A 71415-nucleotide genomic window follows, 5' to 3' on the forward strand; every position below is an offset into this window, starting at 1 on the left:
ATAAATCTTTATATCTCTTCTTTTGGTTGTTTGTTTGAATTGGTGAGTAGTTTACATTGTTTACTATATTGTTTAGGAGTTATTTAGTTGATTTCATACACCGTAGTTGTAGGTTGTTGCTTCTACCGCGTTTGATAAAGGTTGTTCGCTTCCGTTGCATTAGGTTGGTGTGCTCCATATTTTTTGGGGCACAACAAATTGGTATCAGAGCCAAAGGTTCTATCTTGGCATATTTGATGGTTGTTTGTGGTGGAAGTTTGGTTGAAATCAAATATTTTGGTTTTATTGATTGTTTCCGCATTGGTAGTATTCGAAGAAATTCCCGAGAATGTGTTTCTTTGGTTGTTGGTGTTTGGGTGTTATGGAAATATAATTGAGAATGTGGCAAGTATGTCAAATTATATGGTTGTGCAGGTGACTCCTATTATAGTGGTTGATATCGAGAGTTTAGATGGAAGCATTGACTTCGATATGTGGAAAAATGAGGTTGTTAATTTGTTGACCGTAAATGGTTTGGATGATGCTCTTAACAATAAGCCAAGAGATATAAAAGTGGACATTTGGGAGATGATGAACACAAAAGCTTGTGATGTTGTCCGGTATTATCTCTCAAATGATTGGAAGTACTTTGTCGCTTTGGAAACCTCTACGAAGGATATGTTCAAGACATTGGAAAACAAGTACATGGGAAGGAATGTAGAGGGCCGCCTCTATTTGAACACTGATAATTTGGTTGGTTCTCGCCGTAAGTCGAGAAGTGGAAGAGCTCTTGCGAAGAATGAATGTGCATATTGTCGTCGTTGGGGACATTGGAAAAATAAGTGCCCCAAATTGAAGAAAAAGTTAAATCGTTCACGTTGTTGTAAAGATGAGATTATGGTTAAATTTTTTTCATTATCGGTTACATCTTCTATTGGTTGCTCCACGTCAGAGTAGATTTTGGATTCGGATAGCTCCTACCATATGTGTCATATTAAGGATTGGTTTGCTAACTTTGAGGAGTTAGATGGTGATGTTTTGTTAGGAAATGACCATGTCTGCAAAATTGGTGGAGTTGGAACAATTCGGTTGAAGTTAGAAGATGGAACAATTAGAAACTTGGTTGATGTTAGGCATGTTCCTGATTTGAAAAAGAATCTCATCTTATTGGGTGTTTTAGAGTCTAGTGGTTTGAAAATTGTTTTGTCTGAAGAAACTCTAAAGGTTATTGCCGGTGCACGTGTGATAATGAGAGGCACAAGACGCGAGAGCTTGTACTTCCTAAATGGAAGTGTGGTTGGGGCAGGTGGAAATCATTCTCCTTGTTGTTTGGTTGTTGGAAATGTTACCAAGAGGAAAAGTTGTGGCTTTCGTAAGAAACAGAAGATTGTTTCATTTCGGCATTTTGATTCGGATGTGGAAAAGATATTGAAAGAGGTGGAGATTGATGGCACTCCTTGTTATGTGAAATTGGATGGGTACGCAGCTAGTAAAAGTAAAGAAGCCACCGTTGTCGTTGAAAATACTCAAGTCCATGAGTATACTGTAGCTGCGAAGCCACTTGTTGTTGGAAACCATACGAGGTTTCGGGGTATTGGAATATCTCCAAATCTTAGAGATGGAATTAAAACATCTCATGATGCAAGAGATGGTATTGGAACTTCTCTAGTTGACATGAAAGTGGAGATGATATTTGGTACTTTTTACCCCTCTGTGTTGAAGTTTGTTGGTGATCCCTTGAAGGACTCACGCCCTTCCGTGCATTCATATGGACATGATTGTTGATTGACCCCTTTTTTTGGGTATGGAAAAACTACGAAGGCTTGATCCCTTTACCGGGTATGTAGGTAACCACTTCGTGGTGCAGTCATTGTTGGATCCTTAGGGACATTGATGGTTGGATTGGTTGGTTCTGTCTTTGATGTTTGTTGGTTGGTTGGGTGTAGCGCTTTGGTTGGTTTGGTTTGGTGTAGCGGATTGGTCGGCTCGAGTTTGGGAAAATTCTCGCCGAGGTGGAGAATTGTTTGGATGATGGGCTGGATGGGCCTTTGGTAGCGATATGCCAAAATTTCGCATTCCTCTGAAATTTCAGCTACACTATTAAAACAAAGTTAGGGTTTAGAATAGTAGAGTGGGAGACAAAATTGGTTGCTAGGGTTTGGGATTTGGTGCCTCTCTTGAGTGAGCTTTGGAAGAAGAAAGACTTGAGTCTTCTCTTCATTTGTTTATGCCCAAACTCTTTGGTAGTTGTCTACACCATTGAAAGTTGTAGAGTTGAGAGAACATTGTTGTGAGGAGAGAAAAAGAGAGATTTGTGAGTTTCTTTTTGGGAAACTTTGGGGATTCTTTGGAATCAAGGCGAGAGCTTATTGTACTATTTTGAATATTCTCTCTATTGGAAATTTCTCTATTTGGTTGTGGATTAAGCGCAAGCTAAACCACATAAATCTTTGTCTCTATTCTATTGGTTGTTTATTTGAATTGGTGGGTAGTTTACATTGTTTACTACATTATTTAGGAGTTATTTAGTTGATTTCATACACTGTAATTGTGGGTTGTTGCTTCTATCGCGTTTGATAAAGGTTGTTTGCTTCCGTTGCATTGGGTTGGTGTGCTCTATATTTTTTGGGGCATAACATCCCTTTCATTCTAGGTGAGTGTAAAGTATGCACCACCTTATAGCAACACTAGGAAGGAAATGGTTTACATCCGGCACAAAAGTAAAAGAAACTAATAAGATGGTTTATGGAAATTTATACACAATTATCAAAGGATGGAGGTCACAAGAGTAGGGGGAAATTTTAATGCATAACTACTTGGCCCAAGTGTGAAATGGTCACAACACTAAAGATGTTGAAAGTGTAAGGTGGTCATCAGCATGGAAACTCTACATTTATAAACACGCACTTCTCTTCTTACAAACAACATTCAATTCCATATATCCCCAAAAAAATTAGCAATTTACAAAACATACATTAACAAGAGTTATTTCTTTACCTTTTTGCCTACTAACCCACAACATCTTAAGAAAGGTCACTTTTTCAAGTAAAATTGGAAGCATTGACCCACTGATGGAAGCAGCGGTCGACAAACCAGGATTGTGTTGCTTCCGTGTCTTTCTTTTCTCAATAATTTGTGGAATCACCAAAGAAGTATCTCGGTACAAAAGAATCTAGAAGAATATAAACATATGTTGTTTACATTTTATTATCTATGAGTTGAAATACTTAATATCTACAAAATCAAACCGTTCAAACACAACCATCATATAAAAAAAAAAAAACAAACAAACAACTAGGTTGGTTTTTCCATTATGAGGACTCTTGGTTGATTATCTCAATGGCTTTAAGCCCATTCCCCTTGATAATCTTTCCACTTGCTCTCTTGTTAAACCTTTTGTAAACGGATCCGCAATGTTATCTTTTGACCTTATATAGTCAATTAAGATAACTCCATTTGAGAGCAATTGTCTAACGGTATTATGTCTACGACGTATGTGTTGAGACTTCCCGTTATACATGCTACTCATTAACTCTACTACCAATAGCAGAGATTGGTGTCATAGTAGTGTATACACATTGCTGGCACATGTTTAGCCTAGTTTGGAATATCTTCTAAGAAATTTTGAAGCCACTCTGCTTCTTCTCTAGCCTTGTCCAATGTTATGAATTCTGATTCCATAGTGGACCTCACTATGCACATTTGTTTTGAGGATTTCCTTGAAATTTATGCTTCTCTCCTCGAGTAAAACACCACATTTGATGTAAAGCTTTTAAGTAATGTTTCAACAAATTTCCAATTTTGAATTGGTTAATTCAAGGAGATACATAATCCCTCACATTTCTAATTTCTCATGACAAAGTCAATAAATTAGAAAACCATTTAGATATATGTTTTTCAAGTGAGGCGTTTTGTTAAAGAATATCACATATCATTCATATAGTATTGAAACACTTCTAAGACCTCAATTTTGCTTACAAGTATGCTTACAAAATAATATCTTAAGCAATTTTCTTTATTGGCACTCTTTGGCGCAATAGTAAAACAAGACATCTTAAAGAGCCCATCCTGAAGATAGCCCTTACACATGAATACATCATTCTTAGTTAGTACAAATTTATCAGAAACAAAGATTAACGTAAAGCCATTCTTGCTCAGCAGCGACCCAGAAACCAAGTTCTTGTGAATGTCAGGCACATAGAGCACCTCATTTAGAGTTAGTTCCTTCCCAGAAGTCAACCTCATCACCACCTTCCATTTGCCTTCAACCTTGGACGTAGAAGAGTTTCACATAAAGAGTTATTCTTCCTTTTCCACAATATGATAAGTGGTGAACATCGACTTGTTGGAGCATATGTGGCGAGTAGCACCAGTATCCACCCACCATTCCCTTTCATTTCCAATCATGAGACATTCATAAACCATATTAGATAGGTTCATGTCATTAACATTGTCAGAAAGCGTGTCCATTATCACATTTGCTTCAGTCTTTTGCTTCTTGTACTTTTTTGGCTTGCAACATTCACTTGCCTTATGTCTAGCCTTCCCACAGTTGTAGCACTTGCCCTTGAACTTAGTAAGCATACTACTATCTTCACCTTGAACTTTGTCTTGGCGCTTCCTCTTTCCCTTGGCACTTGATCCTTCCACAACATTGGCCTTTGCCACCATGGGATCCTTGCCCTTCTTTTTAGATAGACAGTTATCTTCCTCAATCCTTAGACGGACAATCAGTTCTTCAAGATTCATATCTTTGTGTTTATGCTTAAGATAGTTCTTAAAATCCTTCCAAGATGGTGGTAATTTCTCTAGCATCCACTTGGAAAGATTCTCCTAAGGTCATTCTTTCAGCAATGACATCATGAAGGATTACTTGAAGTTCTTAGACTTGGCTTATGACGGTCTTACTATTTGTCATTTTGAAATCAAGAAATTTGCCAACTTTGAATTTCTTCATGCCAGCATCTTCACTCTTGTATTTCTTGTCCAACAAATCCCAAAGTTCTTTAGCAGTCTTGAACACACTATACACATTATATAATGAGTCAGCCAACCCGCTAAGGACATAATTTCTACGCAAGAAATCAGCACAAAACCAAGCATCCTTGGCCAAAACCTTCTCCTTGTCGGTTTTATAAGGTCTTACATCAGGAGCCTTATCCCACAGAAATCTTGCCAAGTTAAGGGTGGTTAGATTGAAGAGCATCTTTTGTTGCCAGTGCTTGAAATCAGTTACATTAAACTTTTCAGGCTTCTCCCCATGAGGAACAGAATGGGGAACATCAGTAAGAACAATAATAGTAGGAGTAACTGGTGGTGTTGCCATTATCTGAAATACAACTACACTTTGTTATTCCTTTAAACCAAAACAGAAAAGAAAACAGAAACAAATTATGTTCGGTAAAGAAGAAGAAAGAAAAGAAATATGTCTGAAGTTGTTAGGAATATACAACTTAATTGTACTTACTCTTTACCAATTTCCAAACTATACAAACCTTTTATCTTGTAAGTGTCTTGTACTTCTTAGTTAAATCCGAGCCTAGTGTAGATACACTATGTCCTTAAGACAAATTTTCCCCCTCACGGTGCTTGAAGGTTGATGAGAAACTGTCTCCCAAGATATAACGGATTTCCTTCTATAGAAAGCTAACACTTCAATTATATATAATCAGTAAACACAACATAGTATTTGACTAAGAACAGAAGGAGAAGAAAAAGATCAAAACTCTGTGTGATCTTTTTTTTTTATTGGCAAGCTTGTTTTAAATGAGATCAGTAACTCTTTGATGCTGGCGGGGTTCGATCCCCAGACCTCTGGTATCATCACCCAAAGGTTTTACCGACTTTGCTAGTCGGCACCTACAACTCTGTGTGATCTAGTCTGTCTTTCTCTCTAAATTCATCCACTATTTATAGGTGAGTGGTGTCTCTTCGAAACAATACAGTGACTCTTAGGAAAAAAATAAGCAACTCTTTGCAAAGTCACATGTTTCAAAATGACACACCATTTCGGCATAAAACACTATTTCGAACCAGTGCCTATTTCGAAAGGTCACACTTTTTTGGCATGATGCACTGTTCCGAACCAGTGCACATTTCGAAAGGTTACACATTTTCAGCATAATACACTGTTTCGAACCAGTGCACCATTTTTCGAAAAGGTTTTTTTCACTTTACGTATTGTTTCAAGAAAAACCTATTTCATCTCAAGTGGGGTAACTTGGGAGACAAATTACTCATTCATATCTTAATAGATTTGTGCAAATCCATTTTTCTAACAAATATATTGATATATATTTTGCAATCTATGCTACTATTAAATTTATTTCTATAAATAAAATGAAACTTTTTTTTAAATGGTGAAAATAAAATGAAATTGTACTATATACTTTGCAACCTTTATAAACCTGAAATGGAGCAAAATTCATCTTTACCAAAATATATATATCAAAATATATATATCGCTCGTTATATGAACTCCACCTTATATGAACTCCACCACAAAAAGTGGATTTATGAGATTAATTGAGGACTGATTTTTGGTGAAGATAGACTTCTCATAATGGAGAATTTCCCTACAAAAAATTAGCCTAAACGAAAATGTTTAACCTTGTCAAAAGTTAGTTGTTTTGAAATTTGAAAAATATAGACCATTGGATAATTTTATAACATTGTAAGCGAATTTTGATATGTCTATATTTCTTCAAATGTGCTGATTTTTTTTCTAAGAATAATCTATATTGTGGGGAGAACATCTCCACCAAAAATCAGCTTCTAATTTATTGTTTTTCATGGTGGAGTTTTTTCAGAATTCGTATAAATGGAGTTTATCAGTTCATGTAACGAGCTTATAAATATATAAATGAAGATACTTGACAATCCATGTATTAAATTAAAAACAAAATGCAATAAGAATAAACTTCGTAATCTTTGTACAAGCTTGAAATGGAACGAAAATGTACAAGCCTGAATCACATTTACCACGGGAGGAAACCAATTTTGCTGTTTAATATTTCAACCTTTATAGAAGTAAAAATTCAGGCGGTTGCATGCAAATTGCAAAAGACGACCATTTTTTTTTTCTAATGAACTCCAAAATTCATTCTCCGAATATTATGCAAAACAAAGCCAGATGGGTACATCCAAAACACCATAGGGCGTATGCATAGAAAGTTAGAAAAAAAGAACATTGATTGGTCTGTCATCGGTGACCTATGGTCGGGATTTCCATGGTTGCACAGATCAAATATTGTGGCTGGCTGCTAATTGCACTGTAGATTTGCACGGTTGTTATAGACACGGTTGGTAAAACAATACAATATTTTTTGAAGTAATTATTGCTAAAGATTGAAGGGATCCCAAGATTAAACACTACAACACGCGGTTATATACTGCACCAGTCTCCATAGTCCATACTGCATTCCAATTAAGCTTTTAAATAATGTTTTCTCCAATTTATTCATTCTATTATTGTGCTAATCATTCATGTAACTCATCCAGGTCCAAAGATTGCATGAGTAACATGTTGGAACAATATTAATACCATTATATACACCTGGCTTTACAATCGTCTTTGACAGCATAACATGATCGTTGTTCTTTAGAATCGCTCGTGCAACACCAACACTCAATCTTTGTACCATTCTTGATGACACACGTACTACCCAAACATGTTCTAATGTGAAGTTTGCTGTCATTAATCCCTCCAGACTTCAGTTCATTGCCAACCTCGATTGTCGAAGTCTCTCTGCCTATTTATCCAAACAAAATTAGGAGGGAGATATTAGACCATTTTAAAAACAATTTAGTTAAGGTTATAAATTAGAACTCATTTTATACTTAGCGAGCCAACTATTAGTTCAAATTTTTTCAAAAAATATTATTGAAGAGATATTTCGAATTAAAAGTACAATATTGTATATATCCAATGCTTCAAGATAAAATAAGCTTTGAAGGAGATCATAAAACATACAGTCACGAAGAGCACAGAGGGTAGCCAGAACAAAAAATAGAGCGAATAGAACATTGCTTGTAGACGCCATAGCAGATAATTGAAGACAAAGAAGTAAAGAGCACTCTTGATCAGTTTATTAAATACAATCCCAAATACTCTTAAAAGTTAATGGGTATTATTTCCTAAGATTTTTTCTGGTAGCATTATTTCGTAATTAAGAGCTTGAAATATTTATAGAATCCTAAAAGATTACATGCATTAAGGATAGGGCTGGGAATGGTACGACCCGAATATCTGAAAACCCGAACTATTTTAACAAGATTCATATTTTGATGCCTAAAAATAATTTATATCTTACATTTATATATAAAAATTATTAAAATAATATATTTTTTTGTGTGTTTTTAGTGGACATGGATATTCGAAATCCGACCCGAATCCAAATGGATCCGGATATGGTAAAGAGTTTTGAGTGAGAATCCGACCCAAACCCGTTCCATTTCCTGCCCTAATTAAGGATTGCATTTTCCTTCATCCTGAGTTAAAACTTTCCCTATAGAGACACGCACCTTTCCTCCCAATTCATTCCTCCAAAATAGTTGAAACTTTCTGATAATTCCCAATTATTCACAAAACAAGAGGATAGCAAGTTACAAATTCTGTCTCGGTAGGACATGATATGTATTTTGATTACTATGAAATTAATAAATGAAGTAGTTAATGGCGGGATTAAACTTCTGACATAAATGGGGGCATCCCTATTTCCGAAAAAAATGTTTCAAATTTGTAACTATGTCTGCTCAAATCTCAAATCTCAAATCTCAAGGATCAATATATCAGAGCATATCACTATATTTTTGTTGTATGTCACACACTTTTCTTATTCTGCCGACAAAACCAAGAACACATATTTGCGTGTACCGGGTTTGATAATCGTCAACCTTGGCCCAAATTTTGGTTGGAGCATAGCTAGTAAATTCGTGGACGGCAAAAGTTCGATACGTCAATTATTCGCCTAAGATTCGAAATTTTCAACAATAATACTTTTAAATATTCGGTCCAATAAAACGCTAACGGTAAAAATACGATATACGTGTTTTAAACGGGTATAATACGAATATATTTCTTTAAAATTTGGCTATATATTTTACATTTAAAATTTTGATATATAAGTATATAACGTTTTTATTTTTATTTTTACAATTTTATTCATGAAAAAATAATACAAATGTCATTTTATTCGCCAAACCTTATAATTCGTGAATAATTCGGCAATTATAAGCCCGACCCAACCAATTCGCGAATTAAACCGTATCATTCAAAAATTCGCCGAATTATTCGTTTTATTCGCCAAACCTTATAATTCGCGAATAATTCGTGAATAATTCGGCGAATTACTAGCTATGGGTTGGAGTACTAAAACTTTGGCTGGCATTGAATTGAGGTTGTTTTTGCCCTGGTTAGAATTTGAGGACCTTTCTCATTATCAGGACAAGTTCATCCAATCATCTCTCGTCTCATAGTTCAATCAAACTCTCAAGTTCAATTATTTTTGCTTTCTTTTTATTTGAGATGTGCATGCGCTCGTTGCACCACTTTAGTCTATCGCATCCACCAAACAAGTTGCCTAAATACATCCATCTTAACTGGGAAGTACTGGGAAGTGGGAACTGATTACAGTATATATACTGCCCAATGTTTTTCAATTATGCCTTCCCTAATTAAATAACGAACATTATTTTCAGAGCGACCATAGAACGTTTCTTGGAAGATATGTAATGGGATATTCAGGATCACAGTGACTCTACATTCTCTAAATAGTAATTACTACACCTGTAAGAACTAAGAACACGCTGCAAATACATACGTGAGAAGATTTGCATACTGAAAATGCACATATTACCGCTGTTAAATGCTCAAGGAAGCTGATGTATCCTGATTTCAGCGCAAACTATCCGAGAACTTTTAAGTTGAACATGAGCAGGAAAAAGTAGGACTGCATAGGACTGCAATGAACAACATTTCATTACCTGATACAGGTGCAGCAGTCGAAGGATCTCGAATTAAGTAGCTAAATGTATCAAACTCAACTTTAAAGTTTATTGCTAGAGTTTGCCAACTGAGTTCAGTGGGAGCTAGCTACATCCCTGTCATCCTAGATGAGTGTAAAGTATGCACCACCTTATAGCAACACTAGGAAGGAAATGGTTTACAGCCGGCACAGAAGTAAAAGAAACTAATAAGATGGTTTCTGGAAATATATACACAATTATCAAAGGATGGAGGCCACAAGAGTAGGGGGAAATTTTAACGCATAACTACTTGGCCCAAGTGTGAAATGGTCACAGCACTAAAGATGTTGAAAGTGTAAGGTGGTCATCAGCATGGAAACTCTACATTTATAAACACGCACTTCTCTTCTTACAAACAACATTCAATCCCATATATCCCCCAAAAAATTAGCAATTTACAAAACATACATAAACAAGAGTTATTTCTTTACCTTTTTGCCTATTAACCCACAACATCTTAAGAAAGGTCACTTTTTCAAGTAAAATTGGAAGCATCGACCCACCGTTGGAAGCAGCGGTCAACAAACCAGGATTGTGTTGCTTCCATGTCTTTCTCTTCTCAATAATTTGTGGAATCACCAAAGAAGTACCTCGGTACAAAAGAATCTAGAAGAGCTCCTCTGCATTTAGCTTATTCCACGCTTCCTGTTTCATGTTTACAAGTAGAGTGTAAGCAACAACAAAGTCGGTAAAACCTTTGGGGTGATGATACCAAAGGTCTGGGGCTCGAACCCCGCCAGTATCAAAGAGTTGCTGATCTCATTTAAAAACAGGCTTGCCAATCAAAAAAAAAAAAACTAAGCAACAGCAGAAAATGAGTTACAATTGTTGGTTATATCTCATAACAAATCGACTTGGTAATTGATATTCTGTTCTTACTATCAGCATAAAACCAGATGAAATGAGATTTGTGTTCCAAGGAACAAACTGTAAGGAGAAAACCACTATATTATCCAGACATTGTTATATGACTGCCTTTCTTTGTCTAGAATTAGCTGTTCTAAACAATAAAGCAACAAAAAGTCTGGTTCCTGGAGATCGATCAGATTACGCTAAGAAGGAAATAAAAGCTAAAATTTGGTTCTCAGATATTGCAATAATACTGTTCCAAGAAAGTTGCAACTGAAAATTCAATATTCAAATTGCTTCGAGTATTTACTTACCTTAAGGAGGTCAAACACCTTCTCTGCAATATATTTCTGCTGAAGATTGGCACGTTTTTGTTGAACCTTATCAGGATGGATACACAACGTTGCTTTTCTGTATACTTTCTTCACAGATGCAGATGTAATTAGATCAGTTAGGGAGACAGGCTGCCAACCACTTCCAGGCCAAAGCACCTGCTCATCAAAAGGATAAACACGATAAGATGACAATTAATAGAGCAGTAATTTCTAGTTCCGTACAAGTCCAACCGAAGTTTATTACTTGAAAATAACAAAACCCAAGTTTCATGACAAGAACCAAAATCTCAAGCAAAAAAAGTTTAAATAGATCCATGGAAAATTACCTAGAGAGCCTTAAAACTTTGCAGTGAACACACGTTTTAAGGGAATATTCCAGATAAAAAGAGGTAAGATATGAAATGATGGAAATATGGTGCAAAAAATATGTATAGCATATAAGAACCCACATAGTGTAACGTTGACAGAAGAGCACGCAAATTGCCTTCTTTTCCTGCGGCCCATCTCTTTATCTCAAAATCAAGTGTCTCAGCAATTCTCTGAAAACATCACATATAAAGAAAATCAATGCCAATGCCAAAGTAGGTACATATTAAGCTTTGGAGAACCATAATCACGACATTTAAATCAAAATCTCAGAGTAAATGACAGAATCGAAAGATAATGCCTAATATTGAAGCAAAACCGAATCAATTGACAAATCTGCAGAGCCAATTATATTAGTATGTGAAGCACTTACTTCTCTCTCTGCTTGCTCCCATTGAGTATGACGGTCACGCTCATTCTTCTCCGCCACTGCTTTTTCCTAAACATACTTAATAATCAAAAACTGTATGACTAGAATGAAGAATTTCAATACAGAGGTAGTACAGAAATATAAATCAACATATACTAGAATTTAAGGACTTAAAAGAAAAATAATATGTCAACGCAAACACTTACTGCACGCTCCTGAGTTCTTTGATCCCGCTCCAATCTGGCTCTTTGTCTTTCAACACCCTCACCTCCGTTTTCCTGAAAGTCTCCAGACGATGGAATGCCTTCGAAGAAAAAAAAAACATATATATTCATATATCCAGCATCGATGCAGAGAACCACCCAGGAAAAGCTTGAAGTGCTACATGTGGAAGTTACACTTAAACAAAAAGAATACCTCCAAAAATAGAAGTCAGGTCATCAACAGCATATGCTGTGGAGGATGCCTTCGTGCTGGATGAAACTCCAGAGGAAGGCCCTGCCCCTTTAGGTAATTGGGTATCAATTGCAGAATCCTGAAGCATACAGTTACAAGTAAATAATACCATTTCTAATGATGAAAACAATACATACGAAAAAGAAAGATCATTCGCTGCATTCTTTGACACTTACAGAAGAGCTCGTCCTTGACCTTGATGCACTGTCTGGTCGAGAACCCACATTGGAAGAGGAGTGGGGATCATCTTCATCCTTTTGTTGATTCCCTCTGGCAGCAAGAGCAGCAGCTGCTGCAGCAGCTCTTTTCCGAGCCTCTTCGGTAACTCTATTAACAGAAGCTCGTTGTGCACGAACAAGGGCTTCGGCTTCAGCCTTTAGCATTGCAGCTGCCTTCTCTTTATCTTCAGCATTCTTCCTCTCCTTGGCCTCTAAAGCTACATTTTCTGCTCTTAACATTGCTTCTGTAGCTTCTCTTTCACGTGCTTCAGCTTGCACCCTCTGAACAGCAACCCGCTCAGCGCGTTCCCTTGCTCCAGCATTAACCCTCTCAACAGCAGCCCTTTCAGATTTTTGGCGAGCTACAGCTGCTGCTCTGTCACGTACTTCCTTTGTAACCCTGTCCACCGCTTGTCTGCTCTCTTTCCTTTCCCTGTCAACTTCCAGTGCTTGTTCCCTCTCTGTCTCCACCCTCCTCTCTTCTCTCTCTTCTCTCTCTTTATCCTCTATTTCTCTCTGCTCCTGCTCATCATCTAGTCTCTCCTGCTTATCTCGGAGATTTCCCTCTTGAATATCTTGCACAGGTTTCTCATCTTTTTCCCGTGCTCCCCTCACATGCTTGAACTTTGCCTCAGCTCTATACATGGCCTCCTTCATAGCAGCTGCAGATGCTGCAGCAGCTGAACTTATTTCAAAATCTTCATCAAAAATAACATCACCATGTTCATCAGCACCACTTTGAGGCCTACCAAGGGCAAAGTCTTCCAGCTCATCTATTGGAGAAACACCTGAGCTCTCTACAGTATCAGGGACAGATGGAGGACTCCAATAGATTTGACTGGAAGGGCCTTTGACTTCCTTTAAAACTTGATGTGGCCTAGAAGGAGGGGACCTTGAAGGTGGTGGAGCGTTTGTAGGAAGTGTGACAAGTGTAACCTCAGAGACAGTGAGCCATACATCACCAGATACACCAATATCATTATAAGGGCGTGAACCATTTAGAGGGAAAGGTTGATGTGAATCTGATGGAAGAATAGGCATGTCAAATAGTGGCTGATGATATTTCTTAGGCATCTTTTTGTGCAAGGCATTTTTTTCAAAAGCTTTAACAGAAGGTTCCCCATTCTTTTCTCCGTTTTTCATTCCTGGCAAATATGAAGGCTTCGATTTTGAAATGCTAACATCATTATATATATCCGCTTTAATAGATGACATACCAACTTTTGTGCTCCTGGGTTCACTGGGTTTACCAGGCTTTTGTAAGGGTTCAGTATATAGCTTTGAGGATCCATTCTCGGCAACAGAAGTTGACTCCAAAACATCAAAAGGATTAGTGGACACCGGTACCACTGATGGAACTCTTGATTGCAGTGGCTGACTACTTCCTGAAGTCCCCCTATATAAGGAGAAAAAATTATGTTAAAAGAGTTTAAATACCATTTAGTATTTAATGTACCAACGTGGGTAAAATAAAATTCCTATATTTACCCAAAGAAATTAAAAAAAAAAAAAAAAAAAAAAAAAAGGCTCTGTGCAATGAATAAGAAAATCAACAATTGTGTCTTCCACTGCCCTAAAAGTTGGTTTCGTGAAAAGATTTAGGTAGTCCTTCAGTTATTTATGCCACCAAAAAGTAGGAGACGTCTCTGAATTGTCTGCCAGCATTCACCATAGCATATGAAAGTATGAAGGCCACAATATCATCAACTTATGTCTACAATTAACTGACTTTATCGAGCGTATTCAACTCTCCAATTAAAACATTCTTCCACGGACAAAATAATTCCTCCTTGGAATCTAATTTCCGTCTTTACTTTTCTGTTTTTTCAATCTTAGAAGGTATAGAATTTCATCCTCAAATTTGTAATTCAGCTCCTTCAACCTCCTTCAACTTCAACCATAGAAAAAAAAAAGAGAACCATCACCATCAAAAGAATTCCCACTTAATAGGATGCCGAATTTCACTTGGCCATCTGTTTTTCTAATCCTTAGATAACAGACAATGCCATATCAACATTCACTCCCCAAAAGCCACACTAACTACGCAACAATTAAATTCAATTGGGGCAAAACAAAACTACACAATTAAAACACATCATCATGCAGATCAATAGAACATGATATATATATACCTGTTTGCCGAAGCACTGCTCCCACCAAAACCAGGTAACAAATCATCAAAACCAGACTCCTTCTCCACTTCTCCCCACTTGTTATTATTATAATTATTATCAAAGTTGACATGATACATTATTGGATTATCAAAAACAGGCGAGGCCTTGTTCTTCTTGTTTTTCGTCTTCGACTTTACATTCACATCTTCAAATAAAGGAGTTGTCGTTGTTGTTCCAATTGACGAAGAAGAAGAAGAATTAACGTACTTTGGTGGACCCCCATACACGTCATCATATAATAATTCAGTAGTTGTTTGTTGATTATTACTAGAGTATCCAAATAGCTCTTCAAAATCATTAACAATAGAACCATTATTAGTAAATGGGTTTTTCGATTTTTCCATAATTATTTTTTGAAGGACACTTTATTTTATATATATATAGTTATAGTTATATGTTATATACTATGCTTTATGTTTATGTCTCTGAAGAAGATTGTATTTTTAAGTGGCAGTACAAAACTTTTTGAACACAAGTGTGACAGTGACGATAGATTTTACGCGTATCTACTGCCCCAAGAATTTCGAAGAAAGGTCTTAATAAATATACAGTAGTCGACAATCGACATAGGGTCAAACTAGGGGTGGAATTCCAGGTTGGGTCGCATTGAGGCCCAACTCCAGTTTCAAATATTTCAATTTCGAGCCCGGACCAAGCCCTAGTCGGTCTTTATATTTGGTACTCGCTATCGGCACCTTTCATTTTGGGTTGGGCGGATCCCAAATTTGTTTTTCCATTTTGTGTTGGGCAGACCCAAAAATAAATTTTATTACAAAATTACTATTGACCTAAAAAACATATTTTCCAGTTATCACTGTCAAAAAACAAAAGTTGTTTTCGGTTTGAGAGTTTTAACTCGTTGAAAGAGAAGAAGATGGGGTTTTTCTATTTTAATTTGTTTTTATAGTTTTGTGAAGAAATCGGTTTTGGGCGTAGGGCTGTATTGGTGGCTAACACACTTGTAGACTCCAAATTGAACTCGGGTCTGCCCAACACAAAATGGGATCCGTCAATAACAGGACCTTTAAATTTTCAATCTAAATCCTAGTCCGACCAATTCGAGCTAGGTTGGGTTATATCGGGTTGGTCAAGCTTCTCGGGTTTTGTTTTATAATTAAGAGATAAAAAATGCCGAAATTAAATCTTCTAATAAAATCAAAGAAATTTGATTGTTTGAAAGAGAAACTAACTTTGTTTATTATATTATTCTCTTTAAAATAGAGATTCTCAATCTAATTTTTTACAAAAATAGCTTATGTTTTTAGAAAAATAGAAGGATTGAAAGATATACGAACATATATGCACACAGGCTCAGGTTTTTGGTTTTTTGATCCAAAACTAAGTCAGACTAGCCATTGAGCCGGCCTATGGCCGGGATTGTTGCATAGTATGCTTTAAAGGTTTGTTTTTACTTGTGTTTTGGGCTTATGGTTAGGCTTAGTAATTTAGATGTTTTTAGTTTTGGACTTTTGCTTTTGCTTATTTTTCAGTCCTTATGTTGTTGGGCGGGTTTGCTACACGGGTTATTTACCTAGACACAACTTCCATAAATTGCGTAGATGCTAAACAACATAGATTACGTAGCTCTCTAACCAAGATTCTAACCAATGGTACGGAAAACATATCTCGAACGATTGCATTAAAGATATGCTTGTGCCAAAGTCATCTTGTTACTTTTTCACCACAGTTTTCTAGTTTGAAATTTTGGTTTTATCCCGAAACCAAATCGATAGGTTTTGATGGAGACTTAAAGTTTACTCATATGATGTGCCATTGCTCTATATATATGTAGTTGATGTTTTTCAGTTTTACACTTTTTATGGGCTATGCATAGTCTATTTGTTGAGCATTATTTCACGATCGTTGAGTTTGGTTTATTTTATTAATAATGGTCACTAGTTTTTGAGTTTCATATGTCCGCACTTTGTACTAATATTCAGGTTTGTGTTCATCGGAAAAGTTGGAACGAAGGAGGCGGATGCCTTATCACATGCACATAAATCTTGAGCTTAAGGTTTTGTCCGATTTGTGCTATGCTCTTGGAAGTTCCTAACATGGCAGAAACACTCTTGACGCTTAAAAATCATAAGCAAGACATTCCGTAGGCTGCTTGAGGTGAGCGAGAGATTTACATTTAAAAATGTTAAACCACATTATGGCGTTTTTAGCAAGGGAGATTTCCGAAATCCTTCAATGTCATCAAGTCCCTTGATGTCCGCGGCTTGTCGAACCTTGAGATGCTCAAGACTAAGATCAAGGAAGAAGCTTTGAGAACTTACCTTTTACTTATTCTTCATGTTACAAATCATGGAGCTTGGACCCGACTCACCATCGTCTAGATCTTTCAAAAAGCTAGGAAACTCGGTGATTTTAATCCCTTTACTAATACTCATGATTTGATACCAATTTGCCATCTTAATAATTAGAACATTATTTAGACTTCCAACACATTTCTCGTCAAGTATAAACTTCTAAATTTTCATCTTCAATGAGGATCTTTTAAGTTGAGTTAAACTTTTTAAATGTTTTTAGATAAGTTTGTTAACCGAGCTTTGCGGATGGGAAGATTGTTGTTGTTCAAAGGTTGAACTAATTGGCGGAATCTTGTATAGCTGTTAGGCTGCAGCATTGGCTTTCGGGACAATCTTTTCAATCATATCTTAGTTCATGTGATCCATTTGCAATAGATGCACTTCCCTCATTCATTTGAATACCTATCTCACGACAAATGGTCACAAATTAAGGTTTGGAAGAAGAGATACAATGTCATCTTGCAGCTCATAACATATTCCCCACAATTTTTCAATGATAGCCTTTTTCAACTCTAATGACACAATGCGTTTGCACATCCACAAAAGCAATTTACCTAGGGAATTTGGTAGATAAAAGCAAAGCTACTTGAGGAAGACGATTGCTAAAGATTATGATCCATCTTTGGATTCATTGCCATAGCAGCTTATAAATTCATATTAAATTATGAAAAATAAGCTAGAGTTACATGTTTACACAAAAGATGACTGACCGGCTTCATATATGTAGTCCAAACAAAGGAGAGAACGGAAAGAGCAAAGATACCCTTATTCGCTGTTTTAGCACCTCCCGCCTTGAGATGCAAGTGTTTGTCCCTCCTTTGGAAGTCCGTCAATCCCTTTCCACCGCGGTGACACCAACCTTACCCTTTGGATCATCGGAGACTTAAAGATGCTCTCACGCCTTTAAAGAACCCAACCTACAAACACAAAAAAATAGAGTTCACACAAGTGTCCAACAAAAATAGTGGAATAGATCTTATAGCTATTATTTTATCATGCTTGTGTTCATTTTTCTTACATGGTTCATAGTAAAAGCTCACTTTCTTCTGGTAACCTTCTCAAAGAGTATATATATATGGTAGCTCCAAAACATATTATTTCAAATTAAAATAAAAAGTTTTAGAATTGTTTTTTTTTATAGTTTCTTCTTTTGTATCTTGATTGTTACAACTACTCTCTTGTACGCAAAATAAATCCATGACAAACAAAATTTCCAGATTCTAGAAAAACCTTCTTAATAGTCACTTATTTGAAGATGAAGCAACTCTCTTATTTCCATGCCACCACATATTCTCGACACCACTATAAACCCTTTGTTTGACGTCATAAGGCATAAAAGGGTCTTTTTAACTAATCGATTAACCCAATCTCTAATGAACGGGGAAAGCGAATTTGCATACCAAAATGGGATTAGGATGACTGACTTTTTGAACCATAGGCCCGACTCACGAATGTTGAGAATTATGGCTAAGAAAGAGTATAGCACTTTGATTGATGAGAGGCGAGCCCCTCTAATATTGGTTCATTAAGCTATAACCAACATAACCAACTATTTAGTAGGCTTAGTAGCATTTCTCAAAAGAATTAAACAGTTGATGATACCAAATTTGAAATGGAGAGTATCTATAACTATGTATTTTTTTTACAAATGTAGGATCTTGATATTGAGTATTTGATTGCTTTAACAAAATCTTCATCAACTTCTTTGTTCTCATTCTTCTTATCTTTGTTAAAAGTGAGTTAAGGAAATAAATACTTTACTACAATATATATTAGCAATGAAATCAACTTACGGGAATACCTCGAGTTAAGAGTTACGAAATTCCCTTAATTTGAACAACCAAGAGAACTGAAGAAATAAAAGAATGAAAGTGGATACTTCCTCAATGAAGTGACGGATCTCGGCAAGGCAATGAGGAGCAAGCTCCTTGATATCCCCGATAATGACCGAAACTTCGGGAAATAACAACGGTCTAGTATTTAATTTCATCTTTGCGTCAAACCTTATCAAGAAAAATAACGCTTTTCGGATGGTCTTCCTTTTGATTAATTTCACTTTCTGGGATACTTCCAAATAAGAAGACCAAACTAAACAACCATTCTCGGGTTAAAATGGTTTTAAATGCAAAATATAGAACTCGTATTGAGGAAAAACACCTCAATAGCCCAAACTTTTTAATGGTCTAACTATCTCTGGTTCTTCTAATGGCCTTCTTGTGCGAAAGAGCCTTCTTGCTTTGCAAGGCTCACCAATTGCAGCCCTTTGAAGCGGGAAGAGAGCCAAAAAAGTAATTAAGAGATTCCTTTCTTGATTAATACTTAACAAGAGGCACACCAATTTACGCTTTTATTCTACGATAGTAGAAAGGTTCCACCGATGTAAATACAATATGAAAGCCAAAAGCCAAAAACATACAAAAGTATGATTCTTACATTTTAGCTATTTTTTTTCTTTAGATGGTGGCCACATAAGAAGCGACTTGGTTTTACCGTTTTGAGATTTTAACCGGAAGTCCTCTCAGTTTTTTTTCTCTCAAAGACACATGATATATTTAAAGGTAAGCGATGAGCTAACTGCAGTTTCCCAAAGCATCTTCAATGTTACCCCAAAACAGAAAATCTAATGAGATCATATACTTAGGCAAAAAAAAGAATGGGTAACAAAATGAAAAGAGGATAGAAGATAACCCCTTATCATACCAAGTAAAGAAGAGGGCTTGGAGTGGCACAAGACTCAACCATTGATGTTTTGGGTGTTCTATTTTTGGTTATCTGCTTTGGGTTTTAGGATTCTTATAGTTTGAAGTCGGATGGTTTTTTTCTTTAGAATCAAATTTTGTGTTTGTATGATTTGTAGTTCTACCACGAATTGGTTTGGAGAGTGGCGGTAATTGTTTTTTCATAATTTTTGTATCTCGAAAGCATATAACCAATCTCGAGAACATCCACCGTCGATGTAATTTGTAATAAGGGCCCACTCACAAATAATCAAAATATTGTCCTGACTTTTAATTAACTCTGTGTACCCACTTGAAAATTGTGCTGACGTGGTGCGCTGAAAACTCTTAGGAGCATTTTCGCCCACTGTGCAATAATGGTTTTAGATTTTGATTTTACAAAACAAAATCCGGACCACACGGATATGACATATTAGCCCAGGACCAACAAAAGTTGGGTTTTAGTCCATCGAGCTTGGACTAACCCAACCCAAGGTCAAACAGGCTATTATGGGCCGGGCTGAACTAATCTTCTGGGCTTCCAGCCCTTTAAAAAACTGAACATATCGAGCTCGAGGAGAAAACAGGTCTCATTTTTGAGATTTTGACTTTTTAAGATAATTTGGATGCTAATGGAGATTTCATAAGCTAAATCCTTTTGAAGGTATTATTCTTATTATAAATTAGAAAATGTTATTTGATAGTGCTTAAATCATGGCTGGCATTGTTCAACTGCACATGTTACTTATTTATATAGTAGCTATGCAAGTAGGATCAGTGTACAATTTTGTTTGCTTATTAAATCATCCTCATTGTTTATTAGGATTATATATGCAATCGGTAATCTGAGTAGGTTATTGAAGAATGAATGTTTTACTTTTAAACATTATGGAGTTTTTTTTTTCTTTGTAATATCCTTGATTAGCATGATATGAATTTTAAAAAAGTTTAGAAATTCTGTCGGTCGAGAATTTTGTCAAGTAATAAAAAAAAGTAAATATTTGTTGAACAGAACCCGATAAGAGGAACTTCTACTTTAGATGGGGAATGATGCGGAAAACCCCAAAGGTGGTGATGTGAAGGAAATTCCCATATTCACTTTGCCCTCTGGTGAAGTACAATCAACCTGGTATGATAGCTTGCTCCAACATGTATCAGTATACAGTATCGCTGCTGGTTACTGTATTTCGGCATCTCTGCTCTCTATTATTAACAAATGGGCAGTCATGAAGTTCCCTTACCCGGGAGCACTAACTGCGTTGCAGTACTTCACAAGTGCTGCTGGGGTTCTTCTCTTTGGGAAGCTCAAGATTTTGGAGCATGACTCGCTCGACTTTCTAATCATGTGGCGATTCCTACCAGCGGCAATGATATTTTATCTATCGCTTTTTACGAACAGTGAGCTACTCCTTCATGCCAATGTAGATACATTCATTGTCTTTAGGTCAGCAGTCCCGATTTTTGTTGCAATGGGGGAGGCCCTCTATTTGCATCAGCCTTGGCCTTCAATTAGAACATGGCTCTCACTTTCCACCATCTTTTCTGGAAGTGTGCTATACGTCCTAACAGACTATCAGTTCACTCTGACAGCCTATAGCTGGGCCCTTGCTTACCTGATCAGCATGACTGTGGACTTCGTCTATATTAAGCATGTGGTCATGACGGTTGGACTTAACACGTGGGGTCTTGTACTTTATAACAACCTCGAGGCCCTTCTTCTATTCCCCTTGGAGCTGCTTATAATGGGGGAGTTGAAGAAGATAAAGCATGAGATCACAGATGAGTCAGATTGGTATTCTTTTGTGGTGGTTCTTCCAGTGGGTTTGTCATGCTTGTTCGGTTTAGCCATCTCCTTTTTTGGGTTCTCATGTCGCAGGGCAATATCAGCCACAGGGTTTACAGTGTTGGGTATAGTGAACAAGCTATTGACAGTAGTGATCAATTTGATTATTTGGGATAAGCATTCAACTGTCGTGGGTACCATTGGATTGTTGATCTGTATGGGAGGTGGGATTATGTACCAGCAGTCCACAAGCAACAAGCCTAAGGTAATTGAAGCAGGAGCAAAAGCAGGAGATGAGGAGGCACATCGTCTTCTCGAAATTGAGATGAACCAAGAAGGCAGTGTTACTAGAAACGGGGTTGTTGATTCGGGAGAGGTGAAATGAAGGTGGTCTCCAAAATCTAATTTTGATGTTATATTTTTTGTTCATAGAAAATGTAAGCATTTGTTTTTGGAAAAGGGATAGCTGGGCGACAACAAAGATAATGATTGTTTCAGGTATATCAGTTTTTTAGTTGTTGTTTCTGGTTTATTGAGGTGAAGTCTGTACATTGCTCATTCTTTCAAGGCCGAAGTTTCATCTGACAAGGCAATACCAAATGAGTATTCTGGATTTTTGCTTTGTTTATTGCATCTTTTCATGTTTCTTTCTTTGCTGAAATTTTCTGTCCGAATTGTTTCTTGTTTTAGAAGTCTTTAGATACAGTGTGCAGACGAGCCTAGACAGATAGCTATATACAGAATTTTGCAGCGTAGAAAGGTTTGAAATGAAGAGGAATCTGGTTTGTCGTAAGTTCCCATTCAGCAACTCCAAGAGTTGAGCCCAAGGCTGTGTTTGATAGCACCATTTGTCATGGCAAATTGTGGCAAATGCAAAAAATCACCCATTTGTCACCGTTTGCTACTGCTTGATACGTTTTTCAATCGGTGGCAAATTTTATCAAAATTTGCCATATTCCTTGATTTGCCACCATTTTCATGGCAAAATTTTCTTTGGGGGGAGGTATGTAAATTTTGCCACACCAAAACAACACACAAATTTGCCACCAACAGAAAAAAGAAAACAAAATAGAGCCCCGATAACATATTTCCAAAACCCAACCCACCTTCGCCAGTTCGCTTGCCTTCAACATAAAACCATTGAGCTGCAATTCTCTCACAATGAGGAAATCTCCTCGTCTCCTTTAACAGGTTCGTTCCTCGATTTCTTCTCTTCTTTTCTTGTATATAATTTTTTAATAATAAAAAAGGTATATTTATTGGTGAGTTTTGAGGATATAGAAACTATTTGAGTGTTGTGTGGTCTCATGAGAATTGTTAGGGGGATGCAGAGATTGATATTTGAGAAAGAGCAAACAATTGTGAAATCTTTTAGCTTTGGTATTGGTTTCACTATACCTAAAGCTAGAGCACGTGATAAGCATTTGGGTATTTGAAGGACAATTTTGAGGGGTTGAGTTGGAAATTTAAGATGGCTAGAATTTTAGTTCAGAGAGGTTCTGCTTCGAATAATCAGAGTCGTTCTGTGGGTTCTTCTTTGTCTGGTACTAGTACTTTGGTCCCTCAGGTACAGGTTGTGAATGTTACAAGAGATGAGCAGGAAGAGGAAGTGTTGGAAATAGGAAGTTTGGATAATGATTCACTTGATTCTTGTGTAAGTTTTGAGGAAAAAACGACGAAAAGAGATGAACTTTTTGGTGAGAGTAATCAGTTTGTTGTGAGTGAGACTGTGTCTGATGATGAGAAGGAGAAAGTTGGTAGTGATGATGTTTTGGATTCTGGGATTGTGATGAAAGAGTTGGGTGGTCTTCGAATTAGAGAGAATGTAGTTGGGTGGCCCGAGTATTGGTACATCTCAGATTATTACTGGTAGTTCACAGCCACCTCCCCCTCCAGTCCCACCCCCAAAACCTTCGGGTGGAAACTTAAGTTCAAGAAGAACTCTCTGGTGGTTCGAATGCTGTGAGAATTGGTCCTTCTAGAAGAGCTGCTGCTTGGCCACTTGTTTCAGCTCGGAATGTGCAATTGGATTCAAGGCCTTCTTCTCCTAGGTCTTACGGTGAAGGCGAAGGTTACAACAGTGCTGATGAGCAGAGTCCTTGTTTTGGGTCCACATGCGATGATGCCGTAAGCTTTTATCTCATTCTTTTATATTTGTGTACAACTCGTAAATGTATTGTATGCATAATTGTTAGATTCATTGCAACCTCTAGGACATGTATCTAGTGTCTTTCTGTGTATGGGTTTATACGTATTGCTATTAGTTTTTTAATCATCTGTTAGAGTTGCTATTAGTCAAATGATTACTGAGATTATCCTGCACCAAACTCTTGCAATCCACTATTTCAGGCAGTCTGTCTCTACTCACTCCCTAGTGTAACTTGCTGAAGAAAACAAAAGAGGAAGGTGTTAATATGAACTTAGGATCTCAGTAATTCTTCAGTTTATAAAGAGTGGAAACTGGAAAATGAATTAAAGACCATATAATCCATACTTTGAAGTCAGTTTGGTGTTCTTTATATTATCCATATTGTACCTACCTTGCAACAATGAACAATCTTCCGAGCTTAGATCATATAAACTCCTCTTGCAACTGTATTATCTAGCTTTATATGAAATCAGTGGGAGGCTTAATGTTAGGACAGTAATTGATTCAAATTCAGGATATTGATGCATTTGATCGGTCTAGAGTTGTTTGTTGGTCCTTGCTCATGTCTTTTTCTTCATGTTGGACTGTGACAAACTGACTTTGAAGTTCCATCAAGTTATTAGGTTCGGTTCCTTCGCGTGGTACAAATTTTAGTTTATGGAACAAAGCCTTTTGAGTATCTTTTGTTCTGTTTTGACACTTTTTTAATGCACATGCAAAATTATCATGATTGTTTTTTTTAAAGATTTCAGTTTCTGAATGGAATATTTTGTAGAAAGTAATGTACTGCATGTGTGAAAATAAATGAAAAAGTTTGTAAAGAACAATTCTAATTTGGACGACTTAATAATAGTCTAGTCTAAACAACTAAATAGACTTCATAAATCGCCTCCAAAAGTCTATAAAGTCTCTTGCCCCCCAACAACCACTCTTTTTATTATTCTTGTGGTTTTGAATCTTGATAAATTATGATATATATGACCTAAACCCAACTATATAAATACAAATAAATTTTAAAATTTTATTTAATATCCGCATCCTTGCTGTGTCCACGTCTTGCTTTTTTAAGATATGCATGTGTCGCCGCGTTTGTGTCTGCGTCCGTGCTTCATAGGTGAAAACTGAAGAGATGTGCTATTGGTGAGTGTTTTCCGAAGATTTAAGTCACATAACATTAACTATTCTTTTCAATGTGTTATATTGTACCTATTGGATCAAACATTAAATCTAGGACATTGTGGTTGTTTTTAGTTCTAGATTAGTAAATGCATAAAAACTTTGCTTTTCACCTCAAAAAATGGTCTTGCTGGATAAGGATCGACATTGTATAACTATGTTAAGAGAGATGGGCAAATTGTATAACCGTATAAGCAAGTTTCTTGGATTACTGTGCTTGTGTGCTAGAGTTGGAGAGTCAGTTAATCATGTATTTTGGTCTTCGGGTTTGTCATTTCTTCTGGCAGAACTGGTCCTGTTTCCATGAGATCTCTGGATTACTTTGGGTTAGTCCAGGCTAGTGGATCTCCTTACTCAGGCATACATTCCTAGTCTATAATAGAGGCCAACTTATTTGGAATATATGGCTCCGCCTGTGACCATGTGGGGATGTGGTTGGAACATACTTTTGGAGGTAGAGTAATTGATCAAAATAGGTCGTTATAGCCCTTAAGGGGTTTCTTTATTACTGCAGCAAAGTATTTGTGAATTTGAGAATTGTTTATTATGAACACTTTCTGGCGAGATGGGGGGATGTTATGGATAGAGATTGTTAATTGGTTTGCTTGTAGAGTGTAGTTTTTGAGAATGTTTTTTTTTTCTTTTCTTTTCTTTTCTAGTGATAAGTTTTCTCGACCTAGTTCTTCTTTGTTTCTAATGAAAATTTTCAGTTTCCCGATTAAACAAAAATGCAAGAGATGAGATGTATTTAGTTCTTTGTTATATATAACTAGCAATTTTCATAGTCAGTTGCCATTCACTAAATGTTCTGAGCCTTCAATACTCTACAATGTTTCAGGAGAGGGAACGACAATTTGAGCTCGAGATCATAAGAGTAGAAGGTTTTGAACTCAAATGTATGCTAGAGGATGGTAACTGTCTGTTTCGCGCTGTTGCATATCAAGTGTATGGGGGCGCTGAAGCGTATGATTTAACACGACAGATGTGCACCGATTATATGGTACATCTCATTCAGATTTTTTTATTCCCCATAAAGTGAAATTGCACGTGTGGCTTCTGGGTTTACTAAGCCACTTTAAATTGTGGAATGTGTTCCACTTTGAGCAGTGTGAATTTAGGTGGGATTCTATTATGGATCGAGTATGGGTTGTTGTCACATTGTTGAGGTTGGGATTGAGCGCTCTTGCTGTATTCTTTGCTATTATTGTACTTGCATTGTAGGATTTCTCATCCTACAAGCCTATTTTCCTAGACTACTACTTGGTGTAAATCTACTACTTAACAAACAAAAATTGAAAAAAATAAAGTTTAATCTATGAGTCTCTAAATGGAGAGAAATTAGTTGTCAACTTTTGATGCTCATACAATATATTTCTGCCCTCACTCTAAATTCTCCCCATTCTGCTTCAATAAGTTTTTACTATTAATAGATTTTCAAGTAAAGAATTATGGCAATCCCATTCCTAGTCCAGTGCTCACTTCTGCTCCACGCTCTATTTACTAGTTTTTTAAACCATGTATTGTTTAGAACACTGAAATATAAGTATTAATGTGATTGTTGATTTCAGGTAGAAATGGTCATAATACCTGCAACAACTGGACAGATGGGTGTTCTGCTTGGACATGTTGCCACCATTGCTGAGCTTAAGCCCGGGGTACTTTCAATTCACGATGGAAATGACGTAAGCAAATACTTTGTTAGCAGTGGGTTTGCGTTTATCCATGCAAACTCTTTTGCAGATATAGTTGTTGTTGAGGCAGTGCCACTTGACCAAATTGACGCAAGCCAGGTTCAGAAAGGGCTGGCGGAATTCAACCAAATGCTGAGCTCAGCCTCAACTGATTTAGAGAAAGCTGAAGCTCAAATTGGTGTGGATGTTCATAGTGCACTCAACTTTGCACTATCAGGCTAGTGGTAGAGTCATGTTACACCTTCCCCGGCAGTTTTATTTTATTTTCTGTGTTTTAGTTTTTTCCTACATAGCTGAACTATAAAGGTTCTTCCGACTCTTGAGCCGAAAACTGAGTCTTTTCTTCTTTCATTGATGTGAGGGCTATGTATCCTCTTACTTTTTTTAAACTGTCATACTGATTTTGAAAATAAATACCTAAAAATGTCGGACTTAGTAGCATTTCTTTCATGTTCAGCTTGTGTTTAAGCATGTGTTTCAAAGGTAATCAAGTGGCAGATTACCTATCAAAAGTTAAAAGCTCCTTATGTAATGAATCTATGTTTTATATCCCCTATGGATCAAAAACTCGATGAGTTGATTAAAGGGAATAAGGACGGAAAAATGTACTTATGTATTTTGGCTTAATAAAAGGTTGGGTATCCTTAACCCCTAATTACTTAAAAAAAAAAAAAAAAAGACAGATAGACGCATAAATTTCTCTAGACTCTTGATTAATAGTTTCTCGAACAGGAATTTTTTTTCCCGTGCATCCTTGTAACCATAGCACCCTGAAGTCAGGAGAGTGACTATAATTTTTATCCTATCAAAAAAAAAAAAAAAACTATAATTTTTAAATCTTAAATATTTTAAAAATATAAAAAATAAAATATTTGTCATGGCAAATTTGGTCAATCAAACAGCAGTAAATGGTTGCAAATCAATGCAAATGATATTTACCACAATATCATCAATCAGTGGCAAATGCCACAAATTATTTGCAATTGTCACATAGCAAATTTGTCAGTGGCAAATGGTGACAAAATTTGCATTTGTCATAGCTCCTATCAAGCATAGCCCAAATCCAACCAATTTCATATTCCAAACTCAAGTTGAAGTCTTGTTAGCAATTCGGGATATGACAAAAATTCGGTACGGAAATAATTCAAGAATTATTCGGTGATTCAAAAAAACGATATGGTCAAATATTCGGAATACGGCAATTATGCGGTGTTTAATTAATACGCGTTTTAAACGTTTTATTGCAAAAATTTGAAAGTAAAAAATTCGTTATATTTTATGTTAGTAAATATTAATGATAGTTGTCATTCTTTACAGCATAACAAACATATCTAAACAATTTAGCTATAAAAACATTGAAATCAATTGAATGGTCCACATAGTACCTTAATTTATTTGTTCTTGTATTGAAATTACCGTTCAAATTTTAAAATACACACACCATGACATGACAATTTAAATATTGCCAAAAAAATATAAAAACAAAGTTTTTGGATTAATTTATTACTAAAACTGTAAGAATTGGGGACTTAAAGTAAGAGTGATGACATAAAGTACATAAAAAATAACAAAAGCGCAACCGAATTTTCAATTTTTTTTTAGCCAAATTTTTGAGAAATTTGCCAAAATCCGTGTTATACGTTTCAAGGCAAAAAATTGCAAATTATTCCAAATTTTTTAAACATTTAGAAATATTATACGTTTTGTCCTTCAAAAATTCGATTCGCAAATAATTTAGCAAATTACTAACAAATAGCCGAAGACCCTGACTTAAGGACATAAGTTCACTTTTGGTCCTGCTTCTCAACGGCCCAACATACAGCACACAGCAGCACCAATCCATGTAGAGGTCCAATTTTCTCTTCATAAACCACCAAACGAAAGAATACAAAGATACAAAGTCAAACAATGGAACAGTGTCTTCTTATCTCTTTTGTTGTTAACTGTCTACAAGAAGGAAGTTTCCGTCTTTAGTCTCTGACATAAATTTCATACTAAAACGTGAAAATTAGACTTTAACATCTTCCAAGCGCCAACCAAAGTTGATGCTATGTGCTATTTAAAACATATTTGAAACATCATCTTGTAAAGTTTTAATCATGATAATATTGTTACTTTAGACCAAGAGAAAGGAAGCTTACAAAATGAGCAAGTCTCTCTTATTCCCTTCTCTTCTCTTCCTCGCCTGCTACTGTTTAGTTTCCGTTGATGCTGCTTCTTCTGCTTGCCCTATCGATTTCAGTTATGTAGAAACCTTCCCATGGGACAAGTCTTTGTGCTTAGACAACCAAACGCAATGCTGCCAGTCTCTACTTAGCGTGTTTGGTATAGGTCTTGCGCAGCATCTCAAAGATACAAATATGTTCCAACTACCAAATGCAATTTCTTCCTCTGATTGCATTAGAGATTTCCAAACTAAGCTTACGGCATTGTCCTTGCAGCAGTCCTTGGCGCTTACATGCTTTAATGATACAAACGCGTTTGCCATTAAAGCTTCAAGTTGTGCAGGAATAGTTACAAGAGATGATTGGGTGCAAAGGGTTGGTGCAACATCCCAACTGGACGAGTTTTGTAAAGGAGACGTATCAGGCTTGACCACTTGCAGCTCATGCCTTGCGGCTGGTATGAAGGTAACTTCACAGTTGGTGTCCTTCGACAAAAATGCTAGCGACAAGTGTTTTTACTTCACGGTTTTATATGCTGCTGGCATTGTCAACGAACTTGGTCCTGATGATACTAGGACTGCTTCATGCATACTTGGCTTACAGCTGGCCGACTCAGCCATTGGAAAGATGTCCAAAGGTGTTGATAGTAAACATTTCAAATTGATCTTTGGAGTCGTCGTTGGTGCTTTTGCAGCTGCCATGGTCTTATTGGGACTAGTCATGGTTTATCGATTTTGGAATAAGCGGCAAAAGCACAAGGAAGGTCATGTGAAATTTGTGAGCCATGCCAAAGCCACTTTGAAACCCCATACTGGTGCTATATGGTTCCAGATAGGAGAGCTTAAACTTGCTACAGACGGGTTTTCCCAGAGAAACTTGATTGGTCAAGGTGGATATGGAGTGGTTTACAAGGGAACTTTATCAGATGGGACTATGGTTGCTGTGAAGAAGATTATGGATTTGGATTCGAAAAGGGATGAAGAGTTCTTCAATGAGGTTGAGATAATCAGCACCATAAAGCATAGGAATCTCCTCCCTCTTAGGGGTTGTTGCGCAACTAGTGATGATTTGGAAGGTAAACAAAGGTACCTTGTCTACGATTATATGCCAAAAGGCAGCCTTGACGACCATCTTTTTGACTCCAAAGTTATTAACAATAGCAAAAGTTGGTTGAGTTGGCCTCAACGGAAGAACATAATCATAGATGTTGCAAAAGGACTTGCCTACTTGCATCATGGAATCAAGCCTGCTATCTATCACAGAGACATTAAGGCCACCAACATACTCTTGGATGATGAAATGAAGGCAAGGGTGGCAGATTTTGGATTGGCCAAACAATGTAAAGAAGACCAGTCTCATCTGACAACCCGAGTTGCTGGGACGTACGGTTATCTAGCACCTGAGTATGCTCTGTATGGGCAGCTAACAGAGAAAAGCGATGTTTACAGCTTTGGCATTGTAATTCTTGAGACTATGAGTGGAAGGAAGGTTCTTGATATGTCATCTCCGACGTCGCTGCTGATCACCGATTGGGCCTGGATGCTCACAAAATCAGGGCATATAGCAGAAGTACTAGACGCATCAATGCGGGATGGAGGTCCAAGAGGGGTTATGGAGAGATTCGTCCTTGTTGGGATACTTTGTGCGCATGTGATGGTTGCTCTTAGGCCTACTATTTCAGAAGCATTAAAGATGCTGGAAGGCGACATCGACATACCTAGACTTCCAGACAGACCATTGCCTCTCAGTCACGAGTCCTTCCGATCTTCTTTGCTTAGCAGTCGTTCAACTACCACCAGTCTGAGGTAGAGCAATTTAGCAGCATCAGCAGAACGAGTTGGTGTTTTCCACCGAAATCTGCAAGATGTTACTCGTAGCTAGTAGCAAATCAATTAATGCACCAGAAATATGCTAGATGCTCATTGTGTAGTAATTTTGGACTACCAATTTTGTTTTTTTGGGTTGTACATATCATATCGGTCAACAATGTTTCATATCACTTAGTACTTTATGGATTCATATTACATTTCTTTCATTAATCAATTACAAGGTTCCAGACTTCCTAGTTCCTACTAACTTACTAAGTAAAGGTTGAGGATTCAAGCGTGGGCATCATTGCATGTTATATTATTTGAACCATTCATCTAGGTGTTTGATCACGAGAAGGATGAAAAATACTAAAAGTTATGCATATTATACAATATATATTCAACAACCTTGCCCTTCCCATTTTCCGCGTTCTTTCTTTATTATGCACGTTTGTAGGTTTGACGTGCTGTACATACTTAATTTGTAACGAAAAAAAAAGGCAAATATGTAAAAATCTAATTGAAGATGCAACAATGGGCTAATTGCAATTATGATCATAACTGCTTGGAGATCTTTTTTCTAAAAAAAATAGGAAAAACACTTTCAAAAAATATAGTAATAAGATAAATTAAACAAATACTGTTACTCGGTCTGCTACTCTGTTAGAACTAATTCAGGTGAAGCCATTTATTGACTGCCTTTGACTTTGAACAATAATGAGGTAATTTGAGCTCTACTATGATAAGCAAAAGAGCCTGGCTTGTGTTGGAGACCTATTAACGAGAATAGTAGCTCCTAAATCTAAGGAGCTAAACTAAGTGTATACAATTTGTCCGACCAAGCATGTAAACCCGCTAAACTACATTATGCACTCCTCAATCCTGCCACCATCCTTCTTGACATACATAACTAGGGCCATGACTATCAGCTTCTCCAAATCTCACACATTCATCTTCAACCTCACCATCCTCACTATATTCATAACATTCCAAATTTGTGCAGCTCAAATTCTTGAAGACGGAGCTAATTCATACAAGAAGCCAGAGAGGGTAGCACACCATCTTACTTCAAGTTTTTTTGTGAAAGATCCTTTGACACCCTCCGGTCCAAGCAGTGAAGAGCATGATCCTGTAAAATGTCGTTTGACATACCAAGGCCCTAGCCATAGAGAGGAAGGCAATAAAGTCTCCCCAAATTTTTTTGTGAAAGATCCTTTGACACCCTCCGGTTCAAGCAGTGGTGAGCATGATCATGTAAAAAGTCGTTTGACGTACCAAGGCCCTAGCCATAGAGGGGAAGGCAATAAAGTCCCCCCAAGTTTTTTTGAGAAAGATCCTTTGACACTTTCCGGTCCAAGCAGTGAAGAGCATGATCATGTAAAACGTCGTTTGACATACCAAGGCCCTAGCCATAGAGGGGAAGGCAATAAAATCCTCCCAAGTTTTTTTGTGAAAGATCTTTTGACACCCTCCGGTCCAAGCAGTGGAGAACATGATCATGTAAAACGTCGTTTGACATACTAAGGCCCTAGCCATAGAGGGGAAGGCAATAAAGTACCCTCAAGTTTTTTTGTGAAAGATCTTTTGACACCCTCTGGTCCAAACAGTGGAAAGCATGATCATGTAAAACGTTGTTTGACATACCAAGGCCCTAGCCATAGAGGGAAGCTAAGGCAATAAAGTCCCCCCAAGTTTTTTTGTGAAAGATCCTTTGACACCCTCCGGTCCAAGCAGTGGAGAACATGATCATGTAAAACGTCGTTCGACATACCAAGGCCCTAGCCATAGAGGAGAAGGCGATAAAGTTCCCCCAAGTTTTTTTGTGAAAGATCTTTTGACACCCTCTGGTCCAAGCACTAGAGAGCATAATCATGTAAAACGCCGTTTGACATACCAAGGCCCTAGCCATAGAGGGGAAGGCGATAAAGTTCCCTCAAGTCTTTTTTGAAAGATCATTTGATACCCTCCCGTCCAAGCAGTGGAGATCATATAAAGCGTCGTTTGACATACGAAGACCCTAACTATATAGGGGAAATTTTTTAGTCTAAGCATTGGGAAGGATGACTCACATTTCTATAATCTAAGAGCCTACAATTTTTTTTTTTTCGATAAAGATAGTTATTATCTTATAAAAGAGTGTAACTTTTATATGCACTAACAAAATGCACGTGCTCTGCACATGATAACCACTATTGATGTGCATGAACAATATATAGAGTCAAAGCAAGTATATTAATTCCTTCATCCTTGACGTCTAACAATTTATTGTACATTAGCATCGGCACATTATACTTAAGCATATAATGTTTTGCCAACAAAACAAAGTAGCCCTCAAACTCACAATCAAAATCTGATTATTATGGATAGAGCATACTCTATTTTATATATTGCTAATTATCAATGAAGAAAATTAGGTTACAGAGGACTCTATTTTACGTACTATTCGATAATTCCGGCTCACTAATGATTAGCAATCTTATCACATTTGACAGCCCAATTAAACAGTCCATACATAGTCTAAAGAGCCCCTTGTAGGAGTTTCTGCCAAATATATAACTGCATAGTACAAAGGTGTGTAAAGCTCATGAAATAAAATGAAATCTCTACGATAATCTTAACTAACATTATCTAAAACACCTTTGTAATCAATACTTCCGATCCATAAGTGCATACCGACACTCGTGATTAACGTGAACAATTACAGGGCAGATTCAGCACTATTCCCAAATTTTAATTGAAAAAAAATCCATGAAAACATACTAATCAATAAACAAAAATAGATAACCCAAACTTATATTTGCCAGTTTCTTCCAACTTCATTTCTAATTGTATGTCACGTGGCTTTGACACCTGAATTCATTTACACCATATTATATGCCTTTCACTTACCTACATTGTCGTATCTTTGGTAGTCTTGCAAAAAAATAACACCATCAAAACCCTTGATCCCTATATACAGAATAATATTTACTTTGGAAAACTCATATGCCGTTGAGTAGCTACTGACATGTAAACGGAAGATGTTGAGTTGCAAATACAATTGGTGAAACACTTTTATAAAAATGCTCATAGTATTGAGAACAAAACAAATATGTAAAGAACGATTAACAAATATATGAATAATCAAAGCTAAAAACTAATTTGCTGACTTTGAAACCCAACGAATGTAGATCTCAAGATATAAAAGAAAATGGCATACAATGAATGGTTCCCACAATCACTTTGGTCAACTAATAAAGATAACAGACAACAAAAGTCTTCATCAATTACTTGAGCTTTGAAATCAAAGCAATAGTTTAAACAAATTCAATGGTTCTAAACCCACGAGTATAATATTTTTAAAATGACTTTACATAAGCAGTTGCACCAGTGCATGGGGACATGCCATAGATGTCCCAGAGAGCATATTACCTATTATCTCCAAAGATACCTGTAGTTGAAAGTGTTTGTGATCATACTGAAATAAGGGTATGCAAATACCAGGATGCTGAACCAAATAAGTCTGTCATCTAGTTCAATTTGTTGTGCTAAATATCCGAAACAATATATACCATTTAAAATTGTGTTGAACAAAATGTCGTAGTCCACCAAGGTAGTCATAACTCCATTAGTACGTGTTGCAAGCACGAAAACAAAAATAGAAATGAAGAGAATAAAATAGAGTTTGAGAAGTGATTCAAACCCAATGTCTTATATGCTATTCAAAGGATGATATGTTCATAAGTGCGTTCAAAACAACAAATGAGCGCCATTTGCGATTGGATTAATTTCGTTTCATTTCAATTCTTCCTAGTTCCTGCTAACTTACTAAGCAAAGGTTGAGGATTCAAGCGTGGGCATCATTGCATGTTATATTATTTGAACCATTCACCTAGGTGTTTGATCACGAGAAAGATGAAAAATACTAAAAGTTGTGCATATTATTCAATATATTCAACAACCTTGCCGTCTTCTTCAAAAGGATACGATTTTCCAACTCTATTGTAGGCGTTTTATCAGATGTCTCAGTGGCCGAATTAAACCCTCAAATACTTTCAAAGTCAAGCTGTGCTATGAGGCCTATGACCGATCTTATATTTACGTCAGGTAGGACTTACCAACCAAGGACACAGGCATACCTAAGTTGGTGATAAATGACTAGTCTGTTTCTGTTCGACAGGGATGGTGCGGCTATTTCTCAGTATTCAGTAAATGCAAGTTGAAATAGCTCATGAAACTGTGGACGGATAGGTGTTTTGAGCGAAACCGAATATATTACTGTGTTTGCTTAGAAGGTTTTTCAGGAAAAAAAGTTCATCCATAAAAAATTAACCAGGAAGGAACAAATCCTGGTTAGCTTCTGCCTATCACATCCATTCATAAGATCGAGCTGAATTCATTTAAAGGACAATAAAATACGCAGCTCGGACCAGAATCAGAAATTCCAACCTTTGCCATAGAACTTTTTTTTTTGATAAAAAAGCATAGGTTTGAAAATTGAATCCATTTAGAGGCATAACAGCAAGCATACAAGTCCAAAAGGTTACATGGATTTACAATGGCTGATATACTGCAAACTCTCAACCTGTTAGTGCTGCATTTCATCCACAACTAAGAGAAGAGTGGAGATGTCAAATGGGAGCTGATATCTTCAAGAGCTCTAGGCATCTAGACGCGAATCCGCTTGACATCATTCTCTGGGACACTTAAATCATTGCCCTTACCTTTAACTGGAACACTTGTTTGCCCAGGAACCAGTGTCTGCCCTTCGAGCTGCACACAGAATTCGAGTTCATATTATTTCCTTTGTTCAGTTTGCATAAGCTCGCTGCCAAAAGCCAAATCCAAACCAGTTTTTGTTATCACTAATCACAGCCCACCGACTTTGCCAACACAATACGCTGGCACATTCTTACCTATTTAGTTATTAGTCCAAGTTCTGGTTAGACGACTACTAGTCTATTTTATATCTCAGTAAAACTACAGCGATCACGAAAACGTGGCAAGATTGTGACATGAAGTTCCAGTTACTGAAAAGGCTTTCGACTCTTTTACAATTGAATATTTGAAGTCCCTGGATATATGAACTTACAGTTTCATTGGGAACGATAGCGTATCTCTCTGCTGGTGAAATCCACATCTTATCTGTTCAAAGAATAGAATTAGTAAATGTAAGTCTGACAATAAAAACCTTGAGAAATCTGAAATCTCCATCATGTCTTAATAAAACCTTATCCTAAAGTAAGAATATACCTGATAAAGATTGCACTTTCGATGATTCTATCTGTTGGCAACCAGATCCATCCACGCTCAATGCGTCTATCATTCCCGGAATGTTTCTACAGTTCCAAAAGTAAAATAAAATTGTATGGTATTGGACTATTGGTTTGAGCTTCTTAATGTTCTTACATTAAACAGAACTTCAGACTCAATAAACGGTTATTAAGGATCTCAGTATCAGTCAGGTAGACTGGTCGCATGTTACAACGATAAGAGCTGAACAAAACTTAGGTATGCTGTCCAATTCATATGATTGCAAGAATTAAGCCTTCTAATATCAATCTCTTGTAATTACTTGATGTGAGTAGGTTATTGGAATTTCATGGTAGCAATGCATGAAAGCAAAAGAAGTATAGTGTGGAACTTCTCCACTGTAAACGAAAGAAGTTTGAAAGAGAACTCGGAAAAACATGACCACTTGCATAATGCACTAAATTACTATCGCATTTCAGTCCATGCTTTCTAGACACTGTTTTTCGCAACAAGGGAGTTGAGAAAATAGGTAGAAATCTATTCACAGAGCAGCTGTCGTAATTTTGTTTTGTTCCCAAGGTACAATGATAACTGGTACAACACACATCAAAGTACATGTGCATCTACACTTCCAAAATAATCAGAATCTATTTTAAAATAGGCTGGGTTGAAAATGAAATTACCGGTCGATGGAACTTCCATCACCAAGCTGGCCATTTGTACCCCTACCCCAAGAAAATATGTTCTTCCTTTCTGTAGCAGCAAGTGTGTGTCTCCATCCACAAGAGATCTGCACTATTCTCTGCAAGTGGACCAAATGTTTTTAACAAAACACATCCTTATGCAAAAGAGTAACTAAGACTAGAAAGATTCTTCTCTCAATTATGCAATTGAAACTGTCCTAGAAAATCCAGGGTAAAGGGTATGCCTGCTCATGTGGAAATTTGACCTGCACTGGAGAGCAGTGATCAACGTTATCACCAGCACCAACCTGTCCAAACTGTTATGAAAAAAGGGATAAAAATTACAAGCATGAAATGGCCAGAGCTAGATTTAATTTGAGCAAGCTGGTGTAACATAAAGAAATCAAATCTAGCTCCAATTTGATTATACAAAAAACTAAAACCTTTGATAAGCAGTCCACGTATCAGCTGACTTTTGACAAAATTTTTGGTTATAGCAGTACAAGGAAGGAATATAAAAGAATTAAGTGAAACTAACCTTGTTCCAACCCCATCCATATAGTTTCCCATCAGATGTGACTGCCATAGTATGTCTCCAACCACCTGACACCTGAAACATTTGGTTAAACAAGTTGGTTAAAACTCTTTTATTTCTAGTGTCCACGTCATCATTTTGATCCTGTGAATCTACAATATTCTTGGAAGTGAAAAAGGTTTGAGCAAAAGCGATAAGTTAAAACTTAAAAGAATAGAGGAAGAGTAGAAGAGCTGACCTCAGATATGAAATCATGGCGCAGGGCTTCCAACTGATGAGGAATGAGGTGGTCTTCAAAGTCCCCATGTCCTAACTGGCCATATTTGCTCCATCCGTAAGTGTATATAACCCCTGAAGAGGAAACACATATTGTATGTCTCCATCCACATGCAACAAGAACCATCTTCTGTCCCTGATATTGAAAAAAAAAAAAGTTGGTACAGTTAGCAATAGAACAAAAGCAAGATGTAGGGATCCACATGCACAATAGCGAATGTAGATACACTGCTCAGATATTGCACTTTCGCAGTATCTTATTTGATGTTAAAGCTTTTTGCAACTTTAAGGATTACTCTCACGAGGAAACATGAGGACATTGTTTTTCTACAACATTCTAAAGTGGTAGTTCTCTCCATTAGATTACATTTTAAATGGGCTATATAGGCTTCTAGCTTCCCCTGTTTGTAATATACACAGTAACTAAAAAACTTTATTTTAAGTCTCTTTTTAAAAACCGGCTTGAGAAGCATTCAGATTAAAAAGACCATACTCTAGGAAAGATGCTTTCCATGACATCTGCTAGTTCTTCACAAGTAATTTGATGAGGTTTAGATGAGCGGCCTACACTTTGACCAAATTGACCACGGGATTTGGTTTCAAGGGTACCAACACTAGTATGAATCACAGAGACAGCATGCAAATGTAAACTCGGCTAAGTTGATACAAACATGTACTGAGTACTTACTGATAAAAGTGCCAAATGAATCAGACATCCAACAGAGTATTTACCATTGATATAATTACAGGCCCTCAGAGAAATGCATAAACAAGGACAGAAACTAGAATTCGTGAATGAATATGAATTCTTAACATATCCTTTCATCAGTATGTGCCTAACACTTGTGTGTGTACTTATCTTTTTTTTAAACCAATAAACAAAACCCCTGCATCCTTCAACATTCAAAGGCAATTCACAGTTTCAAAAACCTTACCCGCTTTATCTGTGTAAAACATAATATATCATAAAAAAGGTGAAAGAATCTACATAAACAGGCCATACAAAAAACAAGTTCCTATCACACGTAAACAATCAAACGACATACTATTATCTAACTTACAAAGAACAAAAGGATGAGTGAAATGATGTAATTTGGTGAACATACATTGATCGGAGAAACTTCCTCAGGAACTAGACGATCATTTCTGTCACCTAAACCAAGATTCCCATATCGACCCCAGCCCCAACCATAGAGCTTTCCATCTTCTGTAACTGCAGCAGTGTGTTCAGCACCAGCTGCAATCATTTTGACGGATATTCCCTACAAAAGCGTCGTCAGATTAGATATGACATACAACTACCCTGTAGAAGTGGCCAGTGGCTACTATCATCAATTTTAGATGGAGATGTTATTTTATGTACGTGCATTTCATCCTTGGTTCGTACAAAACAGATGAGTATTATAATTACATAAGGTGATATATGCTTGGTTAGTCATACTACTAAAATGACTCGTGGTTGATATCATTACAACTAATATATGCTTGGTTAGTCATACAACTAAGTTGATATGGTAACATAAGGTGAACGTGAACCTCATGGTAAAATGACTCTGCAAGACCCCCTGCACAACCATTCATTTCTAAGAGTTGCAAAAAACCATTTGCATAACCATAAACTGGAAACAAAGCAAATTGAGGGAACAAAATTTGGATAAGCACCTGGAAGGCTTGGATCTTTTGTGGCACAAGTGAGTCCTCCGTAGAGCCAAGACCAAGTTGTCCATTTTGATTTCTCCCCCAACTTCAAAATAACGTAGGAGGTCATCAGTCCATTTGGACAACAGTCAAAGTTCAGGGGATCAGTAAAACCACCTAGACAAGCAAAGATTTGATGCTGAACCACGTCCATGTTAACACTATCTGACTATGTTTATTTAAAGTGACGTTGGAGCAGCTCAATCTTGCTAAAAGTGAAATAAATAGAGTGCTAACCTCTGAACCTCGCCTTCCATAGTCACTGCCAGACAATGACTATCTCCACAAGCAATCTGCCTAATCCTTATACCTTGTAATGCTTTAACGGGTTGAGGAGTAAATACATCGCTAGAGTTTCCATGGCCCAATCTTCCAAAATCACCCCTACAAACATAAACGTTTAACAAGTTCTTAAGACTTCGTAACAAATAAAAAAAAAAAGCAAGATCAATCTGGTTTAAAATGTAAGAAAGCTAGTACACACAAGCCCAATGCCATAGTTGATATTTGTCAATTTGTATAGAACTATATAGGAACTTACCATCCCCAACTGTAAACTTGCAACAAAGATTCGGAATGTGCAGTTGTATGATCAGCTCCGCAAGTAACAGATACTATATCAAGGTTATCCAATGCAGTCATCTGTGTAGGAAGTAGCCGGTCCTCCGCATCTCCATGACCTAATTGTCCATCCTCTCCTCTTCCCCAAGAACAAACAACATTCCCACCTACATAATTAGTAAAAACCAAAATCAATATACGATGAGTGACACAAACTTGAATGGAAAATAAAGATAAAATGCAAAAGAGGTGAAAGAAAACTTACTGAGTAAAGCAACTGAGTGACTAGCACCAGCAGAGATGAAAACAACTTGCCTACTCGGTTTATTCACTTCACTACTTCCTTCTTCCGCCATCTTCCCTTCCTCTTCTTCTTCTTCCAAGTTGAAAGTTGAAAGAAAGTGAGTTGTTTCTGATCGTGTGAAAGTGAAAATGAGGTGCAAGATATTTATTTATAAGAGAGAACAAGCAGGGGCAAGGGCATGTGCTTAAAAACCAATGGACTTTTGTTAGTGTGACTAATATTTACAGTGATGGATGACGAGACGATTGAGTTTGAACTTTTGGAGAGATATATTTTGTGGTGGAGAAATGACAAGTAACGTAATGTTACGGCGCCAAATTTAATATTCATATGTTGCTTTCTATCTAACAACAAATCCACCCACATGGGCCTATGTCCCTACCGAACCACGTGGTTTTCACGCTCAATCTTCACTATTTTTCTTGTTGCTAGTTTGCTACTGTTTTATAGGCTTTAATAATTGGAAGTATATACTAAGGGGCGACAACTATGGATCTGGGTGAAGATTGAATGGGTTTCATGACAACCGACAGTGCATTAGATGATCAGAGTAGGTGTAGATATTGAATGACTTTGGTATGTAAGAATTGAGGGTCGTCATGCTATGCCGTATGCGCCAGTGTCACATGACCACATCAACTGTTAATAATTGTACGACAATACTATGAGGGAAAGTTTTTTTTTTTTTTTTTTTTTTTTTTTTTTAAGATAGTTATTATTAGGGATAGATTTATTAAAACCGACAACTGTGAATTATTTTATTCACTGTTTTTGGTAACACAAACGTTAAACTCCATCTAGTGTTCTTCTGAGTATGCGTAGGACTTGTAGCTCCATCAAACGTTAAACTCGTTATTTTGTATATTTTTATTTTGGCAGTTTAATTAGTCACTCATTAAACTGCCAACCCAATTTTTTTTTTTTTTGGGTTGCCCACCCAATTTGATGAGTGACTAATTAAACTGTCAAAATAAAAATATACAAAATAACGAAAATAATGAGTTTAACTGTTGATGGAGCTACAAGTCCTACACATATTCAGAAGAACACTAAACGGAGTTTTGTACTTTTGTGTTACCAAAAACAGTGAATAAAATAATTCATAATTGTCGGTTTTAATAAATCTATCCCTAATAATAATTATCTTTAAAAAAAAAAATACCTTTCTCTCATATATATATATATATGACTGGCTACCTTGACAGCTCCAATTGACAGCCCACCACATACACTAGATTATAGTCCATCTAACGTCCAGATCTTGATCTCATTTAACAAAAGAATTAGACAAGGTAACTTAGTTATTTGACTTTCTATTCTAAAAAAAAACTCACGAACAAACGACCCAACTCTTCTTCCCATTCCACCCAACAAAACCGATCTTTCCCAACAAATCCCAGCTCTTCTCCTTCCACCCAACAAATCTCAGCTCTTCTCTATCCACCCAACAAAATCAATCTCTCCCAGCAAATCCCAGCTGAGAGTTTGATGAACTCTCTCTCCCTCTACATAAAATCTTCGACTGCTCTCCTCACCTAAAGAAAACAATTCAAGTTTGAAGCTTTTTACTTTTTTGGTGAGTTATTTCTATTTTGTTTTAATGTATCAAATGTTAGGAAGAAACCCACCCACCCACCTTTCACGTTTTTAATTTTTTCTAGTGTTTGTGCATGGTTAGTTTACTAGGCGCATGCCCACATTTAATTAATGTCTAATTTTTTTAAGAGTTAAAATTAGAAATTTAATATGGGAGTCGCTAGATATTTATTTCGTTATGGTTCTGCATTAATTCCGTTTGATATATTTTCCTCGCTTTTTGAATTTTCTAGAAATGGAAGGGAATGTTGGAGCTGTTGACGGGTCTTCTTCTCATTGTACTGATTCCCAAAGTAAAGATGTCGAGATATTAGTTGCTCCGCACTTAGGTATGAAGTTTAATAGTGTTGATGAAGCAAAAACTTACTATAGAGAGTTTGGTAAACAAGAAGGATTTGAGATTCGTGTTCTGTATAGGACCTATTGATGACATGTGGAGTCAGAGGCAAAAAAGGGTCGTACGCAGTATTGTGAAGAGAGAGCCTGTTGCAGCAGATCAAGTCCGCGGAAACATAACTGCCGAGAATTGTCGAGAACTGCTGAGAACTGCCATATAGGGAGTGGGACAGGTGGAGAGCTAAGAGGCGAGGGATGGAGTGGAGATGAACGAACCTGATGAGAGGAGGAGTTGGAGAAAAGGGAGAGTATAAAAAGAGGAGAAGAGGAGGAGAGAAGAGGTCGAGAAAAAAGGAGATAGATTGTAATTTTTTGAGTATACATTTTTGGCGCCGTCTGTGGGGAGAGCGAGATAAAATGGCCACCATAACAAAAAAGGGAGTAGGAAGACCTAGAAAAGAAGTTATTCGAGAGGTAGTAGAGGAAGAAATGAGTGAAGAAAAAGAGGTGGGGGGAGAGGAAGACATATCTGATGTGGCGGCGGGGCCACCCACCGGACTTATCTGAAGAAGAAATAGTCGGTTAAAAGCGAGAGCGAGGAGTTGAGAAAGGAAAGAGACACCACACAAGATGACATGGAACATGGGGATCGTCCGGGCGATGAGGACGGAAGGGAGAATGAGGTATACCAGGTCTCGGGGAGTAGATCTGATGAGGGGTATCCGCTTGGCTGGAAGTGGGTACAGCCATGATCGAGAAAGATAGAGAAGCTAACCGTCGCGGTTGAAAAAAGTGAACCAAAGTGCGCTCAAAAGGAAAGTTGCTAACCTCAACAAGAATCCATTTGGCGGATTCGATCTGGAATTCAGAGGTCCCTAAAGAGATTCATCAACCAAGATTCGAAAGGTATGGCCGGGAAAAGGCGAATCCAACCGATCATTTGCATCATTTTAGACAACAGATGCCATTGTGGCGGGAAAATAAGTATATGATGGATTGCTTGCGCATGATGTTCCCCGCAAGCGCCAAAGAAGGGCCAGGTTGGTATTACCGCTTATCTTCGCGAGCATCGGTAGGTTTGAAGAACTAGAAGCGTGCCTTCGTGGACCATTTCATCCACCAAAAAGCGGAGGGTAGTAGATATATCGCGGCATTGTTCAACATCAAAGCGAGAGGTCGGTGAGTCATTAAAGGGAGTTTAAATGCGGATTCAAAGAAGAGACCCTGAGGGTGGAGAATCTGGAGGAGCATACCGCGGTCATTGCATTTCAACACGGCTTGAAACAGAGGACTAGGGTTCACGAATCAGTGTCCAAAATCAAAATCACCACTCTGCACGCTCTGTACCCAAAGGTAGAAAAATATATTCGGTACGAAGATATAATGCAAAGAAATGCGAGGGAACAAAAGAGATCGGGGAAGGCAGTGCAGGCAGTGAATAAAGATGATAGAAGAGATAGGGGAAAGAGAGAAGAGAGAGAAGGGGGATCCAACAGAGGGGAAAGGCGTGGACCCGATAGATCGGAAGATCGGAACAGGAGAGATATTCGTGAAAGAAAGCTGTACCGGGAGATAGAACAAACACCTCTTAATAAGCCATTAGTGGAAATCTTGCCCCTTATCAAGGGGTTGCAGCATTATGAAGGACCGCGGAATACACCTGGAGAGATTGAGGGGAAACCTTTTTGTGCCTATCATCAGGTTAGAAACCACGCCACTAACGAATGTTATGCTTTGAAGTGGCTGGTGGAAAGAATGATTGAGAAGGGGATGCTTAGAGAGTATGTCGCAGAGGTTTGTCACGCGGAGAGAGGACAGGCCCCTGCTAGGATCTTGGGAACAATAAATGTCATTTACAGTGGAGAGACACTCGGGAGGAATGCCCACCGTGACAAGATGAGAAGGACAGCGAGCTTACAACAGGTAAATGAGGTGGCAAGCATGACGCGGTTAGTTTCAGGAACCGCGATTGCCGAAGGGAACATAACATTCACTCCAAAAGATTTGGAGTCAGTGATTTCGCCGCATGAAGATGCGTTGGTGATTACCATAGCAATGGGTAATTATCTAGTGAAGCGAGTGTTGATAGACTGCGGAAGTTCAGTAGACATGTTGTTTATAGGGGCCATGGAAGAGATGAATATAGATAGGGATCAGTTGAGGGTTTCTCAGACTAATTTGTATGGCTTCAATGGAAGCATGACAAAGCCTATGGGGGAGATAACATTGCCGATGAAGCCAGGTCCGGCGGCGGTATTCACCAGGTTTATGGTGGTGGATACTGGGTCCCAATACAATGCCATTCTAGGGAGAAGATGGATTCATGAAATGAAGGCTATTCCGTCGACCTATTACCAGGTCCGCCGCTTCCCCGAAGGGGTGTCTGAAAATAAAGGGGGATCAGGTCGCGGCTCAGAATATACACCAAGTGACGGTGAAAAGTATGGTTCGTGGGATAGGGGGTGAAAAACTGACGAATGATAAGGGAGGAACGTAGCAATTACGGAGGCGGAACTCAATTTGAAAAGGATCACGAGTCTCATCGATGCCAAAACTCGGATGAGATTGAGATCGTGAACACAGGGGTGGGAGAGGAAGAGAAGTTTACTTCGGTTGGATCGGACTTGCCAAAGGAGGGAAATTCAAACCGACACAATTATTAGCGAGAGAATCTTGACATATTTGCATGGGCGATTGAAGATATCACGGGAATAGATCCAGAGTTCGCTTGCCATCACTTACATATGAAGGAGGGTGCGAAGCCTGTAAGACAGAAGATGAGAAGCGTGAGACCCAAATACGCGGAAGGGATTTGCGAAGAAGTTATACGGCTTAGGGAGGCGGGTATAATCAAAGACGTAGGATGTACGGAGTGGCTGTCCAACGTGGTCGCGGTTCCAAAAAAGAACGGCAAGGTTCGAATGTGTGTTGACTTTACAGACGTAAATAAAGAGTGCCCTAAAGACTGTTATCTTATGCCGCGAGTGGATGAGTTAGTAGATAGAACCGCGGGTTTCAGGGTATTCTCTTTCATGGATGCTTCCATGGGATATAACCAGGTCGCTATGTTTGGCCCAGATCAAGAAAAGACTACATTCGTGGTGGAAGGAGGTACGTATTGTTATACAAGAATGCCTTTTGGGTTGAAGAATGCGGGGGCTACATTTCAGCGGTTGGGGGAAAAAATGTTCGAAGACAAGATTAGGAAGGGCATGGAAATATATATTGATGATATGGTGGAGAAAAGCATGTCGGAAGAGGAACATTTGAAGGGTCTCCAAGAAACCTTTCACATACTGCGGAAGCATAGTATGAAGCTGAACCCAGAGAAATGCATATTCGGGGTATCTTCGGGGAAGTTCTTGGGTTATATAGTCACGTATCGTGGAATAGAGGCCAATCCCGAGCAGATCAGATCCCTAGTGGAGATGACGTCCCCTCAGAACGTAAAAGAAGTGCAACGGTTGGCAGGAAGAGTCACTGCATTGAACAGATTTATATCTAAATCATTGGACAAATGCAGACCGTTGTATCGCTTGTTGAGAAAAATGCCAGATTTTCGATGGACCACTGAGTGTGAGGAAGCCTTTCAGGAGTTGAAGGTGTATTTAGGGAAAGCCCCTCTGCTATCGCGGCCAGAGGAAGGAGAGATATTATATCTATATTTGGGGTTTTGAGTAGTGCGATAAGCTCACCCTTGTGCGTATTGTAGAGAAGATAGAAAGCCGGTGTATTTTGAGTAAAACCATGCTAGCCGAGGCACGATCTGATAGAGAATTGAAAAGTATGCCTTAGCGTTGATTTTCTCTGCATTAAAATTGAAACCCTATTTCGAGGCACACTCAGTGGTAGTGATAACAAATATGCCTCTCAAGCAAGCGTTGAAGGCAGAAAAGTCAGGGAGAATGCTGAAATGGGCGGTGATGATTAGTTGTTACGAAATCCAATATCAGGTTAGAACAGCGGAAAAAGCGCAAGCCATGGCGGAATTCCTAGCAGAATTTCCAGCCGAGGATCCCACTTGGGGAGAGGAAATGGTCATGGATCAGGAGGAAGAATCTAGACGTGATCCTTGGGATACGCGCAATAGATGGAGAGTATTCGCGGACGGATCAGCTACAGACACCGGTAATGGGATTGGCGTGGTTTTGGTGACTCCTGACAACACAAGGTTGGAGTTATCAATGAAACTAGGATTCGCGGCTTCCAATAATGAGTCTGAATATGAAGCAGTGATAGCAGGTTTGAATTTGGTACATGATCTGGGAGTAAGCGAGCTATCGGTGTTCTCTGACTCTAACTTGGTTATTTGTCAGATGAATGGGGGGTTTGTGGTGCGTTGTCCAAGGATGGCACGATATTTAGAAGTTCTGCGACAGAAAGCCAGCAAGTTCAAAAGGATTCAGTTTGCTCATTTGGGCCGCGGTGAAAACAGACATGCTGACGCGTTAGCATTTGTGGCATGGGTGCTTCCGTGAACGAGGGTCGTTCTATTGAAGTCGAGTTTTGAAAGCGGGCCTAGTACGCCGGAACCGGAGGTGTGTGTCTCGCCATTGAAAAGGAGATAGGATGGATGACGCCCATTAAAACTTTTCTTATGGGAGTAGAGATAGAAAATACCAAGGAGAGACGAAAGATGGAGCAGGTCAGTCAAAGATATGTTTTGTTAGATGGGGATTTGTACAAAAAGAGTTTCAGCGGACCATTACTGAGATGCATAGGGCCACAGCAGGTGCAAGAAGTGTTGGCCGAGGTACATGAAGGGGATTGTGGAAGTCACTCAGCGGGTCGAACCACGACCCATAGATTGATATCGCAGGGATATTTTTGGCCTCATATGAAGAAGGATGCAACAGAGTATGCAACAACTTGTGAGAAGTGCCAAAGGTATGCGCAACTAATCCATTCCCGCCAGAGCCACTTGCGTAATAATGTTTTAGTCCGTGGCCATTAAGCCATGTGGGGCACTGGATATAGTGGGGCCTTTGCCCATGGCCAGCGGCAAGAGAAGATTTATGTTGGCCGCCACTGATTATTTCACCAAGTGGGTAGAGGGAGTGGCACTACAGCAAGTCAAAGAAGAGAATGTGAAGAAGTTCCTCTGGGAGAACATAATATGCAGATTCGGTTTGCCCCATACAATTATTGCAGATAATGGAACACAATTTACTGGGGGAAAGGTACGCCAATTTCTTCAAGCCTACAAAGTGAAACAAGGGTTCTCGGCGCCATATAATCCAGAGGGGAATGGCCAAGCCGAGGCATCAAACAAAATCATCATGGACAATTTAAAGAGAAAATTGGAAGACCGAAAAGGCGCGTGGGCTGATGAATTGAATCATGTTTTATAGGCTCATTGTACTACACCGCGGACTTCGACGAATGAATCACCATTCGCAATGGCATATGGAGTAGAGGTTGTCATACCGGTGGAAATGATAGAGAAAACGACAAGAACCAAAGCCGTGGAAATGGGTCTTAATGAAAATATATTAACCGCTGAGTTGGATATAATTGAGGAAAAAAGAGACACAGCTCGCATACGACTGGAGGAGTATCATAGAAGGCTACAGAGACAGTATGATAAACGAGTAAAGCCGCGGGGATTCATGGTTGGGGATTTGGTGCTGCGAAGGGTTACTCCGGCCACTAAAAAGGAGAATGACGACAAACTAGGACCCAACTGGGAAGGACCGTATGTCGTGACAGCAAAGGGAACTATGGGTACTTACAAAATAGAGACACCGGGAGGGGTCACGATTGAGAAACAATGGAATATAAGAATGCTGAAAAAATTCCATGAGAAGCGGTAATGCGGACTTTGATTGAACAAGCATATTTTGTGTAATGTATATATGTTGTGTGCGAAATTTTAAGTCAATGAAACAAAGATTGCATTTTTGGCGCAATGGCATGCATAGTGGTTAATCAAAGAAAAGCGGGGGGGATGAGCCCTTCGCGGACTCAGGTCCGAATCAAACCAGGGGCAAAATGAGCTGCCTGTCATGTTTCACAACCGGTCAAAGACAAATGGGGGCGAGCCGCCAGCGGACTACACGTCCGAATCCAACCGGGGCAAAATGAGCTGCCCTATCGGGCTTCCTGATCGTCCAAAGAAAGCGGGGGCGAGCCGCCCGCGGACAAAACGTCCGAATCAAACCGGGGCAGTTTGCCCTAGTCGGGCTTCACGCCATTCAAAGAAAAGCGGGGGGGATGAGCCCTTCGCGGACTCACGTCCGAATCAAACCAGGGGCAAAATGAGCTGCCCCTGTCAGGCTTCACAGCCGGTCAAAGACAGCGGGGGGGACGAGCCCTTCGCGGACTACACGTCCGAATCCAACTGGGGGCAAAATGAGCTGCCCCTATCAGGCTTCACAGCCGGCCCAAAGAGAGTGGGGGGCGAGCCGCCCGCGACAAAACGTCCGAATCAAACTGGGGGCAAAATGAGCTGCCCCTAGCTGGCTTCACAGCCGTTCAAAGAGAGCGGGGAGGACGACCCCTTCGCGGACTACACGTCCGAATCCAAATAAGGGCAAACTGAGTTGCCCCCATCAGGCCTCACAGCCGGTCAAAGACAGCGGACGAAACGACTCAATAAAACTTAGGGCAAATAACCCACTGGACTTCACGGTTTATTAAAACAGCAAGAGGGGAGCCTTTGCAGACTGAATATTCAAATTTAATTATGCAACAAAATTTGATAAAAAGAACGTCGACGATAGAGAAATAAAAAGTACATTCAAGAGAAAGAGATTTGCTAAAGACTGATATTAAAAGCCCAACTGGTCTACCCGTAAATACAAAAGAAAGTATATCATACAAAAGGGCAATTAGTCATAGTAGAAGGATTACACCACCACAAATACACAAATTTTGATTAAACAAGGGCATGAAGCCAAATATGTTACTGCTTCCCTTCAGGTGCATTTTTCGAAGTGGACGCCAAATCCCCTTCACCAGAGGAAGGAGGATCATTATCCAAATCAATGGGAGAGGTAACCACCCCGGCTGTGGGTAGAGTTATCCCTTGAGTAGCAGCATCATTGAGAGAAGGGTCCTGACGGGGAGCTGGCAGGGGAACAGCAGCTGGCATATCCGCGGCGGAAGTGGTAGCTGGAAGAAGACGGCCAGACGCAGTGAGAGCTTCTAGCTGCTGTTTGAGTTCACGGCTAATCTTCTTCTCGGCTAAACTACGAAACCGATCAGCAGCCTCCGCCACAGCCTTGTCTACAGCGGCTTGCATAGCAATCTTACCCGCCGCTTTTTGGCCCTCAAGTTTGGAAGCAACACCGGACACATAGTTGCGATGTTTTTTTCGGCCCGATTCTGGGCGCCTTTGGTTCTTCCACGCGGCTATTATACGAAGATCGTCACGATCTTTCTCCAAAGCGGCGTACTTAGCCTTCCACCCATCAGGGCCTTCAACCTCATGCTTCAAGGTCTCCAGTGATTCCAGTGTGTTGGTTAGACCGCGAACCACGTAGCCAATGTCCAAACTCAACTGAAAAGAATGATTGGTTACTAAACGGTACAAATGAAAAGTTATTTTGCAAGGAAAAATTTATACCTTTTCCCAGCCATGGTAGATGGAAGCTCTGTGCGAAGCAAACGAGCCATAATCTCCATATGCTTGATCTTTCGAAGATCTGGTGAAGAAAGAGAGGGCCGAACAAATGGTGTTTTTCTAAAGCGAGTCACGGGTTGTTACATCCCATTCCCGGGCCCTGAATTGAGGGCGCCATATGTCCATGGCCCCAGATGGCAAAGACCCAGATGGGTAGGGCTCTTTACCAGAACGTCGTGGAGGACCAGAGGGTCGCGCAGTTGATCTGAGGCGCAGTTCGAGAGATGACGGGGCGGCGGTTCTAGCCTTTTTGGTCGGAGGACTCTTAGGCTGCAGCCGGGGGGCTCCTCACGTCCGAAATCACTTTCCCAAAGTTTGAGCTTGTTTGTGGCCATAGCGTCGTCGGATACCGCGGACGAGGGTTGAATAAAGTCGTCTTCCCAATCAGCCATGGCGAGTAGGAAGAGGGGGGTATTAGGTGTAGCGCGTGCACGAGATTTGGCGGCTCGTTGGGCAAATCGGCTTTGGAGTGAGATATCTTGTTGGTATACTTGAAGGACTTGAAGGCTTTTCTTTTAGGGTGAGGGGAGGATTTGGGAAGTCTTTCTTTGGGTGGTGCTGGTCGGTAGAGCGGACCTTGATAGTTACCTATGGTTTTCAATGAAGGATCAAGGAGAAGAGGGTTGCCCTTGTATGTATCTATACCAAGAACTTCACACTGGGCATTTCCTAAATCACGGAGCTTTTGGAAAATTGCTGAGGAGACGCCGGTGTAAATCTTAGATCGCGAATCAGGTCTCCAACCTGTATCACAGAAGAAAGAGGAGTTAAAAGCTAGTTAGGAAAAGACACTACAAACCGAAAGAGGTTACGTACCACTAGAAAGGAAACTGAGATGCCGTAGAGAAACGTCAGAGGGAAGATCCGCGGATAGAAAATTACCGGACACATATAACGGATAATAATGCCATACTTTGTCAGAAGTAGTAATGTGGAGGACAAAGGACTTTTTCTGTGGTCGGGTACAAAGGGATTGGTATCCTACGCTACCAAACTTGGTACTTTTCTTTATAAAGTAATGAGCTATTATGTCGCAGAGTTGGATTTTGGGGGAATTGGTTTTGTTGTAGAAATTCGCGGCGTATAAGATGCGCCAAAAGTTACCAATGCCCTGGCAGGGGGGGATGTTGAAATGGTTGCATACCGCAACATCTAGAGGAGTTAAGGGAAACCGCAAGCCGGCGGCTATCTGACCTACGGTAGCGACGAGACAACCGGACCGCGGTGTGACTAGATGGGGAAAATGGGTAACGCTAGGCACGTGTTCAAGGATCACTTCGGCGGGGATGCCGTAAGCAGTTTTAATGGCCTCTAAGTTGGGTCTGCAGCGATAGGAAGGCGGGGGAGGAAGAGGGGCTTTCCTTCCTGAAGTGGAAGGTTCCGCGGCAGGGCTAGAAATGTCAGAAGCCGTGGATTCAGATCTTTCCGCGGTATGACCGCTAGATCTGGAGGTGGAGGACGCGGATCCCCTGGAGTGAGTGCTTGAGGCACTCATAGATTCGGATTTCGACATAATAGAATCCGATAAGTTGGAGAGCTCCAACGAAGGGAAATGGAGGAACAGTTACACTAAAAAAAGCATAATCAGGAACAAAGGACAGAAGCAAGGAGGATGAAGACAAACCTGAGATACAACCAGCAAAGAGCAACGAAAATGAAGAAAACTTGAACCTTGAACGGCCAAAAACCCACCGGAAACGAAGAAACAGTAGGAAGGAGGAGCAGAATGAGAAAATTGAGAGAAGTGAGAGAGTTTAGAGGCAAAAGAGGGGTTTTGAAGGAAGAGAGAGGTTTGAGCGGGATTGTCACACCCCGAATTTCGACAGAATTCGGAAAAAAACATTATTTGTCCCCGACTCTTCGATCTCCGAGGTGTGACGCACTCTCTACTCCCAAAAACCCATAAACAGTTTTAAAATATGCGGATAATTAAAAACCAATAAAAATTTTAACTTAAACAACAGTCATCTTTATTACAAAAACAATTTACAAAAGAAAATGCAAATAACCTTATCTCAACTGAAAATCTATATCACCTCAAAGGAAAACAAGGCCTATCTTGAAATGCAACGCTAACGCAAACCACAAGCAGCAACCGATCTTCTTCAACACTAAACCTGTCAAAACTTATCAACTATGTTCATTGAATGAACACACCCGATAAGCAAACATGCAAATCGGGTCAGCATTATAAAAATGCTGGTGTGAGTAGCCCTAAAATACAACATATAATTATACATATACATACACAATCCATACGGCAGTTAGTTCCTCCACGAGGCGCCTTAACTTTCAACGACTAATACAACATCCTTAAGTTCAATAACTAAGGCATAGTTCCTCCACCGGGCCTTTAACTTCCCACTAACCACACAACAACCTATACTCATAATAAATAAGGCATGTAGTTCCTCCATCGAGGCTTTTAGGTTCTAACTAAACTATAACCCGAATGAGCATATACAATCATCTATCTAAAGATACATCATTAACTAACATATTACCATAATTAGATTATTTCAGCTTTGTGTGTCCCTAAAATCACGTCAGATCTATGTCTTACCTAGTTTCCCTGGCTACCACAATCGCAACCCAACGCCGAACATGTACATCCACATGCCTCCCTTACATAATGAGCCACTCCGTGCGTAACCACCCCCGAAATGGATGCCGCGACACCGTAAAATCCTCACACGGAAGCCAAATCTATGTAAGCACCGCCACTATTCGGCATAAAATATTTCGCATCATCGTTCTATTTTTCGCGAACGAAATAATCAAACTAATTATTCGGGTTACGCCCGAGGGGCAGCCGAAGGCCATTCAAAAACTAATCAAACGCCGGAAGGGCCGGCCAAGGCCATTCAGATTAATCGCCCGCCGAAGGGCCAATCACACGAGTTGTGGTAGTAGTCGGGTTCTGGGATTTTCGTTTCGTAATTTATTCAAAAGTCATACATTAATGACTCATAAACATTCCATTATATCACGTGCAGGTCAATTACCTTATTGCACTAAGCCACAATCTCTAGAAATATCTCAATATATCTCATAACCATATTTCATACTTTCACGTGCCAATATCTTATTGCACTACACCACACTCCCGTGGGCAAATATTCACCAATGCTATATTAGCATCTCACATATAAAATAATGGAGTGTAAATACATTTCTCCAAGATATTGCATTAATACAACTATCCTAGCATATTATATCATGTCACAATGCTTCAACGTATCACATACATTATAACGTATTAGGAATATAATATCTCCTAACATCTCAATATCGTCACGTGTCAAAAATACACAATATCAATGTCAAATCTTTATTAGATAATGACAACCAAATATATACAAGCTTCCATAGCATTTTATTACTATATGTGTCCATATAATATACACATAAAACGTAGCACAAATAAACAGTCCACAGTCCACAATCAAAGCCCAATATGTATATGCTTTTACACACTACTCACGCCAAATCTAAATTAGATAATGACCAACCAAGTTATACAATATCCGACAATACATTATTACTATATTTGTCCATATAAACAAACATATGAAAAACTGGAAAAGTCAACATTCACAAAAATCTGGCCAATACCAAAGTCAACGGTCAACGGTCAAAGGTCAACACCTCATGGTCAAGGTCAAACTCAACATGTCATGGTCAAAGTCAAACTGTCATCGTCAAAGTCAAAGGTGAAAGTCAACCGTCCATGGTCAAAGGTCAAAGTCAACCGTCGATGGTCAAAGTCAAACTGTCCTAGTCAAAGTCAAACTGTCCAAGTCAAAGTCAAACTGTCATCGTCAAAGTCAAACTGTCGTTTCCATTTTCGACAGGTTCATGATCATAGCCATGGTTCATGGCTAAGGTCAAGGGTGTATGGCTCATGGGCTCATGGCCAAGGTCATGGTTCGGACCCATCGCCAAGCCCAAACCTTAAACCGAAAAGTCTAAAACAAAGGAAAGACCCATGTAGATCTATTTTAAGTCCAATGGATCGCCCCAAGCATTATTACTAGAAACGGGCCCAAACACTTACACCGAAAGCAGCCCAAAACACAACCGAAGTTCGCCCAAAACTTTAAGTTAAACCGTCCATAAATACAAAAATTAGAACCGCCCAACAATTCAAATATTAGAACCGCCCCCAACAATTCAATTAAAATCGGCCCAAACAAAACTATAAAATTTCGCCCAAGCTAACAATAAGGGGTTTGGCCCAACCAATTAGGCCCAAGCCCACACCAAAATCACTGCTCATCTTCTCCTCCACCAACAAAGCAATTAAATCGCCACCACCAATCCCTCTCTCACATATCGGTTTTACACTAAATCCAAAACCCAACAACATTTGTTAACACAAAAACCCCAAATCATCAAATTTCCATACTCCCTCAAAACTAGATCTAGGAATTTCGGCCTCCATTAAAGCTTGTTTCAAGCTTCACTCGACCCCATTTACAACCCTCACACACACTACCCTAGCCATCACACACAATCCCTTCCAAGCCGGATTTAATTCCAACCAATGAACACTACAAAGTTCAACCCCAAAGATATCGAGAACGCCATTAATGGCTTCCCCAACCTTCACTCGACAGCCCACCATCGCAGCACTACTCAATCCTACAACCACCAACCCATAACACAAACAAATCAGTTCACAACAACGAAAAATCCAAACAACACCCAACCAAGACAACTACCAATCCAAAAACAGCCCAACCGCCGTACAGTATCGCAGGGTCGTCCCTGAATCCGACCGCCATTCGCGCGTCCTTGAAGTTTCAATCAAAACAAAACAACAATACCCCATTCAAGCCGACAAATCTATAACCAAACAAAACGACCGTCGACGCCATTAGCGTCTGTGGGAGTTTCAAGCTTCCGAAAGCTTTAACAGTTCCAAAAACCAATATTACCAAAGTTTCGACAGTTTAAACTCTTAATACAAATCCGAAATTCAATGAAGTTTAATAAAACAGATGACCCGAATTCCAATACCACGGATAATGAAAGCGATCAATACCACGAAATCCATAAATTGATTGAAATAGCAAAATAGCTACTCACCATGTATGAACGGCTCCTACTTAATTTCTCCGAGTCCGAGCGTCCGGCTCCACCCTCCGAAATCCAAATTTTCATCTGCCTCCATTTTTTAATATTTAATTATTCTCCAACCCTATTTTCTAGAAAAGTGTTTATATACTTGGTCCCAAACCCAAGCCTAACACCGACTTCGGCCCAAAACCGGGCCCACGATCCCGAGTCCAATCCGGCGAATTTTGAAAATAAATAATTTAATTAATTAATAAATATAAAAATACGTATTTAAAATACGTAAATTCTATATACACATCTCAAAAGAATCTCGGCCCCCGATTCGAAGTAAAGCTATCTGAACAAAAACGTTGGTTATTAACTTAGAACCTATAATGAATGCACGTTGATTAAACTTAAACAAGATAACATTGATATTAATTATTTTAAATAATACCCGAATATATATCCTATGCCATTACAAAACCTATTCCAGTTTAGCTGTCTATATTAAAACAAATTATTACTGTCCCTTAAACGCAACATAAACATATCATTTCTCATTAGCATGCAGTTTCTCGACACGTAGCAAACTCTACGAAAAATTAATATTCTACTTAAACTAATAAATCATATGGGATAAGTTCATCCATGCATACAACATTATGGAGTCTTTTATTATCATGCATAAAAGAAAAATTAGTGTCCTAGCACACTTAAAACAAAAGTCACTCATGTCATTGATACTACAATAAACTTTATATTACTTTAGTCATGCTCTCAGAAATATTAAATTTAAAACAACCCTTGAATCCTAATTTATGCTTGCAACTGGATCAAATATAGCACGTATTCAAAAAAATAATTTTTCATGTTCCTCTATTAAAATCATATAGACTGAAACAAAACAATTCAGAATAAATACTCGAATATGCAAAAATCATGTGAAACTAATTTAACAGTATTAATCAATCATATCATAATTTATAGGCACGACACTCTTATAAGACAAAATAAAAATCCGTTTGTTGTGGAAATACGATCATCATTATATTAATTAATCATTAATAACGTGACCTTTAGAAAACAACCTACACATGCATGTTTTCTTGGTAAAACAATTTTAATCATCACATACGCACGGTAATAGTTCCTCTATATATACAATAATATATAAACGTGTATAATGCAGCGGTATACACATCTCAAAAGAATACACGTATACGCAAGTATACACACCTCAAAAAAGAATACACGATATTTTATTTATTATATTCAATCTATTTCTAACTAATCACCTCTAACAGTTAATTTCTTATACTTTAAAAATACTATTCATCCCTTTACAATGTACGAAAGGAGGCGATAGTTCCTCCAACACCGAGGCAATTAGTTCCTTACTCAAGATGCGTCATAAAGTCATCACTTAATGCAGCTCATTCAATATATATTAAAATATCTTATAGTTTCTTGAATAATAACATAACACTCAAATACAAAGTTCACGATTGTGGTTGTCATACTTAATTCATACTCCACGTGAAAATGATCACCAACAACAAAATCACACTATAGCAACACACATCATTTTGATCAAATCCGTTAATAATTAATATATTACAAATATAACCACTCCTCATATGATAAGGAAAAATAAAAGCATCTCATATGCACTCCACAAGCAACTAATATAAATATACACATTACACCTACACTCAAATCAAGCAAAAATATTGACTCTCTTTATTTCTATATCTCTTTCATTTTCTTTGTAAAAATAAAACAACTAGCGGAAATAGTTTTGAAAAATAAAACTTCTTAAACACTCCCCATAAACCACGATCCGAGAATCACCTAGACTCACCTAAGTCTAAGCTAACCAAATGCTCGATATTAAATCATTACCTTCGAATTTTCGTGAGCACTGAAAAAACATTATTTGTCCCCTCGACTTCGATCTCCGAGGTGTGGCGACTCTCTACTCCCAAAACCCATAAACAGTTTTAAAATATGGGATAATTAAAACCAATAAAAATTTTAACTTAAACAAAAATCATCTTTATTACAAAAACAATTTACAAAAGAAAATGCAAATAACCTTATCTCAACTGAAAATCTATATCACCTCAAAGGAAAACAAGGCCTATCTTGAAATGCAACGCTAACGCAAACCACAAGCAGCAACCGATCTTCTTCAACACTAAACCTGTCAAAACTTATCAACTATGTTCATTGAATGAACACACCCGATAAGCAAACATGCAAATCGGGTTGAGATTATAAAAATGCCGGTGTGAGTAGCCCTAAAATACAACATATAATTATACATATACATACACAATCCATAATGCAGTTAGTTCCTCCATCGAGCCTTTAACTTTCAACGACTAATACAACATCCTTAAGTTCAATAACTAAGGCGGTAGTTCCTCCAATCGGCTGGCGCCTTTAACTTCCCACTAACCACACAACAACCTATACTCATAATAAATAAGGCATGTAGTTCCTCCATCGAGGCCTTTAGGTTCTAACTAAACTATAACCAGCCAAGCATATACAATCATCTATCTAAAGATACATCATTAACTAACATATTACCATAATTAGATTATTTCAGCTTTCTTTGTGTGTCCCTAAAATCACGCCATTATCTATGTCTTACCTAGTTTCCCCTACCACAATCGCAACCCAACGAACATGTACATCCACATGCCTCCCTTTACATAATGAGCCACTCCGCGCGTAACCACCCCGGGCGGGATGCCGCGACACCGTAAATCCTCACACGGAAGCCAAATCTATGTAAGCACCGCCACTATTCGCAGCATAAAATATTTATGCATCATCGTTCTATTTTGCGAACGAAAATAATCAAGCCACTTATTCGGCTTTCACGCCCGGAGGTCACCGAAGGCCATTCACAAGCGAAGCAAACGCCGAATGGTCAGCCGAAGGCCATTCAGATTAACTGAAACGCCAGAAGGGCCAATCACATGAGTTGTGGTAGTCAGGTTCTAGGATTTTCGTTACGTAATTTATTCAGGTGTCATACATTAATGACTCATAAACATTCCATTATATCACGTGCAGGTCAATTACCTTATTGCACTAAGCCACAATCTCTAGAAATATCTCAATATATCTCATAACCATATTTCATACTTTCACGTGCCAATATCTTATTGCACTACACCACACTCCCGTGGGCAAATATTCACCAATGCTATATTAGCATCTCACATATAAAATAATGGAGTGTAAATACATTTCTCCAAGATATTGCATTAATACAACTATCCTAGCATATTATATCATGTCACAATGCTTCAACGTATCACATACATTATAACGTATTAGGAATATAATATCTCCTAACATCTCAATATCGTCACGTGTCAAAAATACACAATATCAATGTCAAATCTTTATTAGATAATGACAACCAAATATATACAAGCTTCCATAGCATTTTATTACTATATGTGTCCATATAATATACACATAAAACGTAGCACAAATAAACAGTCCACAGTCCACAATCAAAGCCCAATATGTATATGCTTTACACACTACTCACGTCAAATCTAAATTAGATAATGACCAACCAAGTTATACAATATCCGACAATACATTATTACTATATTTGTCCATATAAACAAACATATGAAAAACTGGAAAAGTCAACATTCACAGTCAACGGTCAAAGTCAAACGGTCAACGGTCAAAGGTCAACACCTCATGGTCAAGGTCAAACTCAACATGTCATGGTCAAAGTCAAACTGTCATCGTCAAAGTCAAAGGTGAAAGTCAACCGTCCATGGTCAAAGGTCAAAGTCAACCGTCGATGGTCAAAGTCAAACTGTCCTAGTCAAAGTCAAACTGTCCAAGTCAAAGTCAAACTGTCATCGTCAAAGTCAAACTGTCGTTTCCATTTTCGACAGGTTCATGATCATAGCCATGGTTCATGGCTAAGGTCAAGGGTGTATGGCTCATGGGCTCATGGCCAAGGTCATGGTTCGGACCCAACTGGCCAAGCCCAAACCTTAGAACCCGAAAGTCTAAACAGTGAAAGACCCATGTAGATCTATTTTAAGTCCAATGGACTGGCCCCAAGCAATTACTAGAAACGGGCCCAAACACTTACACTGAGCAGGCCCAAAACACAACTGAGTTCGGCCCGAAAACTTTAAGTTAAACTGGTCCATAAATACAAAAATTAGAACTGGCCCAACAATTCAAATATTAGAACTGGCCCAACAATTCAATTAAAATCGGGCCCAAACAAAACTATAAGAATTTCGGCCCAAGCTAACAATAAGGGGTTTGGCCCAACCAATTAGGCCCAAGCCCACACCGAAATCACTGTTCATCTTCTCCTCCACCAACAGCAGCCCAAATCCGGCCACCACCAATCCCCTCTCTCACATATCGGTTTTACACTAAATCCAAAACCCAACAACATTTGTTAACACAAAAACCCCAAATCATCAAATTTCCATACTCCCTCAAAACTAGATCTAGGAATTTCGGCCTCCATTAAAGCTTGTTTCAAGCTTCACTCGACCCCATTTACAACCCTCACACACACTACCCTAGCCATCACACACAATCCCTTCCAAGCCGACGAATTCCAACCAATGAACACTACAAAAGTTCAACCCCAGTATATCAGTAACGCCATTAATGGCTTCCCCAACCTTCACGGACAACCCACCATCGCAAAGACTACTCAATCCTACAACCACCAACCCATAACACAAACAAATCAGTTCACAACAACGAAAAATCCAAACAACACCCAACCAAGACAACTACCAATCCAAAAACAGCCCAACCGCCGTACAGTATCGCAGGGTCGTCCCTGAATCCGACCGCCATTCGCGCGTCCTTGAAGTTTCAATCAAAACAAAACAACAATACCCCATTCAAGCCGAAAAATCTATAACCAAACAAACGACCGTCGGCGCCATTAGCGTGCGTGGGGAGTTTCAAGCTTTCAAAGCTTTAATAGCCCAAAACCAATATTACCAAAGTTTCGACAGTTTAAACTCTTAATACAAATCAAATTCAATGAAGTTTAATAAAACAGATGACCAATTCCAATACCACGGATAATGAAAGCGTGATCAATACACGAAAAACCATAAATTGATTGAAATAGCAAAATAGCTACTCACCGTATGAACGACTCTCTACTTAATTTCTCCGAAGTCCGAAAGCCGTCGCTCCCCAATCTCCGAAATCCAAATTTTCATCTCTCAGCCTCCATTTTAATATTTATTTAATTATTCTCAACCCTATTTTTCTAGAAAAAGTGTTTATATACTTGGGTCCGAAACCCAAGCCCAACACCGACTCGGGCCCAAAACCAGGCCCACGTATCCCGAGTCCAATCCGACGAATTTTGAAAATAAATAATTTAATTAATTAATAAATATAAAAATACGTATTTAAAATACGGGCGTTACAGGGATACTAAGCGACAAGGGTAAAAGCGTAATATCAGCAAAAAAAAGAACCAGAGCAAAAAAGACATGTGGGTCCTCGAAAATCGAAAGGGCAGGTTCGATGCGTGTGCGCCGAAAAGGCAGCTTTCATACACGTGCTCTTGGGCCACGTGGATGAGGGCGCACATGCGCACATGCAAAGGGGGTGCATGCCAGAGATGGAATATTTGGAGGAGGAGGTTTGGGATGATTCTCGGAACTGTATACAGTCCGCGAACCATAAATGATACCGCGGAATGTCAACGGAACCGAGAGGGGCATCTGTATAGGACCTATTGATGACATGTGGAGTCAGAGGCAAAAAATGGTCGTACGCAGTATTGTGAAGAGAGAGCCTGTTGCAGCAGATCAAGTCCGCAGAAACATAACTGCGAACTGTCGAGAACTGCCGAACTGTCGAGAACTGCCATATAGGGAGTGGGACAGGTGGACAGCTAAGAGGCGAGGGATGGAGTGGAGATGAACGAACCTGATGAGAGGAGGAGTTGGAGAAAAGGGAGAGTATAAAAAGAGGAGAAGAGGAGGAGAGAAGAGGTCGAGAAAAAAGGAGATAGATTGTAATTTTTTGAGTATACATGTTCGGACTACAGATAAAAAACAAACTGGTGTGGAATTGCCTTCTAGTTGTCTATTGGTTTGCTCACGTGAGAGGGTCCATAACAAAAAAGAAGAAAGTGAAGGTGTAGGTTCGAGAAATACTTCGACTGTTAGGTGTGGTTGCCAAGCTAGAATCACGAAGTTACAAAAAAAAAAAAAAAACTTGAAAATATATATGATGTGAGCTTCGCTGCAAACAACCATAGCCACAGTTTCGTCTCTCCATCAAAGAGGCAGTATATGAAAGGTAACAAAAATATGCCTGAAGCTGCGAAGTGTTTGACAGAGGTTTTTCATGACAACGGTATACCTGTAGGAAGAGTGGCAGAAGTTTTCCATGGGGATGCGATTGGGTTTAGGAGAAAACATTATTGGAACCACCATTATTGTAACGCCCGTATTTAAAATACGTATTTATTTATTTATTTAATATTTGATTGGATTGGATTTGGGATATGTGGGCCTGGTTTATGGGCCCGAGTCTGTGTTGGGCTTGGGTTTCAAACCCAAGTATATAATCACATTGTTCTAGAGAATAGAGTTCTTAGATAATAAAAAAATAATAAAAATGGAGGCATCTTGATTGCTAGAGTGTCGGAGCGCGACGACTTGGACTAGGAGGAATTCGTCGAGCTGTTCATTATTGTGAGTAGATTAGTTTTTCTATTTCACGTATAATTTTACTGTTCAAAGTTTTCGCTCATTCTTCGCTCATTATTGTTTGTCCTATCGTTGTTAAACACTTGTTAAAATTGTCGTTGTTAAATATTGGTTAAACTGTTGAAACTCTGTTGAGGCTAGGAAATCGACATTGAACTGTCCAAGTTTTATGGGCGTTAATGGCAGATAAAGCTCAATAGCAAGAAATCATCCTCTATGTTTATTTTGAACTCTGTTGGGGTAGTGAACCCTTACTTACTGATGAGGTTAGGATTGAATGACGTTGGGTTGATGTTTGGTTTTGGGTGATTGAGTGATGTCGGGGCAGTGAAGCTTGGAGAAATCGTTAATGGCGTCCCCTGTCATACTGTGGTTGGAACTTTTGTAGTTTTGCTTGTTTGGTATTTGTTGGTTTGATGAATTGTTGGTTGTGGATGTTTGATTTAGTGTAGTGGGGTAGAAATTTGTTGAAAGCTTGAAGAACCATTAATGGAGGTCGAAATTATTCTAGATCTAGTTTTGAAGAAGATATGGATTGAATGATTTGAGGGTTTCGGTTTTGTTAATGTTGTGGGGTTTTTCCCCCTAACCAATTTCGGTTGGTTATTTTTAGGTGGTGTGTGGAGATTGTGGGGGTCGATTTTGGTGGTGGTGGAGGAGAAAACTGTTGGAGAAGATGAACAGTAGGTCGGTTTGGGCTTGGGACGAAATGTTTTAGTTTTGGTTGGGCCGAAATCTAATTTCAGTTTTTGGGCCTTAGCTTGTTAGTTGGGTTGGGCCAAAGTTCTGTTATTTGGTCTTGGGCCTTAGTTAGTTTTTGGGCCCGATTTTAGTTTGTTTTGTTTGGGCCTTTTCCAATTAGTTTTTAGGCCAGTTTCTAATATTGCTTGGGCCAGTCCATAGGACTTAATAGAGATCCAAATGGGTCTTTCAACCTTTAGGCTTTTGGGGCCGGGTTCTAAGGTTTGGGCTTGGCCAGTTAGGTCCGAACCATTACCTTGGTCATGAGCCCATGAGCCATGCACCTTGACCTTAGCCATGAACCATGGCTATGACCATGAACCTGTTGGACATGGAAACGACAGTTTGACTTTGACAATGACGTGTTGACTTTGACTTTGACCGTTGACTGTGGAATGTTGACTTTTTCTATATTTTTTTTCACATATTTAAGAATATGGACAAATGTAGTAATAAAATATTGTCGAAAATTGTATAACCTTGTTTGTCATTATCTGATTAAGATTTGACGTAAGTAGTGTGTAAAGCATATAAATATTGGCACGTAACTAGAGGGGAATTCTGATAATAAGAATTTGATATATATGTTTTTATGAGTATTAAATTATATACGGACTTAGATTTATGGACTTTAGATTTTTGGGTTTTGATTGTAGACTGTTTAATTGTGCTACGCTTTATGTTGTAAATTGTATGAACAAATCAAATGCTAAAATGCTGTGGAAGCTTGTATAAATTTGGTTGTCATTCTCTAATAAAGATTTGACGTTGATATTGTGTATATTTTGACACGTGACGAGATAGAAACTTTAAGAGATATAATATTCCTAACATGCTATAAAAATGTATGCGATACGTTTGAAGCAATTGTGATATTATATAATATGTTGGGATATATATATATATATTAAATGCAATAGTTTGGAGAAATAAATGTGTAAACGCTCTATTATTTTATCTGTGGGATGCTACTAGGAGGTAGTAGAGTATTTGTGGATATTTCCCACGGGAGTGTGGCATAGTGCAATAATATATTGGCACGTGAAAGAATGAAAGTGGTTATGAGATATAATTGAGATATTTCTAAATATTGTGGTTTAGTGCAATAAGGTATTTGACCTACACGTGATATAGTGGAATTTTTATGAGTCATAAATGTATGACACTTGAATAAATTACGTAACGAAAATCCTAGAACCTAGCTACCACAACTCATGTGATTTGGCCCTTCGGGCATTTCAGTGAATCTGAATGACCCTTCTGGCGTAAGTAATGTAATTGGCCCTTCCGCATTTCAAATTAAAAAGTGAATGGCCTTTTCGGCGAGTAAATTAATAGTGGCTTGATTATTCCGTTCGCAAAATTAGAATGAGATCTTGATATTTTATGCGAATAATGACGAGATTTACATAATGGCTTTCATGTGATGGATACCGTGTCGCGGCATCCCGCCGGGGTAGTTACGCATACGAAGTGGTTCATTATGTAAGGGGAGGCATGTGGATGTACATGTTAAGGCGTTAGGGAAGCGATTGTGGTAGCCAGGGAAACTAGGTAAGACATAGATACGACGTGATTTTAGGGACACGCAAAGAAAGCCTTAAATAATATAATTATGGTAATATATTGGCTAATGATATATCTTTAAATATATAATTGTATATGGTTTTGCAGAAGGGTGGGTCAAACTAATTACTTGGGCAGAGACGACCCACTCTGTAATTGAGCATGAAATGCGGTACGGATATAATATGCTTGGTTGGTTATTTGTTTAGTTAGAACCTAAAACCTCGATGGAGGAACTACACCGCCTTATTTATTATCGTATGGTTTGTTGTGTGGTTAGTGGGAAGTTAAGGCGCCTCAGTGGAGGAACTAACTGCCTTACATGTGGTATGTACATATCAATATGATTGTTTTATTATTGGAAGCTAAGGCACCTCAGTAGAGGAACTACCTGCCTTAATTATGATACTTAAGGATGTTGTATTAGTCGTTGGAAGTTAAGGTGCCTCGGTGGAGGAACTAACTGCCTTATTTATTGGGTACATATATGTATCAGTATGATTTATATTGTAGGGCTACTCACACCAGCATTTTTATAATGCTGACCCGATTTGCATGTTTGCTTATCGGGTGTGTTCATTAAATGAACATAGTTGATAAGTCTTGACAGGTTTAGTGTTGAAGAAGATTGGTTGCTGCTTGTGGTTTGCGTTAGCGTCGCATTTCAAGATAGGCTTTGTTTTCCTTTGAGGAGATATAGATTTTCAGTTGAGATAATGTTATTTGCATTTTCATTTGTAAATTTTTGTAATGAAGAGGACTTTTGTTTAAGTTAAAAATTTTATTGGTTTTTAATTATCCGCATATTTAAACTGTTTATGGGTTTTTGGGAGTTGAGAGTGCGTCACACCTCGAAGATCGAAGAGTCGGGAACAAATATTATTTTTCCGAATTCTATCAAAATTCGGGGTGTGACAATTATGGTTTGACGAGAAAAATGCCTAAAGACAATGATGCTACTACCGTACTTCACTATTTTAGACAAAAAAGTGCTGAAAATCCTCAGTTCTACTATGCCATTCAATTAGATACAAAAGGGGTTGCAGTAAATTTCTTTTGGGTTGATGGAAGGTCCTGTGTCCAATATGAGTACTTTGGGGATTTCGTATCTTTTGATACAACATATAGAACTAATGTTTACAGTATGCCTTTTGCCCCTTTTATTGGAGTCAACCACCACATGCAATCTATTCAGTTTGGTTGTGCCCTGCTACTTGATGAGACAGAAGAGACATTTGTGTAGTTGTTTCAAACATGGTTTGCAGCTATGGGTGGTCGTCCACCAACTTCAATGCTTACTGACCAAGATTTAGCGATGACTGCAGCAATTAGAAGAGTTTTCCCTGCTACTCGACATCGATTTTGTCTTTGGCACATTATGCAAAAAATTTTTAGAGAAGTTGTCCTTTGTATACCATAAGCTCGATACATTGTGTTCAGAGCTTACATATATTATTTGGAAGTCATATAAGACTGCTGATTTTGAAAGAATGTGGTATGCACTACTGTTGAAATATGACTTGACTGAAAATAATTGGTTGACAGAAATATATAAAAACCGTACGTCTTGGGTTCCGGCTTATCACAATGACATTTTTTTGTTTGGTATGCATCACGGTAGGCTGGTGAATCAATGAATTCTCATTATGATCAATTCGTTAGTTCGACGACTACACTTATGGAATTTGTCCACGGTAACAAGAGGTCTTTGGAATCAATAACCAGAAATGAAAGGGAATCTGATTACCGCACAGAACATACTTCTCGCATTGTGGCTAAGGATGCTTTCCTCCTCAAGCATGCATGTAAAGTTTATACCATTAGTGCTTTCAATAAATTCAAGAAACATTTAGAAAAGGCTAAGATGAAATATAGAATTGTTGGAGAAGAGATAGACATACATGGAACTGGAATTTATACGGTGAAGACAAGGGACATCAAGCAAACTTCAATTTGGAAAGTGACTTTTAATAGAGGAACCTTGGAGGGTGACTGTGAATGTAAGAATTTTTAGTTCGAACGATTACTTTGTGCTCACATTTTAAAGCTTTTTCAGCGTTATGACATCGAAGAGATTCCAGATCATTTTATTTTGAAACGGTGGACGCAAAAGGCAAACACATATAGAGCGGTGTTTGATAGTGGAGTAGTGGCCGGTCATGAAGACCATGAGCCTTTAAGAGTTGCCCATTGTATCAAGGTTGCTACTCAATTAGCTTATGATGCATCGATTAGTGTTGAGAAATATGCATATTTTATTCAGAAGATGAGTGAAATGTCTATTGGAGTTTCGGAGCTCAAGGAAACTATCAGCAAAATAGATACAATGAATAATGAAGCACCTCCAGTTGAAGAGTCTATAGTTGATACCTCACAGGTAATTTATTTAGTTTGTTATTTATCTTTACAATGATAAAAATCTTATTTTATTTTAACTCTTAAATCTTCCTTTCAGCTCTTGGTTTTAAATCTCAACATTTCTCAAACGAAAGGGAGGAAGAAGAAAGCGGAGAGAATGAAAGGCCCCAGGGAGGAAGCCTTAGAGAATTCAAGAAGAATGTGTAAAAGTTGTAATAAGATTGCTAAGCACGACTCTAGAAATTGTCCAGAAAAATTAAAAAATAAGAGTGTGGAATGACATGCTTGTCGAGTGTGGATGGACTGTTGGGTTCTTACACTCTTGTTTTTTTTGGGTGTTTATTTTTATTTTTTTGAATTGTTTGAATTTTAAATTGACTATCCAGTTTTTTGGGAGCTTATAGTGTGGAAGGACCGTCATTTTAAACATGCCTCCACGAACACGAGGAGGATCAAGCACCCAAACCCGAAAAAGAAAATGTAACGAAGTGCCACCAATTCCCATTATTGATGAACCCATTGAAGAAATCGCAAAATCAACAACTTAGTGGACTATGAACACTTAATGTTCATACTCTTGTTGGACTATGAACATTCAGTGTTCATACTCCTAGTGGACTATGAACACTGAATGTTCATACTCTTGTTAGACTATGAACATTCAGTGTTCATAGTTGATGCAATACAGTTTGCCAATGATGTCAATAAAGTTGGCATATGATGTGTATGTTAATGAAGTTGACATACGTCAATGAACTGGAAAAGCGGGTAACAAAGTCGGAAAGACATGGACGTGCCCATATTTGATTGGAAATGTCAAAATAAGTATAACCCACATAAAAAACACACAGATTTTCTGTGGGTACCACCCTCTCGGGACCTAAATCTATCGTTTAGGCCTTCAAAATCACGTTTTTGCCGTTTTAGGAAAGTTTTGTTTTTGTTGTATTTTTTGATAGGAGAGTCCGTTTTCGATTTGGTCAATTGGGTTAATTCTATTTTGATTAGTAGTTTCTTAATATGTGGTTATCCTAAAACTTTCCATTTTTGAAAAATTTCGAGTTTTGTGGAAATTAGGGTATTTCGCCTATATAAAGGCTGGTAGTTTGTATTAAAGTTTTCAGTTTTGGTTTTGAGTTAATCATATTAAGAGTTACCATAATTTGACTATGAACAGTGATATTAAGAGTTAATCATATTATGAGCTATAAACATTCTTTGTTCATATCACAATTGGACTATGAACACTCATTGTGAGCTATGAACAATGAGTGTTCATAGTCCATATTGTACGTACTATGAACAATATTGTAGTATGCACAAAGAATATTCATAGCTCATGACTATAAACATTGATTGTTCATAGTACGTACAGTATGGACTATGAACACTGATAAGCACCCAAAAGTGTATTATGAAACCCCATTGAGACATATAAATTTGGTTAATTATGTGTTTAATAATCATGAAATAAATATGTTTTCATACTTTTGCAGGTATTTGCAGTAAACATGGAAATATTGGTTAAACCTGAAATAAAGCACGAGGAACGGCGATATCTGAATTCTCCCAAATCCACACGAAGCATCAAACTTCCAAAGCTCCTACCTCTCGAACCGGGGACTCGAATGTGACCACGAGAGATGCTTTCGGACAATCGTATGATGAACTCTCTACGATAGGCGGGAAATTGTAACACTGCCCAAAATACCGGACCGCCACTAGACTGCACATGGACCCACTATGTGGGGCCACAAGATTGGATGAGTCATCAATCATGGAGCATGTGAAGACAAAGATAACAAATTATTGGTGCAAAGTTGACACCTTGCATGTAATAAATTAGATTAGGTGTTAATAGTGAAAAAAAAGGCAAGGTGTCACTTTGTTTTAATGTGGTAGATAAAAATGAATCAATATGGTTTGATAATTCACGTGGGAGGAAATGAGATTTCTCTCAAATGGAGAAGAAATTAGACAAATGTGGGGACACTCCATTTACTCCCTTGACTTATTTTCCTCACATGACATTATTTTAGTTCCTTAGTGAAAATGAGAAGTTAGTTTTTAGTTATTATTGAAAAGCTTGTAATAGTTTTAATGGAGGAACACTTGTTCTTCTAGAAAATAATAGAAGTGAGTTTGGTTGTTGATATTTCTCCTCTCTCTCTCTCTCTCTCTCTCTCTCTCTCTCTCTTTTGTGTTTTTCTTAGTTCATAAATCCTTGTCCCAAGGATCATGAGCTAACTTCCCTTTTGGGGAGTTAATCTAACTCATGTGAGGGTAAACCAATTGTTGTTGGTTTGGTAGGTTTAGGAAGAACAACTAACTCTACATCCTACCCCAAAATGGTAGTTGGTGTAGAGTTTAGTTAGGAATCAAGCAATGAGCTTAGAGATAAGTCATTGTTTGGTTTCACTTGCTAGCATGTATGAGCTCTTTAGTGAGCCATGCATGCTAGGGATCAAATCTATTTTTCCGTTAGGGACTTGTCTATGAGTCTAGGAAGAATCAAAACCTTTTTCAAATCAACACTAATGATAGTTTCACATGAGGAGGATTAACTCTCCAACTTCTCTTTCAAATTTCTATTTCGGTATTAAGAGCATGTTTTCATTGTTAATGTTTTTATTAATGTTTGTGTAGGAAGGAAAAATCTAACATTTATATTATATCCTTACTCTTTAATTTCCCTTTATTGTAACATCTAATTTTTAGTTGTTCTAAGCTTTAGGTTAGTTCGAATCCTTATTCAAACTCTACGAAACGAAGATCGTGAGTAAGGAATCTTGATTGCTTTTACATTAATTTAGAGAGTTCAAAACTCTAAGTAGTGTTCTCCAAACATATATCAAATGGCGCCGCTGCTGTTCTAAAGTCATAGAACTTGTGCTAAAGATCGGAAGTTGCATCAAGGGGGAACCCCCATTCTCTTCATTCCTTTCCTTTTCGTTCGTTTACGTTTTTTTTTTTGTTGTTTTTTTTCGTATTTTTGCCTTGAAATAGACCTGTAATCTAAAAAAAAAATCGTTCAACTTCCAGGTACCAAAAGTTAGGACTGGGAAAGATAAATACAGGCGATTATAAGACTTCTGAGAAAATTTGAAAGTATTCTGAATTATTGGACAAGCGTCTTGTGGTGTAGAGTCGCGCGTCTTGTGAGTGGGACCAGCGTCCGTCATGAATTTCTTCAGTTGTTGCTCCTGTTCAACCACCAGCATCTCCTGATCTACCTTGATCCATTTCCAGGCCTAAATATCTGGCCTTGTACCTGAAAATATCGATAATCCTTTGGGATTAATCGCGTAGACGAATTGAAACGTTTGTTTCAAGGGCGAAAACGCGGGAAGCTACAGGTTCCAATTTTCAGTATTATTGTAATTTTTTTTTTATTATTATTATGTTTTTCTGCATGTATGCCATGTATATAGTATTAGGAAAATTTTATGGATTATTATTTAAGCTCTAGCCTCGAATTATGCATGAATCAAGTTTGTATACCGGTAAATATTTATATAAGATTACTCGGACATGATTTGCATATGAATGTATATTTACATATTAATGGTACTGTTTTGCATGTGTATATGTCTTTCTACGTATAAATATTGCTTGTTCAATGTTTGATATTTCTCTACGTATACGTACACGGTATTGTCTAATAAGTCGATTTTGTCAAGAAAGAGGAGAACATTCCAACGAGGGTTAAAATCTGAGTTGGGTAAGTTGTTTCTAAACCTACGGGGGGTAAGCCGCTCTCTATAGGACATTCGCAATCTCAACGAGTATTGTCGAAATCGATTTATTATGCAATACAAGAGTCGTATTTTAGTTTAGGTATAATACTTTGCATGTTTAGTTTTGTCATCTCTCCTGCGTATGTATACTATATTCGTATGCTAATGTATTTAGATACGTTATGAGTGATTCAAATTAACCATTCTTGTTGATATACATTTACGTAATATCGATTTACAAATTAGCGCATATATATTATTAATACCGATATATATTTGCCTCATGCATTATGGAAATATTTATCGATGACACAAGCTTGCCTATTCGTATAGCTATACGTATGAGTATAGTACCTTCACATGCTACTGCACCTAGTATTGTATGAGTAGATCGTATTTGTATGTTTGTATTTTAAACCTTGCATAAATCTTAAAAAATAAAAATAAATAAATAAATAAATAAATAAATTAAATTAAATTAAAATTAATTTAATACCACCTTTGCATAAATTTTAATTCCATAAATCTTAATCATATTCCAATGGTGTCTAGGAAACTTGAAAGATTGAGGTTACTTAATTAGAACCGTGCTTGCACGGAAATCCTCCCTCATATCTCTCTTGTGACTGGCCGTTGGTTTTATGCACACGCGATTCCTAGCTTCTCTAGCACGTTAACAGCAGCTTAGGCATATGTTGTTCAACCCTAATGCTTAAGATAATAATAAAATTCGAGTCCTCATAATTCCTTCTATAAGTTAGATTTAATTTTATGCTTGCATGAGATTAAGGTCTGGTTCCACTAAAGAAATTGAACATACCTATCGTCCGAAAAAATAAGATAAGCAATTCGTAAGTTCTCACATAAAAATTGTTCTTCTTCGCTAATTACCTTCATCACAATCCTTCGCCGCCATCAACTTCTCGTCATTATGGCCGACGATCCTACCCAGAGAGAAGCCCTCTCGGACTTCTATCTTGCATTACAGGAAGGACCTTCTTCCTGCATCAAACTTGAGGACATTGTCGGTGATTTTCGTATCCCACCAAACGTTTTCAGTTTGTTACCAATATATCATGGTTTGGAGCACGAAAAACCATACAATCATCTTCGTAGACTTCAACAAGTGGCAACAACATTTCATCATCCAGCAGTCTCTAAGGAACAACTCTTGCTTCGACTGTTTCCATTCACTTTAGCAGAAAAAGCGTCAATCTGGCGAGCAGGACAACAATCACAATCCATAGACACATGGAATAAACTAGTTCAAGCTTTTATGCTTCAGTTTTACACTCAGAAGAAAACAACTGAAATGCTTCAGAAAATTCAATTCTTCCGTCAAAATCCTCATGAATCCGATCATTTACGGAAGCATGGAGTCGTTTTACTGATCTTCTGTTAGAATGTCCTCACCACCAACTAGAAAAAGCTGTCCTTGTTCGTTCATTCTTTAATGGTCTGTCTGATCATCAAAAAGAAACTCTTGATATAATGAACGGAGGTTGCTTCATGGACAAAGGAGCTACTGAAGCTTATACTTTTCTTGAAAAACAAGCCGAAAAAAAGGTACACACCGGGTAACACCGAGTCGCCTAGATCATCAAAGGATATTGTTACAAAAGCCACATCTATTTTTGAGGTAAAACCCGATCCCGAAATAAAAATTTGATAGAATCCCTAACTAAAAAGTAGATGCCCTTGCTGCGGTTCAAGTAAACGATCAACTACCAAAACCAAATATGAACATTGACACCACTCCTTGTGTCCTT

General features: G+C 38.3%; 5 protein-coding genes, 1 long non-coding RNA gene and 2 pseudogenes across 13 annotated transcripts; 5 read left to right on the top strand and 3 right to left on the bottom strand.

Annotated features, from left to right (window-relative positions):
• Positions 1 to 10314: 10314 nt before the first annotated feature.
• LOC147502814 (auxilin-related protein 1-like) lies at positions 10315 to 15289 on the bottom strand. Of its 4 annotated transcripts, none has more exons than XM_086607670.1 (9): positions 14732 to 15289; positions 13817 to 13995; positions 12558 to 13270; positions 12343 to 12460; positions 12132 to 12229; positions 11929 to 11994; positions 11639 to 11728; positions 11169 to 11345; positions 10315 to 10650 (listed from the first exon to the last, which is right to left on the bottom strand). In XM_086607670.1, exons 1-9 carry the CDS (start codon positions 15115 to 15117, stop codon positions 10612 to 10614), a joined length of 1866 nt encoding a protein of 621 aa, XP_086463796.1. In that variant the 5' UTR covers positions 15118 to 15289; the 3' UTR covers positions 10315 to 10611. The 4 variants fall into 4 exon arrangements, with proteins under 4 accessions (XP_086463796.1, XP_086463795.1, XP_086463794.1 ...); XM_086607669.1 differs by having other exon boundaries at positions 12558 to 13621; positions 14732 to 15195; XM_086607668.1 differs by having other exon boundaries at positions 12558 to 13744; positions 14732 to 15195.
• Positions 15290 to 20339: 5050 nt separating this feature from the next.
• LOC147502815 (GDP-mannose transporter GONST3 pseudogene) lies at positions 20340 to 22198 on the top strand (annotated as a pseudogene). Of its 2 annotated transcripts, XR_015221811.1 has the most exons (3): positions 20340 to 20466; positions 20815 to 21972; positions 22084 to 22198. The product of XR_015221811.1 is annotated as a GDP-mannose transporter GONST3 pseudogene, transcript variant X2 (transcript). The 2 variants fall into 2 exon arrangements; XR_015221809.1 differs by having other exon boundaries at positions 20815 to 22198.
• Positions 22199 to 23056: 858 nt separating this feature from the next.
• LOC147502816 (OVARIAN TUMOR DOMAIN-containing deubiquitinating enzyme 6-like) lies at positions 23057 to 27042 on the top strand. Its single transcript, XM_086604618.1, has 4 exons — positions 23057 to 23427; positions 23568 to 23712; positions 25749 to 25910; positions 26479 to 27042. Exons 1-4 carry the CDS (start codon positions 23057 to 23059, stop codon positions 26821 to 26823), a joined length of 1023 nt encoding a protein of 340 aa, XP_086460744.1. The 3' UTR covers positions 26824 to 27042.
• Positions 27043 to 28651: 1609 nt separating this feature from the next.
• Positions 28652 to 30824, top strand: LOC147502817 (putative receptor-like protein kinase At1g11050 pseudogene; annotated as a pseudogene). The gene has a single exon (XR_015221812.1). The product of XR_015221812.1 is annotated as a putative receptor-like protein kinase At1g11050 pseudogene (transcript).
• Positions 30825 to 34980: 4156 nt separating this feature from the next.
• Positions 34981 to 40148, bottom strand: UVR8 (Regulator of chromosome condensation (RCC1) family protein). 2 transcript variants are annotated; one of them, XM_086607671.1, is made up of 12 exons: positions 39825 to 40148; positions 39540 to 39726; positions 39236 to 39382; positions 38963 to 39044; positions 38407 to 38562; positions 37263 to 37436; positions 37028 to 37099; positions 36735 to 36806; positions 36490 to 36608; positions 35807 to 35892; positions 35646 to 35698; positions 34981 to 35326 (listed from the first exon to the last, which is right to left on the bottom strand). In XM_086607671.1, exons 1-12 carry the CDS (start codon positions 39913 to 39915, stop codon positions 35222 to 35224), a joined length of 1344 nt encoding a protein of 447 aa, XP_086463797.1. In that variant the 5' UTR covers positions 39916 to 40148; the 3' UTR covers positions 34981 to 35221. The 2 variants fall into 2 exon arrangements, with proteins under 2 accessions (XP_086463797.1, XP_086463798.1); XM_086607672.1 differs by having other exon boundaries at positions 34981 to 35381; positions 39825 to 40058.
• A 3030-nt stretch (positions 40149 to 43178) lies between these two features.
• Positions 43179 to 44261, top strand: LOC147502819 (uncharacterized). Its single transcript, XM_086604619.1, has one exon. The coding sequence runs from the start codon at positions 43179 to 43181 to the stop codon at positions 44259 to 44261; it is 1083 nt and encodes a 360-aa protein (XP_086460745.1).
• A 2933-nt stretch (positions 44262 to 47194) lies between these two features.
• LOC147502820 (uncharacterized) lies at positions 47195 to 47608 on the top strand. Its single transcript, XM_086604620.1, has one exon. The coding sequence runs from the start codon at positions 47195 to 47197 to the stop codon at positions 47606 to 47608; it is 414 nt and encodes a 137-aa protein (XP_086460746.1).
• Positions 47609 to 51306: 3698 nt separating this feature from the next.
• On the bottom strand, positions 51307 to 56721 carry LOC147502821 (uncharacterized). Its single transcript, XR_015220064.1, has 2 exons — positions 56606 to 56721; positions 51307 to 51553 (listed from the first exon to the last, which is right to left on the bottom strand). It is a non-coding gene; the product is annotated as an uncharacterized LOC147502821 (long non-coding RNA).
• Positions 56722 to 71415: the final 14694 nt, after the last annotated feature.

The sequence above is a fragment of the Coptis chinensis genome, chromosome 4 (genome assembly GCF_015680905.1).
Source record: "Coptis chinensis isolate HL-2020 chromosome 4, ASM1568090v1, whole genome shotgun sequence".
Classification (NCBI taxonomy): domain Eukaryota; kingdom Viridiplantae; phylum Streptophyta; class Magnoliopsida; order Ranunculales; family Ranunculaceae; genus Coptis; species Coptis chinensis.

Coding starts and splice junctions, on each gene's coding strand:
- LOC147502820 (XM_086604620.1), top strand. CDS start 47,195: ATGGCATATGGAGTAGAGGTTGTCATACCGGTGGAAATGATAGAGAAA.
- LOC147502814 (XM_086607667.1), bottom strand. CDS start 15,117: ATGGAAAAATCGAAAAACCCATTTACTAATAATGGTTCTATTGTTAAT. Junction 13,996..14,731: donor AGCAGTGCTTCGGCAAACAG/GTATATATATAT, acceptor CTCCTTATATAG/GGGGACTTCAGGAAGTAGTC. Junction 12,230..12,342: donor CCTGACTTCTATTTTTGGAG/GTATTCTTTTTG, acceptor TTTTCTTCGAAG/GCATTCCATCGTCTGGAGAC.
- LOC147502816 (XM_086604618.1), top strand. CDS start 23,057: ATGGCTAGAATTTTAGTTCAGAGAGGTTCTGCTTCGAATAATCAGAGT. Junction 23,428..23,567: donor AATGTAGTTGGGTGGCCCGA/GTATTGGTACAT, acceptor TGGTCCTTCTAG/AAGAGCTGCTGCTTGGCCAC. Junction 25,911..26,478: donor AGATGTGCACCGATTATATG/GTACATCTCATT, acceptor TGTTGATTTCAG/GTAGAAATGGTCATAATACC.
- UVR8 (XM_086607671.1), bottom strand. CDS start 39,915: ATGGCGGAAGAAGGAAGTAGTGAAGTGAATAAACCGAGTAGGCAAGTT. Junction 39,727..39,824: donor TCACTCAGTTGCTTTACTCA/GTAAGTTTTCTT, acceptor CTAATTATGTAG/GTGGGAATGTTGTTTGTTCT. Junction 36,807..37,027: donor ATGGATGGGGTTGGAACAAG/GTTAGTTTCACT, acceptor TTTTCATAACAG/TTTGGACAGGTTGGTGCTGG.
- LOC147502819 (XM_086604619.1), top strand. CDS start 43,179: ATGCAAAGAAATGCGAGGGAACAAAAGAGATCGGGGAAGGCAGTGCAG.